Genomic DNA, 72089 nt, shown 5'->3' with positions numbered 1-72089 from the left:
TTGGTCGCTTTCTATTCGTGTATGTATTCTGTGTTCCAAATATCCTTGCGCCACCTAGCTGCGATTTTTTCACAGGCCGCTTTCCTTTCCGGGACAAATCGGACCACAAATAAGATTTTTTTGAATATCTAGATCCTTGCGCCACCTGGCGGCTGTTTTTTTCACAGGCCGCTTTCTATTTAAATATTTATTATGTTGGTCGCTTTCTATTCATGTATGCATTATGTGTTCCAAATATGAGCCGAATCCGACCACAAATACGATTTTTTGAAATATTTCGATCCATGCGCCACCTATCGGAGTTTTTTAATATTCCATTGCCATCAAGAACTATATTCCAAGTTTCAAGCTTGTTGCTTATCTGCAATATATATACTTAAATTTTAATTACAAAATTCGTAAACAACGGTCGGCCGGCCGCTAAACAGAGTCAAGCTAAATAAAACCGCTTAAAAAATACCAGAAGCTATGCTTGTTGTGGTTGTAGCACTAAAGACACTCCCTGAAGGCGTTTGGAAGTGCTATCGATGTTTGTTGGTCCTTGTCGGATATAGATCCAAAGTCGTTTGGTCAACGACTTTCAAATTTAATTTTTAATATCTTTCCACATCTAAAAAATGGGCGCGGTTATAATCTGATTCCATTCATTTTAAACACTTATATATTTTTAGCTCAAGTACACTCGCGTTCTTAGTTGGTGAAGCTTCCTGCAGGACAGACGGAAGGTTGGATTTAAAATATTTACGTAGTTTTCATTCGATTTCGCACAGTTTTACAAGAAAATTTACCAAAGAAGGGGTTCTTTTTAACGTGCTGCTATTTGGTTTTTTACACAAAATCTGTATATGCTTAGGCAAATTGGGTTTTTTTATGGAAGATTTTCATAGCAGAAATACACTCGGAGGGATTGTTGTAGCACTGGCAAAAGTTTCCTTAAATTGTTTGATTACTTTCTTCGTTACATGAGTCGGGAAGCTTTGGCCGGAAAGGTTAGCACACTACCTCTATACCATGGCGAACGTGAAATTCATGGAATAATATCAGAAATATTTAAAAAATTTCACTCACAATGCCCACACTCTGCCAAATACTTAGCTTAACAGCTTTCACTTCTGTCTCCAAAGCGCACAGCACTTCAGGATCGATAATGAAATTGGATACTTAAAATAACAAAAAAAAAAATCTGGTGCAATGCACCAGTTACCTTTGTTTTACTATAGCTAACGCCGATTGAGAATACAAAGAGGAATCAAGTCTTTCGCTTTCTGCCTCTTCCAACTCCCTGTGCTTCGAAATAAGGGTGTCGATAGAAATTCTTTCTTTGTGGTATCGCCTTAGGCCATTTGCTTATTGTGACCCAGTAAGTGAAGCTTTCGGACTTTTAATCGTTGCACTACCGACAGGACGATATATCTTTCAGGAAGATTTTCCCATTTTTTGTTTACACCCTCCATGGTTTCCAGCCATAGGTAATGCGCGACTTCTAGAGTACGATTTTGATTCACCGAGGGAGTATTTTAAATTCTAGTTGTCAACTTAGGAGAAAAAAAACGAGCTTCGAGCGCTAGATCAGCTGTCAGATGAGCCATAAAATTACGTGACGGGGAGTTGGGAAAATCTCGGAATTAAAGTGATGAGCTGCCTTTCGAGTTATTAAAATACGCGGCGTGGAATTGGTAAACCTCATGCATCAACTCATATGCAAAATAGTTATGTAGATATGTCCAACGGTTGATGTCTAAGTTTTCTTAGGTGTAATTATTGTCTCGTTAAACACTCGTACTCGGTTCTAGAAATTATTTGAACAACTGCTTCTGAAATTTTGATAGAATTGTAACACATCGATGCCTGTAAATTTAAGATAAATAAGAATAAAATTTTTATGACCCGCTGACATCAAATCTACAGGTTTTAGGCATTTTCTGTCTGTCAATATGTTTGTGCTGGCATCACTCAGAAGTTGGGCTGTAGAAATCAGTGCAATATCCACCGTTGAGATAACCAGGATCCAACTCACATTTAAGAATACACTGTAAACCGGTGGTATATGCGGTCTCGAGATTCAAAACCTGGGTAAGTTTCAAATGTTAAACAAGTGAAGGGAATATAAGCAAAATGTTAATGTGGGCTCAATATTTGTGCCTTAGAAGCTTCTTTATCCAAAAACAATGGGTTATACTAATTTGGTTAAGAAGGCATCACGAATTTTGTTATATAATGGGAACACAATTTTTGGATGTGCCCTATGCGTCAAGGGCTTGCGGTAGTTTTGCATAAAACTGGTCAAGGTTTCTATGTGTAAATAGAACTATTAATTTTTTGTTTTATATTGTATTTATATATATATTTTTTTTTTTCTTCATTGATGGGCGTATTTATAAAATAATACAGAAGGTTTCTCCAACTTTACTATTCTTAAACGGGTGATCATAGACTGTCTTAAATACATTAACATGAATCCACCCATAACCATATGTTAAATTGTAGGATTATATCTTCGCAATAGAGGTTGTATGCCAGCACGAAGTCAGTGGACAAGGGCTTGTGACAGGGCGGAGTGTTTTTTATCTCTGCTGTGGTCGTCAACCAACTGCTAAGACGGTTTGATGAGGGACCCCTTAAATTTACGGCTTACGTGGATGACGCTGCACTTGGTAAAAGTGGAAACTTCGTTTCAGCAATGGGATGGATCGAGTGTTTCGGGTATACATACGCGGAGAAGACGAATATGGTCTTGTTAACTAAAAGCTGTATGGTCCCAAACTGGACTAGATGGGATAACATGGCAGGAGGAACATTGCACAAAATATCTAGATTTCATTCTAGACACTAAGTTGTCGTGAAGGAGGGAATTAAGAAGGCCTCGATACCATTTATTGCATTTAAAATAATGCTGGGGAGTAAGTGGGATTTATCTCCTTTGCTCACTCATTGAGTATTTGCAGCGATTGTGACGCCTATACTTTACCGTGAAGGACTGGTGGACAGACACGCAAAAAAGAACCTTCCTAAATTTAGTAGGCATATGCTATCAATGCTTAACTGTGCGGGAGCCCTGAAAACAACCCCAACCGCTGGACTGTACGCCATTCTGCATATTCCACCTTTAGACGTGGGGACAGAGAACATAGCGTTAACTATTGCAACGAGTAGTAGTATAGTGTCATCAATTATAGGATGAAAAGATTACCTGGTTTCGTATCTGCGTTTCGAAGGGGTTCTTATAGTAATAACACGGTGGATGGTTGGCGCAATAGTGCCCAAAGGGCGGACGAGTCGATGCACGTGTACACCGATGGTTTGAAAGTACTGGAAGGAGTAGGATCTCCAGTAAACTGTGCTGATTCGAAAATAAACGAAACCTTCAAACTGCCAGATTACTGTAATGTTTTTCAGGCGGAAGTACTAGCGTTAATTAAAGCAGTAGAAAAAACTTTTATATTAACAGCCAACTATTAACTAAGGCAATAATCTCGCATACCACAGCATATGAGTGTTTGTTGGAGTATAATCAATCCCTGGAAAGAATGACACAAGGAGAATCATATATTTATATTGGGTCCCAGGTCATATCTGAACAGATGGGTATGGAAAAGCAAATTAACTAGCTACAAATTGCGCAGACCTTCAGGCTCGCTCCGTAGACGTGTCAATTAGGTGGGATTAAGAGAAGTCGAGATTTGCACTTGATCGATCAAGTTGGAAAGACGTGGACCAAAGCGCAAGGCTGTTTCATGCCGAAGATCATGTGTAGGCCTTACAACATTAGACTAACAATGTTACTCTTATCATTAAAAAGAGAGGAATCTAGACTCATGACGGGTATTCTGACTGGACACCGCCTTCTGGCGTCACGTGTCTTTAAATACCAGATGGAGGAAGTTCAGGTTGGAGAAGGAAACGATCGAACACATTTTGTGCTCATGACCCGCCTTTGCCAGGCTAAGATTTCAGCTATTAGAAGTATACAGCTCTCAGATCTAAAAGCAGCAAGTGGCATAGGGCCTAGAAGGATTCTAGTATTTGCCAAGAGGAGTAAGATATTTCATAACATAGAACCTAGTTTATGATAGGGTTGATAGCTTGGTCGTTAAACGAACTTTTAGTCACACTGCGTACTCATTTAGTTTACGTGAGGTCGTCGCGGACCGGCCATTTCAACCTTACCTAACCTTTGCTCTTCTGCTACATACGCCTTAACTTTCAAGTGGCGAATTTGAAAGCCCCTCCATTTTTTTAAATTTTTGTTAAGTAAGTTGTATGCATTCCAACACTACGGCTTTCTAGTTCATACGAGCGTTGACACGCATATATGTATGTAAACCTGTTTAAATATGATATTCGTGCAACAAAATAATTCATAAATCTGTATGTGCATAAGCAAGTGCACATCTATGTATGGCTCATCCAAACACAACTACGAAACTATGCCAGACAAAGCTTAAAATGTTGAGTTTTCGACTGCATATAAAATGTGATGAAAAATTTACAACGCTTGTGCGCTTTAGACATTTATGTGAAAAAGAAAAACTTTGTGACACATCACAATGTAATGTGAAAACTAAAAGAACTAAGAAGTAAAAAAACACAGCGAAAACACATACAATTAAACTATACCTAAATGTTGGAGAGAGCTAGAAGACAGATCTCCTATGGTGGGGTGACATAAGGTCAACGGCCGAAAGTTCAATTGACATTATGACCATTTAATGTGACGGTTAGACCGATTGGTCTTATAAACACTTGAAACGGCCATAAGGTCGTTTGACTTTAAGTATCTTTTTTAATTTAACTTTATGGCCATTTGGGAAATTTCTGTGTGATCTTATTTACATTTCAGAAAAAAAACTATAACCATATGCAGCAATTTAAGATTAGCACAAAAGCAAAAAACTTCTTTCTGTAGAATTGGTTAAATGTTTTTAGCTAAATATGTTGTTCCGTATGGGAAAAATTAAAGGGAGAAAGGAATTGCATATGATCCATTAAGCAGGAAAGGCGTGAACAGAAGTGCGGGGCTGTAAAATTTCTAAAATTTTGTGCAAATTCTACCACGTTAGACACACATATGTAGTTGCCCATACCTATAAAGAGAGAAGACTTAAGGCTCACGATGCGCATACTAACTATACACTGCCTTATGGCGTCGCACGCAGGAAGAAACGATTCAGCACGTTCTGTGTTCGTGTACAGCGAGTAAGGATAAGGCTCCAACTAAAATGGACAGCACGGTTACAAATCTCCCGAGGCAGCAAATAAGCACTAAAGAGCTCCTACTATTTGCATAGAGGACGGAGTTATCCTATAACATAGGGTACCTAATTTGGGGTTTTCCGTTTGGTCGTGAACTCATTCTGATGACACTATAGACATATTCAGTCTATGTGAAGTTTTTAATGATTGGTCAGTACAACCTAACTTAAGGTCAATTGACGTACCGGCCATTGACCTTATGTTACCCCTCTGTCTCCTCTACAAAGGTAAATATAAAACAGGGATTTCCTAGAAAGCGGACACATTTTTATGCCATCGACGCATTTAAGTCACATTGGTTAATGAGTTTTTGAGCAACCAAATCTTTCGAAGTACAAATATCAGCTCATCGCTCATATTTGTTTACAAACATTAATAATATCGCTTCAAATTTAAGAAATGTATGAGAAGTTGCGTCCATTTATTTTTTCAAACCGTATCAGTTGGAAAACTAGCGGTGTACTTCTTGAAAGTGATTTCATGTTACTCTGTGAATGTTACCGCCATATCACAACAATGTTCAAATCGTTTAGAATGCAGCATTGACACGCACCACCAAGTTGCAGGCTCCCATACGATAAAAAACCAATTTTAAATAATTTGTCCAGTGCCAAAACTCGCACATCTTCCATTCAAGCATTAGAGTGTCAGGGTTATATCCGCAAGTAGTGTGGTTTTTACTGTCTTCCTGGAAAGCATGCATGAAGAAAAACCCTTACAACTTTTGATGATTTTCTACAATTGGGTATAGTAACCAATATAGAAACAAAAGTGCATTCAGTTGACAGGTAAATATTGTGTTTATTTTTGCATACTACAAAACAACAGACTGAAAACTAATTGCAGTCATATGCACGCTAAACTTTCACACATAAAAAACTGTGTTAATATTTACTGCTTGAATGTACTGCCAAAAAAAAATAATAAATTTATAAAAAATGCACAAACAAAAAAAGAAAGCTTTAAAAAGGTACCTTGGATAGTTAAATCCAAACGCATCCACGGTTTCGTGACATGTCCTTTCCAGTCGTTCAAAATATGATCCTTCCCATATTGTGACTTAGTTACGAGAGCACTTTTGCCATTTCAAATCCAAAACCAACAGGGGCGATAAGGAGGAGCCTAAGTACGGTGCAAGTCCCACACTGACTTCGATGCTTTCTGTGCTTCGTCCTCCTAAGATGTGGTAAAAATCTACCTTTCAGGAGGCATGGAAATTGCCGGCTATGCAGATGATTTTGTCGTTGCAGCAGTGATCAAGAAAACGGATCTCCTCCAAGCTTTACGTAGTGGCGCCATATGAAGAATAAAGGAATAGCTAACGAATATGGGGCACGAGATGGCTGAAAATAAGACAGAAGTAGTTTTGATGTGTTCAAAGCGGGCTACGGATGAGTTAGCCCTAACCAAAGGAAATTATGAAATCAATTTAAAGTCTTACTTAAAATATTTGGGTCTAAGCATTGACTCACCACAAACTTTTAAAAAGTACTTCAGGGCGGTAAGAGAGAAAGTTGAAGAAGTTAGTTGAGCTCTAATGCGAATAATTACTAAGTAGGCGGCACAGGCAAAGCTTCCCGTTACTGTCCAATGTCACCAGCTCTATAATATTGTAACGAATTTTTGGCGGGATTTCGATTAGTTTGCACCTTCCGCTAATGTTCGAATCGCTGAATTGTCGAATAAATAGCTCCAATATTCAGTTTTGTTAAATGGTGTTTATTTAGACTACTTTGGGAGTAGTACAATTATACTTCATTATCACGTGCTTAACAAAAGCGTGTTTAAATCCAACTAATTACTGATTCCTCAGCTTACGCTGCTTTTATACTCTCGGTTTTCTCGTTCACCTATTTCTCCCAAAGTCTAGTCGTTTCACGATCATGTGTTCTAGAATACCTGCACCTCATGCTTGGTTACCCAGCTATATACATGTATATTTGTAGTTTATGCTTTTCTTCTAGCCATATGCGTATGCACATGTGAGTAACTACTTCTTCTCTTAGCTGATGATTACATATGTGTAAGTGTGGCTGCTTCCTATTTTTGTTGTTGTCTTTATTTACTAACAGCATAGTGATGTTAATATTCGCCACAATATTATAGTTACGAAGCACCAGCATGGCACGAATCTAAAACGAACCACCAAAAAAATATATATAATAGCAATCTACCAAATTAATGCTACATGAAAAGCAGAGGCTTGTCGGACACCGTCCGACGACGCGATCCTTTTTTTATCTCGGAATATCCCAGTTTATTTGCCGTCAGTGGAAACAGGCCGATATGTTTTACATTAAAATCGGGCGACCATCTGAAGATTTCAATAAAACCACAACGTAACAAATAATAGTTAGGTGGGAAGAATTGATGAAAGGCGCTAGATTTTCACGCTCGGTCGGAGTACGGAGCAATGGCATGCGCGACGACACGGTGGTTTTAACTACCATCTCACACATATATCAGGTGGGCACGGCGGATTCAAGCGAAGGATGTCCACACTGTCTCACCGAATTGGAAAACACAGAGCACAGAATGCTTCATTGCCCTCGCTTTTTCAGCAAAAAACACGCTTTACACAGAGTTTTTGGAAAAGAACAGCCAATAAGATATTTAGTTACCCCAACAGAGTTCCAGACAATATTTATACCTGTCAACTTTTTATCATTTATACAAATATTTACTATTGCGAAAAACGGCAATTAAAACTCAGTATATACATTTTTATGAAAACTATGTAGGTATATACATAGATACATCCGCTAGGACAGTAAAAAGTTTTGCTAGAATAAATGTTTTAGTTCAAAAAATTTTTATATAAAAACCTACAAAACAACGCAGCCTTAATACTTGTGTGATAAAATTTAAGCTGATCGAAATCACATTCCCTCTGACACCAATTCTTCGTACAGCCTATATATCTAGATCTGGTTAAGAAACTGACTTATGGTTATGTCCTTTTTTGATAGTAGTGTCAAAGCTGCCAAAATCAGGGCAAGGAATTGATAGCTGTTTTGAAATGCATTGGAATTCAATGACCTGTGGGCTCAGTGAGCTGTGAGGTGTATATTATTTAGCTTTTGTTAAAGTGCTGTATAAAGCATAAAAATTCTTTGACTGGATTTATTGGTACTTTTCTCTGTTTCTTCTGCGTAAGTAATAAAGTCTTCGATTTCGTCCAAGGTGCACTTTTAAGGCCCGAAGCCTTCTGCCTGAGTATTAATAAACCATTTAGATCTACGGCTGCTGCTAAACGTTCTTTAAGGAGACTTTCAAAACTTGTCCAGCTGTGTCGACTATGCCCAATTCCTAGGTATGTATATGGTAGCTAATGCATATTTTACATATCTGGGAATAATCCGTTCCACAGATAGGTAATACACTTATTAAGCGACCTCTATGAACAATTTATTGTTCATACTCAGCTGAGCAGAGCTCACAGAGTATATTAATTTTGTTCGCATAACGGCACCCAGTAGCAGCATAAACTAATCGAGATAGATGTAGACCTATATATCAAAATGATCTGGGCGAAAAAGGAATCCTGGGCGCACATCTCAGATCGCTATTTAAAATGAACGAAATCGGACTATAACCACTTTTCAATATCGAAAATTTCAAAAAACCGAAAAAGTGCGATAATTCATTACCAAAGACGGATAAAGCGATGAAACTAGGTAGGTGGGTTGACCATATGACGCAGAATAGAAAACTAGTAAAATTTTGGACAATGGCCATGGCAATGCCCACTTTTAAAAGAAGGTAATTTACAAGTTTTGCAAGCTGTAATTTGGCAGCTGAGTATGTAGTGTTCGGTTACACCCGAACTTAGCCTTCCTTACTAGTTTTTAAATTGATTTATACAGGCCCTGGTATTCTATGGATTTAATGCCGTTAATTTGTAATTCTACTGCGGTAAATGATCGATGGCTTTCAAGTGTACTAGTCTTATCTTAGCAACCTTTCCGTGCAACTCGCGAATTTAAAATATTTTCCATTACTTGCTGCATCTAACTCGAGTGTTGGCATCCTGTTCTTAATATTTTTCGGTTAGAATATAAGCCATGGTGTTAGGCTATGCCAAGTCTAATTGATGTGCCAACGTATCAGCCAGTTTAATCTTGCCAACTCTCCGAGGCTGGGAAGATCGAGTGGGATTTCAGAAATAAACTGCTTAAAATTAATAAATAAAGTTCATGTCCTGCGCTCGCCAGGTTAAGGCTCCAACTACTAGGGGCGGCAGAATTGACAGATTTCGAGACAGCAATTTAGCTGGGTCCTAGAAAACTGCTAGTATTTGCCAAGAGGATGGAGTTATTCTATAAAATATTTCCTGGCACCTGATTGGGGTTCTTCCGTTTGGTCGTCAAACAAATATTGGTAACAGTATGGGCATATTCAGTTTACGTGAGGTCTTTATTGACCGGCCAGTTTAACCTAACCTATGTAAGGCGATGATTGGGCGATCTTCTGATTTTTCTATGGACAAATCTGAATAATTGTGAGTTCTTAAGAGCTATACTGCTTTGATGGGAAGTGAACGAGCGGCACCACAAAAACGGACCAATAAATTTGATTTGATTGATTTTTAACTTTTTATTCTAAGATCTCTAAGGTTACAAACGCGAATTTGAAATTATATTGTTTTCCAATTAGAAAAACGATATATGCGATATGGCGTAACGGAAGTTGAGAAGTTTGCTCTTTTCCCTTCTTTATTTATCAGAGATTTATTATGTTCATTTAACAAAGTTAGCTTGTTCTTTTACATTCTGTGTTTATCTTCATTAGTGTATTTACTATCTTACAGCATCATAAACTGTTGTTGTTTTTATTGTAACGCTAAAAACCAATTCCGACGGTTTTGGGGGTAGTGTTATTGATGTTGATGATTCTTTGACGGATTTAGATCCGGAACGTTCAAACAAGCACCATTAATATACTAGCCCGATAACCTCGGGAACGGTTATTATGACAAAATTGAACCCTCTGAATCGATGTGTTATCGAGTTTATATAGATGTTTTAGCGGTATATGTCTCATGACAAACCAATGAGTTATCCCAAACACGCCCAAAACAAATTAGTAACGATCCGATATCAAGTCGATGCATTTCTGACAGCATATTAATAACTTTTCTATAAATAAGCGATAACCCTTCAATAATCTATCAATCGCATTTTCATAAAAAATTGATGACTTTAAGAAAGTAAGTCGAAAACAAATCTATTACACGCCGATAAAAACCTAGTGGCACGCCAATGAAAATTGATAGTTTTTCGATAGTAAATCGATAACATTTGGATTAACAATCAATAAATTTTCAATATATATATATGTATATATAATGTATATATAAGGCGCGAGAACTTCTGAATAGATTCTGGGCTGAGCTTCTCCGCTTCCAATTCGTGTCGTGCTTAATTTAATTTTAATTTTTCCTACAAATTGTCGGGACGGGACCTACATGGTTTTTTTGCCGACTCCGAATGGCATATAAGATTTTACTGAGGAGCTTTTCACTGGAGAAATACATTCCGTTGTTTGCCAAATCACTGAGGGGCGATCCCGCTTAGAAAAACTTTGTTCTAAATGAATTAAAATTGTTTTTCAAATGCCGATGTTGCGTTGGCCGGGGTGTAAACCCAAGATCCTCTGTGGGGTAGGCAGAGCACACTACCATCACACTACCGCGGCCGCTTTTCCATAACATATCGGTAATATGCCGGTAGGAAATTTATAAACTGTCGATAACAAATCGATGAATTTTCAATATCACGCCAATAACTCGTGGTTGTATAATCATATTACAGTTTTTTACGAAATTAACCTAAAGGCATAAAACACGAGCATTCCTCATAAAATCGAGCTTATGGCGCAATGTGAATGTAATATAACTCATCGATATTCTTTGTTTTCGATATTAAATTTATAACTCTATGTTAACAAATTGATAACTCGTCTGTGCATCGTCGATAACAAACCGACAACAAACCAATAATTTATAACTATTATTTTGATAAGACGCCGTCCGTTTTTGTTTGGGGTTCGGATTTGATTTCTTCTTCCTTTCCTAGCTTTGCCGTGTTATTATACTGCAATGTGTCGTCCCCTCCTTCTTCTGCTTCATCTTCTTTACATTTACTTACTTTACTCTGTCGTGACACTTTCTCCTTCATATATCATTGATTTGTTTCTTCGCCTTCGTTGATTTCGCTCATTTGAACTCTACCAAAAAAAAAGTTCCCATATTTTGCTACAGCGTAGGGACTACACCTATATTCCGATTCTCCCATACTATGAGAAGAGATGTTTACACATCGAAATAAAAACGCGTATGGAGGCAGTGAGAGAGGTCATTGTTTGTCAGTAGAGGACTTTGCTGTGTATTTAGTCCAAACAGTATAATATTTGTATTACTTTTTTGTGTCGAGTAGCAATGCAAAACAATCAAATTCTCATTTATGACATAGCATGACTTACAGCGATTAAATTAAGAAAATTTGTTTCAAATACAAATTACTTTAAAACACTGTGCGCTTACTCCGAAGGTCGACTTGCTGCAGGTAGTCGAAGAAAGAGCTCATATGCAAATATGTATTATATACATATGTACATATGCAGGTACTGTTTTCACTTTTTGGTGCCAAAATGGTAGCAAAACACTAAAATGTTTGTATTTCATACACGAAATGTCAAAGTGGACTTTTCTCTTCCTCCGTAGGAATGCAACAAATAACGAAGTTTATGACTGCAATTGTATTAGCTCGTCATAAATGCACGCACACAGGCATGTTAACTCGCCTGTGTGTTTTGCTTTGCCGTCACGTATACGCCTAGTTGCACAATTTCGGAGGTGTTTTTTTTTTTATTACCTCACTAGTTACTTATTTCACAGACTTCAAAATTTTTTGTTATTTTATTTTTGTGCGGCTTATATTACTTGAATTTGTTTTAATACTCAGTTGCGCTAACTTCCAAATTACTTCACAATTTATAATACAAAGTTTCGTAAATTGTTAAGATGTGACAATATCTCTGAGTAAAATGTTTTGATCTCACTAATATATTACACACTGATGGGGAATGTCTTGCTATTTTAGACCAAGGCTCTGCCTGGTCTTTCGAGATGTGCAGCTAAGTATATTATGTTTGGTGTAATGTGAGAAATGTCATTGATTGAAATTTTTATGGTATCTGTTTTATAACAAGCCGATGAGGTATCGATAATGCACCGATAAAAATTGGTAACAACCTTTTCGTTATCAAACCGATAGCTTTTTGATAAAGATTCGATATGTACTCGATAACAAGTCGTTAATACGCCAGTATCAAATGGGTAACACTTCGATAACACTACATTACCTTTTCTACAATAAATCGATAATTTTACGATAACATAGCGCTTACTTTGCGATATGTGTCGATACATTTTTTATAAGAAGTCGATAATATTTCCTTTACAGATCGATACATTTTCTTTAAAAAATCGGCAACACGTCTATAAAAAATTTGTTATACTTTAATAACATATCGATAATTTTGGACAACGAACCCATAACTCGTCGAAAGAAAATCGATAGATTTTTTATCGATAGCAAGTTTATAAAACATCAACAAAAAAATCGATAAATCGTGCTTAAGTCGTCGAAAATACACCTAAAACAAACTGATAGCTCGTTGACAGGAATAGGTTAACACGCTCTTAGGTTTATAAAATACATTTTTTTCACATTACCCTACAGTATAGTGACTACACATTTGCCAACGTTCTGAGTTCATCATACAGCATACCATTTAAAGGGGCTATGCTTATGGACTGTATAGCCTTACGACAAATATCAGGTATTAACAATCGATTTTAAACTCAAATGGAAAGCGAGCATCAAGGAACGGGTGTGGAAAGTTAGGTTAGGTTGCATTCCACTGAGATTTGTTAGTCAATCATACTGCCCTCATACTGTAGTAAGTTTTTAACAGAAGACCTCGCGACTTGGTAGGCTTGCAAATTACTCGAAGTCTGGAACATAACTGGCAAAGTATTTACATTTTCTGACAGCCCAGCAGCAATAATGGTACTAGCACTACCATAGGACAGCTCAAAGCTAGTAGCATATCCATTAACTGGGTTCAGGGATACAGGGAAATCGAAGAAAATGTGATGGCTGAAGCAGCTGCACATAGGGGCAGGCGCTCGGCGGAAATAGGTCAGAGAATAACCGATGAAGTAGCCAAGAGCGAAATTCGGAATTTTTACGTAAACAAAACCCAAGAGCACCACGGGCGTGCGAGTACAATGAAAGGAGATTATAATGAAAAGAGAACAAGGAGTCAACCGGGCCGCTCATTGAGCTTTATGCAGGCATTCGGAAAAGTTGAGTATTTCGCATAATGACCACTGCAGAAAATGTTAAGACGTAACTCTAGAAGAGACTGTCGAGCAATATCTTTATAATGGTTCGGCTCTAGGTAAAGCAATTTTTAGAGCCTTCGGAAGGTCCGTTTTGGAAACTCTGGGTAGAGGGTCGGAAATACTGGCTCTAACTAATCTTGATTTTATAAAGAACTGAAGTAATTTGAAGTACATATCTGATGTATCACTCAGTAAGTTTAAAGGAGTTTTATGTCATCAAACCAGCTTTTCATTGGCTACATGGGCGACCAAGGCTGCGGCCATTATACCTACCTATTTTCCAAGTATTATTTTATACTACAGAATTTCAAACACAAACTTGAATTATAAGTAAAATATAGCACTAGGTAACGTTAGGTTGAACTGGCCAGTCAAGAAGATCTCACATAGATTGAACGTGTTCATAGTGTTAACAGAATTTGTTTGACGGCCAAACGTGAGAATATCGAACAATTGAAAAAGTTTTATGTTATAGAATAATTCCGCCCTGTGGGCAAATACCAGAAGTTTTCTAGGACCTAGCTTAACTGTTATCTCGAGGCCTGGCAGCTCTGCCGGCCCTAGTAGCTGAAGCCTTGGCCTGGCGAGCGCAGGATATGAACACAGAATATGCTCAACAGTTTCTTGCTGTATCTCGCACTGCCTACATCTCCTTTCACTGACGAGGCCTAACTAACAAGCACGTGACGCCAGAAAGCAGTGTCCAGTTAGTATGCTTATCCTGAGCCTTAAGTTTTCTCTATTCAGAGATATGAGCTACTTTGTGAGTCTAATATCAAAGGATTTGCTCATGGTTTTAGAAATTTGATTTCCTTCAAACGAATTTTGACGTTTACAGTATATTCAGTGATTGCTGCGCCCTCCTTTGCCAACATATCGATGTTTTTATTACCTTCTATCCCTTTATGACTGAATCAAATACCTCTTAGCATTCCAGGACACTTCTTTTTGAAGTACTGTGTGAGATTATTGCCTTAATCGTTGCCTGACTATCAATATATATATAGATATATATATATTGATGCAACAGCGGCTTAAGCACGCTTCCTCCAAATTTTTGCAGCTCCCTTTACGGCTGTAATTTCCGCCTAAAAGACATTACTGTGGTCTGTTATTCAGTAAAGAGTAAACCTGACCCCTTCAGTTAACATATGTAACATAAAATCAATTTTACAAATAAGCTTATAACTAGGCTCTAACAACTATAGTCTTCGGCTATATGTATCTATATAATTATTCAAAGTTTGATTCGAGCTCAAGGTCAGAACAATAATTTTTTTCTAATGAATACTTTTAATGCCATTAGTCGAACAAAAATTTACCAATCCTTGTGAAATTTGGTAAGGGCTTACTTTATTCTGTGAAAATGGGCGAAATCGGTTAAAGCTATGCCCAGTTTTTAAACACATTCGACCGTCTGTCCTTCCTCTTCGCCGCTAACACGATATTTTGAGCAAAATGGATATATCTTTACTAAACTTAGTTGAGGTACTTATCTGAACTCAATTTATCTTGGTATTAGAAATGAGCGAAATCCGACTATTTTCGATATCGAAAATTTGGAAAAATGAAAAAACTGCCATATTTCTATACCAAATATGAAAAAAGGGATGAAACATGGTGATTGGAATGGTTTTTTGACGCAAAATATAACTTTGGCAAAACTTTGTAAAATGCGTGTGACACCTACCATATTAAGTAGGAATTGAAAAAGTTCTGCAGGGCTAAATCAAAAGCCCTTGCAATCATGGCAGGAAAACTGTTCGTGGTAGTACATATATAAATAAAGTAGCCGTAACCGACAGATGGTATTCTGGGTCACCCTGGTCCACATTTTGGTCGATATCTCGAAAACGCCTTCACATATACAACTAAGGGCCATTCCCTTTTAAAACCTTCATTAATACCTTTTATTTGATACCCATATCGTAAAAAACACATAATAGAGTCACCCCTAGTCCACCTTTATGGCCATATCTCGAAAAGGCGTCCACCTACAGAACTAAGGACCTCTCCCTTTTAAAATACTCATTAACACGTTTCATTTGGTACCTATACCGTACAAACACATTCTAGAGTCACCCCTGGTCCACCTTTATGGCGATATCTCGAAAAGGTGTCCACCTATAGAGCTATGACCCACTCCCTTCTAAAATACTCTTTAACACCTTCCACTTGTTACCCATGTCATACAAACACATTCCGAGGTTACCCAAGATTCATTTTCTACATGGTGATTTTCCCTTATTTTGCTTCCAAAGCTCTCAGCTGAGTATGTAATGTTCGGTTACAACCGAACTTAGCCTTCCTTCTTGTTATTCTTAATTGTGTGGAATAATTATAGGCGCGCTCCAGGAGCTTAGTAACACTGGGGTTATAGCATTGCTTTTATAAGCAGTACTTCCACTGTTCACTATTATATCAAATTTTATATCCTCATATAGCTTTATAAAGTTGTTTTTGTTATTGAATAAAAAATAAATGTAAAGCGCGATAACCTCCAAAGAGATTTTAGGCCGAGCTTTTGTTATTGCAATTAGAGAAAAATTACAAATTTCAAATGTTTGAGTGACCCCACAAAAATTTTTGCAGTGGCTATCTTCACACATGTTTATATTAAATCTCAATTTGCCAAAACTCCATATAAAAAAGAAAATTCAAACTTTTGGTTTACTACCAATGCTGATGCATGTCACCGTCATGCTAGTGATTGTTGCCAAACATTTATTTTTATAATTTTTTATTTTTTTGTGTTCTCATTTCTTTGACTTTTACTTTAAAGTTATAAATAGCCCTTTAATGTTGCAAATTTTTCGCATGCTATTTTTTTCTGTGATTTGAGTTTATCTTTATACTCAGCTGAGCAGAGCTCACAGAGTATATTAATTTTGTTCGCATAACGGTACCGGGTAACGACATAACCTAATCGAGATAGATATAGACTTCTATATATCAAAATGATCTGGGCGAAAAAAGAAATTTATTTAGCCATGTCAATATCGAAAATGTCGAAAAATTGAAAACGTGCAATAATTCATTATCAAAGACGGATAAAGCGATGAAACTTGGTAGGTGGGTTGACCTTATGGCACAAAATAGAAAATTAGTAATAGTAGCGTAGCACCGCACACTTTTAAAAAAAGGCAATTTAAACTTTTGCAAACTGTAATTTGGCAGCTGAGTATGTAATGTTCTGTTACACCCGAACTTAGCCTTCCTCACTTGTTCGTCTTTGTTTTGAGGTGACAACCTTCATGTCTGGCCAACTTTTTGTACGTGCTGCACCCGTCATTTATTTCCATGCAAACCTTAAACTACACGCCTTTGCGCTTGTCCGAGTAGTTCGTATTACCTAAATTCAGATTTATGTTTACATTTTAATTTACTCTGGCGAACTAATTATGTTTTGCACTTTCACTCATTTCCTTTTCGCTCCTCATATTTTTCCCTTTTTACCTTTAAGGTTATTTTGCGTGCTACAAACAAAAACTTGGTTGACTTTTGCACAATGATTTGCTCTAATTAAATTCCATTTATATAGCAAGCAAAACTATTAACTAATCATGCAAAGTTTGTGAGCCGCAGTCTTTTTGATGTTTTTTGAAGTTTGTGTAGTAGCTTTGGAAATTGAAGCACAGTAATAAAGTAGTTTTGAGCAATAAGTTGCAAACATTACATAAATGCATAATTACACTATTTTAAGCAGAGTGTGTTTATGAATAGACCCGTGGAAGATGATAACGAAGACTAACATTGAAAATGCAAATTGATACCGAATATTGCACCATGTATAAATGAGCCAAGCAAAAGTGAAGGCCAAAGCTAAAAAAAAATTTCACCAGTGTAGTCGAATCGAACATGGATATGATGAATTGGTAAAACTGTTAAAACTGTTCTTAAAGCGTTGACTGCGTAGCTGTAGTACGTAATGTCTTATTAATGTTTGAACAAATGCGTGGTGGCAACGGCGCGCACCCACGAATTTGTTAAATAATAGATGAGGCGAAAGAGGGGGAAGAAAATAAAAACACCAAAAGGATTTCGTATTAATAAAAAGAATTCACAAAGTGCTTTTATTTATATAAATACAACAAGTGTTAAGAAAAGGTTTAACAAATGTTGTGGAAAATGATATATATGTGATATAATTTTGAAAAGTTGAACTTACGTGAACGGGCGATTACGTGTTCCTTTGCTGGCTGCTGGATTAAAAGAGGACGAGACTCTTTTCCACATGAGCCGATGAACCCACGATACAGCCACTTCGTTGGGTTTCCCGGCAACAAAGTTGCTGTACCACGGGCTCACAGCGGTAAACGTCTAAGACACATACGTACTACCACTCACACATGCCTGTGTGTATATCACAAGAATATGCGGGTGGTAGTAACGAAGAAAATAAAACAAAGAAGTTATGTTACGAGGGGTGGGGGAGATATATTTAGGCCTGTGGCCTAAACATACCGGCTCCCTTGCCGTAAGCAACAAAGAAAAAAAAATGAAAAGGAAAAAAGGAATGACACGCGATCGCACGTCCAGTAAGCCGTTATGTCGATGTGCAGATGCGGACTGCAAGCACTGCACGTCGCACGATGGACTTCGTGTCTCGTTGTCCTGAGAAGAAAAAGAAAAGACGTTATTAAATACACGTACGTGGTTTTAAATTCCGTGCTGTGATTACTTATTTTTATGAAACAACTCCTATTTTTTGCAGACTCCTGAGACTACCAGCCCGAATACGGTTGGTTGGGTCAGGAGACCGCCAACTGTTGTTGCTGGCGTTCCGCTCACCATCAGTTCGGCGTATAGGTCAGCGCCGAATGTAAGACGAACTGGCGATGAGCGGTAGAACTGCGGATCTGCAAGCCGCATAAATTCGAAGGGAACGGCAACCTTTGGATCCACATTGGATGGCGGACTCAACCGATAGTGGCCATTGACCACGGCGGCTTGGGTAGTGACATGAGTCGTTGACCCGAACTTGCCGCGCAGAATAAGTGTGCATTGCCCTAGTCCTTGGCGCTCTAACTGCAAATCGCGTACCAGATCTGCATCGACGATGGTGCTGGCGGCGCAGGGATCAATGATGGCACGAACCAGATGTAGGTGCCCACGCGATTCGACGCGTACGATGGCCGTCGGCGCAATGGGCACGAAAGACCGCATTATGGGCGCTGGAGTGGCTGGGAGTAGCCGGCCGGTTCGGAAGCCTTCCGGTGTACCACGCGATAGCGCCTTTTTATCTAGGGCGTCAGAAGTGTATATGGCGTTGATTTCTTTCGCCGCTGCTGTATTCCGCGTTTGGATGACTCGGTCGGGCCTCCTTGGAGTCCGATGTCGCGGTGCCGCCAGTTGTCTCGGTCATTTCGACGTTTATTTGCTTTCACCGCGGTTCTCTCATGCTGTAACAGCGGCCGGAAACTGCGCATGCCATGGTTGACCGTTGACGGTCTTGTTGTCTCTGTTTTGCCTTTTTCTTCCTCCGCCTTTGCTCTCTCCTCCTCCATTTCTTCTTCTTCCACCTGCTGAGCCCAGGACTTTGTCGGCCCCATTAGGTGGATTGACAACGTGTCATCGGACGGGCTGTCGTCGCCAATGGTTGTTGCATCATCGCGTTCAGAAAGACGCTCATCTAGATGGAGCATGGTGTGGTGCTTCTGCTGGCACCGTTTGCAGCGATATTTGCTATTACACTTGTCCACGCGATGAAAGGGCGACAGACAATTCGGAAGGTATTTGTGCAGCAACACGGCCCGCAACCTCTCCTCCGGGGATTTTTTCCTGTATTCGGCACAGAGTCGGAGACTATGGTCCCTGCCGCAGAGCTGGCACGCGACGTCGAAACGCTTTGCGCCTCCCTCTGCCTTGGCCAATAAGGTTTGGTAACGGGTCATGATCTGAAAGAATATTGGTATCATTGATCATGCCCAAATTGAGGTTGGCGGAATGTTTTTTGGGTGGCGTAAGCCAAAAAAATATTATCTCTCATATATTTTCGCAAGAGAAAAAAAAAACATTTTATTGAAATAAAAATTAAGGGCCATAAGTAAATACGAAGAAAAAACGGATTTAGCACGCATCCATACGATGTGGCTGGTGCTTTAGCGCCTCTAGTACATCCCTGCAAAAACGCTCTCGTCACTCCACGTCATTTGACTAGTCATTTTACCAGGTCATAGGTTATATTCCTAGTCATACTTGCATGGGCGTGATTAGGTTTTGTGACCAAATTTTGTAGGGATTTTATAATTTATTTTATGTCGGTAGATGTCGCCGAAGTAGTCCTAAAGATTTATTTTTTGGTTTGTGGAGAACTTTGTTTTCACAACAAGTGGCCTGCCACCACACGGAACGGTTAGAAACCTGACTGAAAAGGTATTACAGAGTTGCATTTCCACCATTCAACATTATTTTCGACGTGTATGGTCGATAATGTTGAGATTCGTGAAATTAAGTATTTTAAATCTCGACCAAGTGAATGATTGATCGAGATATGTAATACGCGACATGTGTTGCGTGTAGCAACGCGTAAGGCATAATGTCGGTAACACAGTGCATTGACAGTCAGAAATGGAGTGTAGAGATTTTGACTAGCAGATGTCGCTCTTCCATTTCCTGAATGAAAAAAAATCATTGAGATAAAACAAGCGGTGGTGAGTAAATTTCTATAATGCGTAATATGGTTTTTTATTAATTTATTTCTCTTTTTCTTTTCAGGTATCCAGTGCTGTTGAAGGTGTCATGGTACAACATGCAATTAAAACAAGCGGCTGAGCCATTATATCGTGAACAAAGCGTTGAGGCACAAAAAACGTTTAAGGTGAGTGGTGTCGTTTTCTCTAAACGCTGCCAACATGAAGGCCAAGGGATAGTTGAAGGAATACGAAGTGCTTAGCCGCAAATTGCCAACCGAGAAGGAGCCACAAAATCCACTGTCCACAATGCGTATCTTTGCCCCGGATAACATTGTAGCCAAATCGCGTTTTTGGTATTTCTTGCGAAGATGGGGTGCTAATATATAACACCACCACACATAGCTAGTTGTGTGCTGTGCAATATTCAGGTCAAGAAATTGCGAACAGATTTAGAAAATAACTAAATATACAAACAAAATATTGAGTAAGAACACAGCCAATTATTATGATATAACATTTTGTTTGTGCATATGTATGCCTGTGCAGACCTGAGTTGCAATGTTTCGAGTTCCCAGTGCGGAATGTTTTTTGTGTTCCTAAGAACATCGTTTAAAATGCATATATACGAGACAGTCGGTTCTATGTACCGGAGCGAGTCTGGATTTTTCCCGACCAAGGCCTCAATGTGTTTTGGTAACAAATTCCTTGAAAATTTACAAACGATTTTGCTTAGGATGTTTTGCATTAAAATGTTAAACTAAATTTTCAAGCTACTCTGGTTGTGTTCTAACACTTTTTGTACTAAATGTCTTGTTGTTCTACTTATAAAAGATATAAGTGATACTCATAAATTCCTACATTCCACAGACACTATATGGCGATATTGAAGGTAAATACGTTGGCGATCTAGGCTGCGGCAGTGGTATGCTGAGTGTAGGCTCATTTCTTCTTGGCGCTGGTATGACTACTGGATTTGAAATCGATGAAGATGCATTAGATGTAAAGATGTAGTATTAAATAGGTATGCTTAATGGGAAACCCCAACTAAAATGAAGAACTTCGGCATTTGGTTGCGTTATGATTCGCGTTCTGGTACACTGCGCTTTGGTAAAATTGATATAACAGAGGCGCAGTTCACTATTATCGTCATACATATTATATCAGCTGTTTTTGGTTCGCATGTTGGGCAAACGCGGATGTTTGGTAATTTTCAAATGTGGTACCTCATAGCGTTAATGACCATAGTTTGTGGACTTTGGTCGTTATGGTTTATATTATCTGTTATTTTGGCTGGCGGGGTTGGCAAGAATGGCAAGAATGGCTCCACAGTTGCTGGTACCAGCGTTTTATCGCCTAGCATACCACTGACAATGATTATCTTACCCGCTCTAATAATCGCTCAGAAGTTGCCACAAATATTTTCACTGAACATTCATGTATATATTGGCATTTGGTATGGTGGCTGCCAAAGTCACCAATAAGCTTGTGATCGCACATATGACAAAAGCTGAAATGGAATATCTGGATTGGTCGCAATTGGGTCCAGTTTTCTTATTCCGCATATAACCATTTTGTGGGCAAGTATTCGTGGTTTTATAGAAAAACAAAAAATATTTATGTTGAATTGTCTTCACCTATAGATTCTTGTTATCGTGTATTTGCAACTAATAAGAGTATCACCTCAACGCAGACAAAATGGATATCATGGACATACAAGCGGTGGAGTCCAACTGAGTGACGTCACGGTGACCCCAATACTACGTTCACAAGAACAAACTTCTACAATTATCAGCAACAAGCGAGCAACGTGAACAACAACCACAACTACAAATTTCCGATATACATCATCCAACGCGTGATCGTAGCGGTGGTGCATCAAGCTCCAATTCCTCAAGCGACACGACGGAGCTTGACCTGCATCACAGTGTTCTAGGAAGCGACCGAAATAGTGGTGGCGCAAGTGAAGGCAGCACCGTACGTGATTTCTATAGCAAACGTGAAGGTAATATGACTTTTCATGATTTCGATAAGGAAAAGAAAGTTTAGCAGTTATTGAAAGGGAATGTAATGGACATGGTTGCACCATGGATAGCACAATTATTAAATGATTATACTATTAGCGTTTATATTGGGCAGTTGAATACAATAGTTGCTTATCCTTTGACACGTAGCTACGTAAATCATTTCGATTCGCTCACAATAGGCACATTCAATTTCAATGATTTCAAACGTTCATCCTCCAACGAGGATGAATCTGTTTCCATTCCCTACTTTTGGCAAAAATTCGATCCAGAAAATTACTCTGCCTGGTTCGGTGAATATAAATATAATAGTGAGCTTACAAAAGTGTTTATGGCGTGCAATCTCATCACTGGTATGGTTCAACGTCTCGATAAAATGCGTAAGCAAGCCTTTGCTTCAGTGTGCCTGTTTTGTGAGGATAATGATAGTACCATATCCGCCGTTTGGGTGTGGCGCGGTCATGAATTAGCCTTCACACTATCACCCGATTGGCAAATTGGTTACCATTGTTATGTATGGGAGAAATTGGATGCCAACTCGGAAGAAACCAAAAAATTAGTGCAACAATATTTTTCTTGGACAGGTACTGATCAGGGTGAAATATTCAAACAATTACAATATACAAGAAAAAGCAACTGCATAAAAAGTCAACTGAGATTTGAATGCTTGATTAGTGTTCCGCTTGAAATTAAAATTAACCAACTCAATACATGCATAGTATACCCTTTCTCAGTCATCCACAGCATTAAATATCAAAGCGTACTGCAAAACGAACGTTTTTTTGTAATTTCAAAAATTATAGGTCTTTCGCTTTTGTACGCGTAGTGTGTTGAAAAACTACGAGCTGTTCGAAACTGAGAGTTATTTATATTTAACGAAATAAGCTGTTCCCTTTTTTTTTTTTTTTAAATAAAAGTTGAAAGGTAATCTTGATTTGTTTGAAATTCGCTAACGCTTGTAAATACAGGGTGGCAAAGGGTGGAAATTAGTTGGGAAGGAGTCATAAGAAATAGATTTCGTGGTATCTGGGGATTTGCTTTGGTGGAATGGTTTTCAAAGAAACTTAGTAATGTTGCTGTTTGTGTTCCATTTATGGAACTCAACGAATTACCCACGGTTGTCTATTTGTATGAGTTAAGCAGGGATTGCTCGTATCGCTTTAAATGTATGAAAACATTTATTTGAAGCAATTCAATAATTCGGGAAAACTTAAACAACGTGACATCCGGACGGACAAGGCTCATTATACATAGGTAGTTAATTTTATTTAACTGTTGTAAAGAAATGTAAATAATACATTTGGATACTCATTTAAGTGATCACGGTTGAGAGAAAATTATTATGCATTTAAGCCCAAGCGGTTGCGGGTGCCATGTGTCAGATATAGCAAACCCAAAAAACCCGTTTGAGGAATTTGGCAATAGGCAGTTTGATTTTTATGATAATGAGAAAAAAATGATTCAATTGTATTCTGCGGCAGATAGTGAGTCTGCGTTAGGTTGGGTTGGCCTCGTTCGGGGGAACGAGAGCTGGGTGATTTGTGTGTTGGCCTCGTTCGGGGTGAACGAGAGCTGGGTTTTTTGGGATAAAGGAATATGGACTATTAAAGTTAATTTTCGTTGTCGTTGGGCGGAAGTAGTACCAGTTTCGCTATTGGTCTTGTAATTTGTCCCTTAGTTGTATTGACGTCAACAACACGTACACGGTTGTCGGAACCTGGATGTGTGTTGACGATTCTGCCCATTCTCCACTCGTTTGGTTGTAGGTTATCCTCTTTTATGACGACTAGGTCCCCGGGCTTTAAGTTGGATTGTGGATGTTTCCATTTATACCGTTTCTGGATCTCGGTGAGATATTCCGATTTCCATCTTTTGCAAAAGGTCTGATGAAGGGCTTTCATCTTTTGCCATCGGTTTACAATGGAGGCAGGGTTTTCACTACAGTCGAGTTCAGGTGAAGCTAAAAGATGCCCACCTACAAGAAAATGGCCTGGAGTAAGCGGCTCCAGGTCGGAAGGGTCGTTGGATGAGGGACTTAGAGGTCCCGAGTTGAGGCAGGCCTCAATTCGACATAAGAGGGCTGTAAACTCTTCGAGAGTATATTTATGATCGGACGCGATCTTTTTAAAGTGGGTCTTAAAACTTTTTACCCCCGCTTCCCACAAACCTCCCATGTAAGGAGCGCTTGGCGGTATAAAATGCCATTCTGTAATGTGATGGCTATATTTAGTCAACGTTCCGTCCCTTGCTTCACGCAGAAATGCTTTAAACTCGGATCGTAAAGATCGAGAAGCTCCGACAAAGTTAGTACCATTGCCGGAGTAAACGTTTTTTGGACAGCCCCGTCTGGATGCGAATCTGGCGAAGGCAGCTAGGAAGGACCCGGAACTAAGGTCGTTTGTCGCTTCTAGATGGATGGCTTTCGTCGAAAAGCAGAGAAACAGGCAGACGTATCCTTTCGAAATTCGACATCCCCTCCCTATGTAGGATTTTATATCGAATGGTCCCGCGAAATCTACCCCGGTGTTGGTGAAGGCCCTAAAAAAGGTGGTGCGCTCCCCATAAGTTGCGTTTGTGTCCGCTTCCTGTAAATAGTGCAGACTTTGCAGTTGTGGATAACCGACCTTATCATTATTTTAACACGTGGGATCCAGTACTGAGTGCGAATATGACGTAGCATCAGCTGGTTCCCTCCCTGCAGTGTGGTCTCATGAGAGGATTGGACTATAAGTCTGGATAACCTGCAAGCGTAAGGAAGAATAATGGGATGACTTTCATTATGGGACATGTCTTTCGATGCCCCTGTCCGCCCCCCCAGTTCGAATGATGCCTTCTTCATCTATATATGGGTTCAGGGGTAAAATCTCACTCTTCCCATTTATAAGTTTTCCTGACTTCAAATTGTCGTACTCTTCTTGATAATGTTGCCTCTGGCATATTGTTATCAATCTTCGTGTTGTTTTTTCTATTTCGTCAGGAGCTATCGAATGAGAATCCGTTTTAAAGGAGGCTTTAGTTATTGGGTGCGTATTCTGGAAAAACCGAAGAATATAGGATATAACCCGCAAGGCCCTTGGTAAATCGGAAAACCTATCTAGAATATCAAAGTTATTTTTGACCGAAGTTGTATGAACTTTCACCCTCTTTTCCTCCATATTCGTATTGTAATCTTCTTCTTGTGTTGGCCAATTTTCGTTGTCTTCTTGTAACCAAGAAGGTCCCTGCCACCACAAAGAATTGCGATTAGATCCGAAGCGTAGAGGCCTCTGCTCGCCAAATCTGCAGGATTTGACGCGGAGTCTACGTGCCGCCATACCTTGCCTCCTACTTTATCGATGATTTTAGTTATTCGATGTGCCACGAACGTTGACCACGAACATGGTGGTTTTCGGATCCACGCCAGTACTATGGTCGAATCTGTCCAAAGGGTTACTCTTGAATGTTTGAAAGTTGCATATTTTCTATGGCGGACTCCATAATTTCTGCAAGTAGGACTGCGCCGCAGAGTTCCAGTCGTGGCAATGATATGGTTTTGACCGGGGCTACTCTCGTTTTGGCCATCAACAGGTTGGTGAAGACTTGACCCTTTGTTTGTACCCTCAGGAAAACAGTGGCGGCATATGCTTTTCCCGAGGCATCGCTGAATCCATGTATTTCGACGCTGTCCCTTGGGGTAAAGTGAACCCATCGCGGTATGCGGATATCGTTGATTTTTCCGTATTCTTGCATAAATGCGGTCCAACGATCTAGAGTAGTTTGTGATACTTCTTCATCCCAGCCTGTCCCTTCCAACCAAATATTTTGCATTATTATTTTGGCTACAATTACTACTGGTCCCAGCCAGCCAAGAGGGTCGAAAAGCTTTGCAATCGCAGAAAGTATAGCCCTTTTTGTGATGGCATTGCTGTTTTCAAAAGGTTTAGCAGTAAAATAGAATAGGTCGGAATGCGCGTTCCACTTAATGCCTAGCGCTTTAACCGTACTAGTATCTTCAAACTCTAGGAAGTCCTCTGTTAATAAATGCTGCTTCGGTATACCCTGCAGAATTTTCTTGCAGTTGGACGTCCATTTTCGCAATGGGAAACCTGCCGATTGCAATGCCGATGATATTTCGTCCCTTGCCTTGATTGCAATTTCGATGCTGTGTCCACCGGCGAGTACGTCATCAACGTACATGGAATTTCGCAGAATATCTGCTGCCATTGGATGCGATGTCTCGACGTCATCTGCTAGTTGGTGCAGCGTCCGAATCGCAAGATACGGAGCACAATTAACACCAAAGGTTACCGTTTTCAATTCGTAAATGTTAATTGGGTTTTTGGGGCATTTGCGAAATATGATTCGCTGACATTTTGTTTGGTCTTCATTGACCCATATTTGGCGGTACATTTTCTCTATGTCGCTGTTAAATACGTATTTGAACAGCCGCCAACGTAGTATAAGGATTGTCAGGTCGGATTGAAGAATCGGACCTGGATATAAGGCATCGTTGAGACTTTTGCCATTAGTGGTAGAACAAGATGCATTAAATACGACTCTGACTTTTGTCGTTGTACTTCCCTCCTTTATAACAGCATGGTGAGGTAGGAAGTAACAGTCATTTGAGTCTGGCGAAATATTGCCTATTTGTTTCATGTGCCCTAAGGTTTCATATTCGGATACAACTCTATTGTATTCCGTTTGAAGGACTGGGTTTTTCGCAAGTCGTGTCTCGTTGCGATAGAATTGAGAACACGCACTTCTTAATGAGGGGCCTAGGCTAAATTCTTTCCTAAAGGGCAAGGAGACTACGTATTTGCCATCGTTGTTCCGAACTGTTGTGGATTTGTATAGCTCCTCGCAGTAAGTATCATCTTTATTGATGCTCCTCTTCTTTGGAATTTCCTCTATCTCCCAAAAGGCCGCCAATTGTTTATCTAAAGTGACCTCATTGAAATATGAAACTAGGGTCTTATTTGTATCAACCGCATCTGTCCGGCCTGTCAGAATCCAGCCGAACACCGTTTCCTGTGCTATTAATGTGTTTAGCACATCTTTCCTAATGCCGCCTAACATAATTTGGGGGTATATGTATGTCTCCGCCCAGAATTAGATCGACTGGCTCATTGACAAAGAATCGTTTGTCAGCCAGTACTAAGTCAGGGAATGCTTGCCTAGTCATTGCGTTTATTTGGCAAGTTGGAAGATTCCCTGTCAATTGTGGTAAAACCAGCATGATCGTATTGATCTCGATTAATGGGTCGGTTGGTGACCGCAGTTGTGTTGCACGCTTCTTTTACTTGTGCAGACATTGTATTATTGATGCCAGAAACTTGGGCATGCAGGTGTATGGATGGCAGATTAATTCTGCGCTTTAGTTTCTCGGTAATGAATGAACATTCAGATCCCGAGTCTATTAGGGCTCTCGCCGAATAGTCAACACCATTAAAATGAATATTGACCTGAGCTGTCCCTAGTAATACCCCTTTATTTGTGTTTGCGAAACATGAGTTCACATTATTAATCGGAGCGTTTTCTCTTTCAGCATTGCGTCGTATTTGAGCTTCCCGTGAGGTAGATGCTCCGATAGTGTCAGAAGTATTTGTTGGTTTTGGCTGATTCGAAATATGAAGCAGCGTATGATGTCTTAAATGACATGTGGCACAGTTCATTTGACTGGCGCACTTTGTCACCGAATGGCCAGCAGAAAGGCAGTTTATACACCCACGGCTGCTCCTAATTTGTTCAAACCGTTTATTGGGTGTTAAACGTAAGAACTTTTCACACTTTGAAATTCGATGTGCAGGACTTTTGCACATCTTACACGTAGGTTTGGCTGCTGTTGCACTTGCCTGGTATGACCCTAATCGTTCCGACGATGTATCTGCCGAGGAACGAGAAGCATGTGGCTTAGAGGGTTTTGAAACCGTATCCCCTCTTATATCTACCACAGTTTCCAACGTTTGGAATCTGCTGGATAAGAATTTATCCATATCTGCCCATTTTGAAATTTCTGTTTTATTTTCTATGGTTTGTTCCCATAGAGCCAGTGTGATTTCTGGCAGTTTTGTGGAGCACAAATATGTTAGAATTGCATCCCAGTTTGATATGTCAATCCTGTGACATTGAAGCGCTGAGATACAATTGTTTATTTCACGTTGCAGTTTTTTAATGGAGCTACCGCATTCGCTCTCAACTGCTTTTAAACTGAAAAGAATTTTTAATTGGGCATTGACCAAGATACGCTTGTTTTCGTATCGGTCACATAAATTTTTCCACGCTGTATCGAAACCGTCTGTTGTTAAGGAACACCGTTCCACTATCTCTTTGGCCTCCCCTTGAGTTTTTTGCCTTAAATAGTATAGTTTTTGCACTGCATGAAGTTTACTATTATTAATATATATGGCAGTGAACATGTCCCTAAAAGACGACCATGAAATATAGTCACCTTTGAAAATATCCGTATCACATGCTGGCAGGCGCACATGATATTCCATATTATCTGAGACATCTACTTTCTTATCTTTCTTTTCAAAATTTTCCAAAAGCTCAGCTATTGCCGCCTGACACTTTAGGAAGCTGAAATAGCACATTTTATGCTTCTTCTTGATAGCCGATAAGTCCTTTGAATCAAGCTCTGATGAACCTAAGAGCTTTTCGTATGTCACCTTCGTAGCTTCCCACAGAGTTTTTAACTCATCCCTTTGGTATATTAGGGAGTGTTTACTGTGTTGTGAAGGTGACATGTCGTTGAAGTCATTTTCATACTCCGTCACTGCATCTGCTTGGCGTGTATAGGTATCCATTATATGAAAATTTATTGAAATATTAATTGATTAATTGCCTTTGCAGAGAGTATTGAGTGAAAATGAACTGAAACGAAGGACTGTGTTTGAGAGAGATCTCTCGAGGGAGTGGCCTCGAAGCTTGCGAGAAAGCTAGGAATTAATTTAAAGAATGTGCAATTTTCGTGGTGGCAACGGCGCGCACCCACGTAATTATTCAAAGAATGCTCTAATGCAGATGTGCCAATGACTTGTGTAAGCCAATAAGTAATGACTAGTGAAGAAAGTGGTGTTAGTGAAAAAATAAAGAAATGTATGAACGTTCGTTATGGACTTTTTGGTAATTTAACCAAGGGCTGTGATCTTTTGTATCACAAAAAATTAGATCAGTCAAAAACTGATTTGTGTATTGCCGCAAGTGAAAAATAAAAATAATTTAATTTTTAAAAAATTGAACAGGAAATAAGCCTTTTGGCCACCCAAACAACAACAACAATATATGTGTATGTAACTAAGTGCACTTTGTACTATAGCACCAAACTAAATTGCAAACGTATTGCCCGTGTAAATAAGTGCAAGTGATTTTTATGTGGAAGAAAATTTTATTTAATTAAATGTGCGCCTAAAATAAATTTACAGGTTTCTGAATAAGCAGTGGATTAAATAAATTTTTTCAAATAAATCCTGCAAAGGTGAAAATCGAAAAGTGACGCAAATCGGTGTTTGAGGTTATGTTAACCTTTTAGAGCAGTGTTGTGCTACCTTGAGCTGAGTCCGGAAAATCTTACCGATGGTGGGGGATAGTTCCGGATAGTCACAAGGCGTGTTGCACAAACTTTAAATAACTGCGTTAAGCGCCTTTTCCTATTTTTGCACAAGATGAGACTTCTCACTTCACGAAAAAAAAAAACAAAATCACTTGCACTATTACATATAAAAAAGTCACTTTGTAATTTGTAATTTTATTTTGTGAAATTTTATTAAAAGTGAAAAGGAAAACCCTACCTAGCACGGAATATTTTCAAACCACGTACCTTTCAATAAATTGCTGATCCGGATTAGTAGATTGACTTTTTGTGGATTGTCGGTGTTGTTGATGTTGTTTGGAGGTTGGATGTCGCTCAAATCTGTTTGTGTATGCCAATTGCTGATGAATATATTATCACTATCGTAAATCTCTTCTTCCTCGATTTAATTGCCTAGGGAGTGGAGTGGACTGTAGTTATTGGTGATTGGCTCTTCTTACCGGCGTGGTAAGGACCATGAACAAATGCGTGGTGGCAACGGCGCGCACCCACGAATTTGTTAAATAATAGTTGAGGCGAAAGAGGGGGAAGAAAATAAAAACACCAAAAGGATTTCGTATTAATAAAAAGAATTCACAAAGTGCTTTTATTTATATAAATACAACAAGTGTTAAGAAAAGGTTTAACAAATGTTGTGGAAAATGATATATATGTGATATAATTTTGAAAAGTTGAACTTACGTGAACGGGCGATTACGTGTTCCTTTGCTGGCTGCTGGATTAAAAGAGGACGAGACTCTTTTCCACATGAGCCGATGAACCCACGATACAGCCACTTCGTTGGGTTTCCCGGCAACAAAGTTGCTGTACCACGGGCTCACAGCGGTAAACGTCTAAGACACATACGTACTACCACTCACACATGCCTGTGTGTATATCACAAGAATATGCGGGTGGTAGTAACGAAGAAAATAAAACAAAGAAGTTATGTTACGAGGGGGGGGGGGGGGGGGGGGAGATATATTTAGGCCTGTGGCCTAAACAATGTTATTATTAATATTTCTGCAGATCTATTGTGCAAGACCTTTCAGCCTAATTTTGTATCTGGAGGCTCTTGATGTATCTAAGTACCTCTTCAGGCTTTTTACTCCATATCACATAGGGATTAAGAGTCCCACAACCTATATGGGATAGTCTCTGCCTAGCTAGAGCGACGCATTCGCAGAGAATGTGAACCGGCGTTTCATCATCCAGCTCACAGGGACGACAAATTTGGGTATCAGATAGATTTAATTTACTTAGGTGATATCGTAGACCGCAGCGTCCCGTGTAGTACCCAGTAAGAGTTCTTAGGATCTCCCTGCTTAGGTTAATGAGTTTGGCTGATACTTTCATTGCCGGAAGTATAAACAGTTTGGCCTGCCTTTGCCCTGGGCAATCAATCCAGTGACTTCTGAATTGTTTAGTTTCCCAGTTACTTATAGTTTCCCTGGTGTGTGCTTTTGTGAGTCCACAAAGGGGCTCTGGACCATAGAATGCTGATGTACCACCCTGCTTTGCTAGGTAATCTGCATGTTCATTACCTTCATGTCACTGATGTCCGGGAACCCATCCCAACAAAACCTTGTTTTTGGCTCCCAGGGCATTAAGGATTTCAGTGCATTCATCCACCAGCTTAGATGTAACTATGTAGGATTGCAAGGCACGCAGTGCCGCGTAGCTGTCCGACATAATGTAGATGCTCTTCGATGTTGAGCCTCTGTGCAGACATTCTCTACCACAGACCTCTATTGCATGCATTTCTGCCTGAAATATGGTGGGGTAACATCCCATTGGTATCGATTTTTTGAAGTTTGGCCCATAGATGCCAGCTCCCGTTCTTCCGTCATCGAATTTCGATCCATCCGTGTACCAGACCTCTAAGTCAGGGTTATTATAAGGATTCCCTATTTCCCAGTGGGTCCTGTCCACAATGGACAATCCAAAGTTCCGTGAGATTCTGAGCTTAGGGGACATTACATCACGCAGTTGTAATGAGGGATTCTTATTACTTTCATATGCTCTATCATATTTACTTCCTTCAACTCAGAAATATTTGGAAGTCCTAGTGCACCTAGTGTGTGTTCTATCAGAATAGGGAATGGAGGTATTCCCACTAAAGCACTAAGTGCGTCAGCAGGGGCGGTTCTCATCGCACCCGTTATGCCAACGCAAACTAATCGATGTAGTTTGCTTAGTTTAGCCGTTGCCTTTCTTTGCGTGGCCTTCTGCCACCAAACTAGAGAGGCATAGGTGACTATTGGCCTTACGACAGTATTAAATGTGCAATATCCCATTTTTGGACAAATCCCCCATGTTCTGCCGTAGAGGTGGGTACAGACGAAGAAAGCTTGTTGCCTTGTTTAGGATAGCATCCAAATGAGCATTCCACGTGAGGGTTCTATCCAGTGTGACCCCTAGATATTTAGCCTCCATTGAGAATTGTATTTTTGTACCACCCAGGGATGGTTCTGGGATTGATAATTTCCTTCTCCGGGTGAAATGCACTATAACAGTTTTGTTAAGATTTATAGACAATCCTTTGGTATCGCACCACGTCTCTATGATGCAAAGGGCTTGTTGCATGCGATCTGATATTGTATCTTCGTTCATCCCTGTGATGCAAATAACTAGGTCATCTGCATATCCTTGTGTCAAATCCCTTGGTTTTCATTAACTGAAGGAGGTCATCAATGACCAGGGTCCACAGGAGAGGGGAGAGCACACCTCCTTGTGGGCAGCCTCTTGTGGCCGCAAATGATTCAGTTGTCCCTCCCAGTTCCAAATGGATTTTTCTACTCTTTAACATAGACAGCGCCCATCGTATTATTATAGGACTTATGTCCTTGTCAATCATAGCTTGTTCGATAGCTTGATGGGTTGTGTTATCGAAAGCCCCTGATATATCAATAAAAGCGCAGAGGGCTATATTTTTTGACTCTAGAGCCGTTTCGATTTTTACCGTGAGACTATGAATAGCCGTCTCCGTGGATTTCCCTGACTGGTAGGCGAACTGATTCCTACACAGAGGGAGTTTATTTATATTGACCTCCCTGATATGCTGATCTAACGTTTTCTCCATACCTTTTAAAAATACGCATACTGAGTTGATTGATAACCACGCCCACTTTTTCGATTTCGAAAAACGTAAAAAATGAGATAATTCATCACCAAAGACAAATAAAGTAATAAAATTTTATGCCTTGATTTATTTTATAACATGAAATGGAAAATTGAAAAAAAAAATACAGGAAATAGTAATGACACCGGCCACATTTTTATATCATGTTGAAACTCGGCATGGAGGTTATCTTTGATATTGCAAACGCATAATCATCATTGATTTGCGCTTAAAGGCTTAAGACTGAGGACATAGTAGAAGCGAGAAGTGTTGGCATAAAATAAAAATATAAATTTATGAGAATACTTTCTTATGGAAAATTGAAAAAGATGTTAGAGTGCCAGAAACGTTTGAAGCTTGTAAAATATCAGAAAATGAAAATTGCTTCTATCCTAACACAGCTTATACCGAGCACTTTACCGTCAGCTTAAGCGATTTTCACTATTTCGTGACCAGTAACGCCAGTTATGTATATTTTGTGATAACTGACGCTAAATGGAAGGGCCAAGGGAGGTAAAGTCTTTCTACACCTGCCCTTCACAACTAAGTGGAGGTTTCGAATGAAAAACCTTCTTCGTCTTCGTCCATTACAGTAATATGCCCTGGCCTGGGATTTTATTCGTTGCAGTATCTTCATATCTGCGTCAAGCTCGTATAGCTCATAATTATTCCCCTCGGCATCACGAACAGGACCAAACATTTTTCGGAGAACTTTTCTTTCGAATACTCTAAGATCCATAACATCTACTCCCCACATAACCCATGATTCCAAGACATATGTATCTAAATCAGAACAGGTTGATGTCCGACCTGTTGATCGTGATTTTTGTTTGTCGAATGTGAACTGCTCAGTCCACAGTAGCACTTATTGGCAAGAGATATTCTACGTGTGATTTCTAACCTGACATTACTTACGATGTTAATGCTTCTTCCCATAGATAGATGAAGTCCTTTACAGCTTCGAACTTATATCTGTCAAGGGTGAGATGGCTGCCAAAGCGCGAATGAGCAGGTTTTTTCTTGTACGACAACAAATATTTCGTCTTGTCCTTACTTACTGCAATACCCATTTTTTACCTCTTTCTCTAATCCAGAGAAGGCAGATATCAAGGAAAGTTTGTTAAGGCCAATTATATCAATATCATCAACACACGCCAGTAACTGTACGCTCTTATAATATTTTGTGTCATCAGGATTTTAGTTCTGCTGCTAGAATTATCCTCCCTAGTATTAGGTTTAAAAAATCACAAGGAGTTGTCTCCCTGAAGTCTTTGGCAGAGCCGTATTAACTTTGAAGGGATCTCCAACTCTGAGATATCAGAATACAAGCAATTGTTCATGCTGTCAGAGGCTGCTTTGCTGTCGGCAAAGAGTTGATAAATGTCGCCCCTCTTATTGTGAGTATTCTTCAAGATCTATCGGATCTGATCGATAGTACATTTATCATGACTGAAACCCTCGTTAACCTTGCTCTTTCGCAAAGTACGCTAGATATAACCTTATACGCGATATTAAGCATGTAGGATCGCCTTTTTGTGGATTAAACAGAGTATTCTTAAACTCCTGCTCTCGTGCGTGTTCTTTGCCAACTCCTCGTCTCTGTATTTAACACCTCGGTGAGTAGTTCGTCGTCTTGTTATTCTTAAGCACGGACATTTTCATTCTCAGCACGTTATAGTTGGGTGCTGGAATGTGTTGTCCGTAATCGGCGATTAGGGTACCGGGCTCATCTTCTCCCTCCCTAGGAAGCAATAAGGTGCTCACCATGTGCGTTAGTTGTAAGTATATTAATTTTGTTCGCATAACGGTACGCCATAACGGCATAAACTATTCGAGGTAGACTTCTATATATCAAAATGATCTGGGCGAAAAAAAATTTTTTTTTTAGCCATGTCCGTCCGTCCGTCCGTCTGCCTGTAAATACGATAACTTAAGTAAATTTTGAGATATCTTAAAGAAATTTGGTACGTGAGTTCCTGGGCACTCATCTCAGATCGCTATTTAAATTGTACGAAATCGGACTATAACCCCGCCCACTTTTTTGATATCGAAAATTTCGAAATACCGAAAAAGTGCGACGATTCATTACCAAAGACGAATAAAGCGATGAAACTTGGTAGGTGGGTTGACCTTATGACCCAGAATAGAAACTTAGTAAAATTTTGGACAATCGGTGTGGCACCGTCTACTTTTAAAAGAAGGTAATTTAAGTTGTAATTTGGCAGCTGAGTGTGTAATATTCGGTTACACCCGCACTTAGCCTTCTTTACTTGTTTTCTTTAAAATAAGCATTTTTTACTTCTTTACGTCATGATAACACAAAAATATACCACGTTTTGTCGCACCTTTTCGCAGTGTAGCCTTATAGGCAGCGCCATTCTTCATCGTACCATTTGTATGAAGAAAACAATATGCTTCTACTGCTTGTCTACATCATGCAGCCGTAATTATCAACTGTCTTTTCCGCGAGAAAGTTTTTGGTGGGCAATCCTTTCGCCTATCTTTATTCACTGTAGAGAGCCATATTCGTATCTAGGATGCAACTATGTAGTGGTCCGAGTTGATACTTGGACCTCGTAGATTGTGCTCATATAGGACACTCAAACTATGCCTGCCATTGATCAGGAGGTAGCAAAGTAGTTTGGTGTATTTTTTACGCTGGAACCCAGTACTGCTCAAGTTTGACAGCATGATCTTAAAATAATCTGAAAAATTGTATATCGCTTACTGCTATTTTCCTCCTTTTTTCCCGCTCTTGCCTTCCTCTTGTTCTCACTCTACCTTTTCGTTCTCTATCTTACTCTGGCTTAATTTATTTCATTTCTCTTTTTCTACCTCCACTCACACATATTTTATATTCGTTCCTTTTTGCAGTCTTCATCTCACACACATACCTTATCTCGAACCTCAAGAGTACTTAGTACTCACCCATTTTTTTACACTTACATTCAAAAATAAAAAGTTTGTGTAAAACAAAAGCTGAACTAACTGTTAGATTTTCTTTTATGATGTATATAAAACTATAAATAATAAATAAAAACATATTTCAATTAAAAGTTTAAAGTTTTTCCATTTGGAAAGAAAGTCCCTTTTTCAATGTAGTTTTTATCAGTGGGGCTCTTATGACTGTCAAATTGTGCTTGATGAAAAAGTATTCGGGTTGACCCTCTCTAGATAGATGCATTTATTATAACGTTTTTTCCCAAGCACAAATATAATTCAATACAAATAAATATAAATGTATTTGTATGTATGTGCTACAAAAGTAAGTATGCAAGTCATTTATCATCGTCAAAGGCAGTGCGTATGAATCAACATAAAAGTCATTGGTAACATAATGTTGATGACTTTATTGTGTTGGCAATCGAAAAGGGAATTTCATGCTATTCGAATAATAATTAATGACCTTTCACTAAATGATTTAAAGTTTTTGAAAATATATTTTTCTTTTCGAGAGGGCGTAAACCGTTCAAATATTCATTAAAACCCCACATTAACGTGAAAAAGTGTATACCAAGCTGGGCTAGGCATACAAATAATTAAAACAAGCCAAAGATGTTAGCGCCTAAATTGGGCTGCTACGAAAATATCCCGACCATGGCAAGTATGGAAATACTTTACTTTTTAATTAAAGAAGACACTGCCCTACTGCTTGGTGCACTCGTTAATTCATAAAGAAAAGGTGATGAAGGGGCAAGGCTTGAAAGCAACACGATCTTGCAGCATTAACCTAGAGTAGTAAGGAAAACTAAAAAGAAACAAAATGCAGCAAAGTACAAATCTAATGAAGAAAAATTGGTGTGTGCTTTTTTTTTAGTGAGAAATGGACTTTGAGCGTAATCGAATGTCTATCCATGATCCGCATCGAAGCAATGATGTTAAGTACCTATATATGAAACTACAGGTTAGGACTTAACCTATGGTGAAATAGAAGAGACATGCAATCCCTGATGTCACCCTAACATCAAAAGTCTGATTTGGCGACCTTAAAACCGAAGTTCCGGAAGGAAGGAATATTTGATCCTTTAGTCGGAAAATTCAGCCTCTGAGACATAACATCACCCCATGAGTTTTGGTTAATTGTAATTGCTGTGGATCAAAATATACTATTATTCAGTATCTAGCTTATAAACGGTTCCACTTGTCTACTTCGTTATTTTCTAATCAAATAAATACATAACGAATTGCAATCAATAGCAACCTCCATCATATCCCAATATCGAACACTACCTTGTCTTAACCAAGATAAGCACATGTATCTGTGAAAAGAGAAAGTGAGCATAATATCACAAAAAAAAAAAATAGGAAAAATATACTGAAAGCAGACAACTGCTAATTTCTCCATTTGACTGTCATACCTGCTCTGTATATTGCTGCAGAGTGCTCCACTCGCTAGGTTCCACCGCCGTAGACACTAAAGGATCCAAGCAATACTGAAAGAGAGACGACTAGTAAGATAAGATAAAATTCTACTAAAAAATTTGTCGGAAAATGGAGTTATCAATGCCCTTGGTGAACACTTCTCTTCATTGTTATATAACGAAAAGATGCAGAACGCGATAACTGATGGTGAAAGCTACATTGTACCAACCAACTATAATGAGGTTGATAATATTCCTTCTGAAAAATAAGGAAGCCGTAATAAGAGACTGAATGCCCAAAACGCTGTTCAAACACAATATCACGTACAAATTTGTTTCCAGCGTGCTATTCCTATAACTAAATAAACCGAGAGCTGATAGTCTTGTCAGTGAGCTAGGTGTATTATCGACCAAACTTTCGATTTATTAATAAGAGAACGGAACAAAGTGACACCTCATAGTACAATTTTTCATTATTACTTCCTTTACTTATATTAATTAAATCGCTTTCAGGTCGCAAATTTAAGTAAAATATTGTGAAATCATGTAATCTATTTTTGGTTAATTTGTCGGGGAGCTTGAGTCTAGAGAATTACTCCAGAACTCAATTGTCACTAGGTGGTGGCAAAAAGGAAATATTAAATTAAACGTCAAAATTTTTAAATTTTGATAACCTAAAAGACCTGAAACTTTGAAGATAGCCTAAAGACCTAATAAACTTCATTATTATTTAAAATAATAAACGAAGGGCGCATCCGTATGATGCATGGATTTTGTTTTTGCCGAGTTTTTGATAGGCGGAGGTCTGTAAAGCGTCGATATCTAAAACTGTTTAGCTACAGAATAAAAATCATCAGATTAGTACTATATATAACAGTTGGAATATTGTGGCGAATATTGGCATTTCGGTTCATCACTATGCTGCTTCTAAATAAATGCTGTACAACAACAGTAAGCCACATACATAGAAAGCTACGAAGAATAGTTCACACACATAGCCAGCAGCTTCTAGCGAGGAAAATGTTTCACACACACATAACCAGCAGCTAACAGTGGAGAGGATATTTCACGCACATAGACGGCAATAAAGCATATGGCCTTACATAAACTGCAGATATATGATGTTTCTAGCTAAATAACCAAGCATGAGATACAACTGTTCTAGAAGGCATGTTCGTGAAATTTCTAGACTTTAGGAGACCTTGTAATTGTGGAGTACTACTACTAAGTAGTCTAAATAAAGAACTTCTTGTTATACTGAATATTTGAGTTAGTTAAAATATACTACATTGTTAAATAAGTGAACATTTTGTATATAAATATTTTTCTTTTTTGTTTGTTATGAGTTAAGAGAGAAAACTGCCCTTCTTTATAGTAAAAAGTGAATCCGTTATATCAAATGAATTCAATTGAGAGTTGAAATCGTGACAGAATCACCGAAAAGGTTCTTTTTTTTATGATGATTCATTTTTTACATGATACAGGGATCTAGCCTTTTAGATATATTAAGAAAATCCATACGGAACATGTGCAATATTGCCAAAGATTATTAAGTAAATTCTTATTCAGGTAGAAGTTTGAAACTATTTTTTTTTTTTTTTTGTTATTTTAAGAAATAATTTCAATGTGTTTTGCAACAGCAACTATGTATACATAACTCAAAAGCGTTTAATAAAAAGTTCGAAAGATCGAGATAAATTTTACTAACGTATCGAATTTTTCACAAATTTCGTCTATTAAATTATTATTTCTTAATTTCGGTATTTCAAAACATTAAAATGCTATGAATTTGTTACCATGCAAACCAATTATGAAAACGTTTTCGAAAGAATTGAAAATTTCGAAAAATGTTTATGAAAGTTTCCAACTTTTTTCGGTTTTTTAAGTTTTTTTTTGCGTATGCAGTTTTCTAGCTCATACACGTTTAGTCCTACAACATACAAGTAACAGGTCTCTTCCGAAATTCGCATTGATTTTGACGTTTTTTTGCCGACGAGTGTTTTATATTAAGTGTGAATTTTTTTATATGGAAGAAAATCTGAAGCACCTAAAAAAAATTGTCAAAAATTAGTGAACAGTTAAGAGAACAGAAAAAAATACAGAATTTTCGTAGTTTTCTCGATTTTTTTAAAAACATTTTTGAGACAGGTTTGCATTGGTTTGCTGCCAAATTATTAGAAGTGTTTTTTTATTGTTGAAAATAATATAAGTAGAATTTAGTTGCCGAAATAAAAAAAAGAAAAACAGCAACTCATATTTTTCTGTCCGCTGCGGTAAACACGACACTTATATTACTATGGAGCTTCAGTGAACAAACCCAAACTCTTTATAAGTATCTCACCATAGCCATGCTGGTCTACGGAACATAGGATTGTCTCTAAGGTATTTAAGGAAGAGTTATGGTTCCTCGCGCACTTCCCACGTCGTGTATATTATTACGTCAGTAAACGTAAACTCCTACTTGACAGACATAAAGTGTTAAGCTGCGTTCGAACTCGCCAAATTGCTGAAGTGCATACCAATAATAATGGTGCTGAATGTAACAAAATGTTCGCAACTAAGTATATAATGTTCATTTTTCCATAACTCAAAGTTTGTTTGTTGTAATTTCGATAAAGATCAAAATTGATTAAAACGTTAGGCAGCTTAGAATGCAAAAAAAAAAAAAAAATTAAAAATGTCTTTCCCTAGCAAATGACAGATTAAAAGTTTTTGTAAACAAAATTGCTAGCTTTTTCACTTTAACGAACTTTAGTGAAAGATGCTTGAGGAAAAAATGTTCACCATATAAACATTAAATTATAAGAGTATATACATATATAAACAATATTCATATCTCCTTGATTACCTTTATCTGCACTTTGCGTGAAAATAAACTTTAAATTTTTTCGCAATTCATCCATTGACACATTTCTGCACTCCATTACATACAATATTACAGCCACAAGATAAATTAATGCCTGTGCATATTAAATTTAATGAACTCAATAAAAATATTTAATTTACATAAATCAATCAGTTACACGATGGCCAAGTTACAAGCAACACAGATTAACGATTGAACTTAACGTATGTACGTATGTATGCATGTATTTATATATATGTATGTATATGAAAATATATACAATCTGCTTATACCTGTAGTCGCAAGCCATAACAGTCTAAGTCGACTTAGAAAATGTGCAAAGCTCAAAGGCTTACTGTCCGTTTTTAAAGACAAAACCTTCACAATTTACTAACAAATTTTTCATTTTATTATTATCAATTCTATGACCTATTACAACAATGTTTTAAACTTAAATTATCATAGATCCTTATAAGGAAATTTGGCAATAAAACTTTTGCATTTTAAATATTTCTTAAGTCGACTTAAGTTATGCCCTCTTATGATCACAGATATATCGATGTGAACAGGATTGAAAAGAATAGTTAATAACACATCAACCATTGTTTATTATTATGTGTATGTACGTGCACTGGGATTATGAAAGTAATAAAAACAAGTAAGGACGGGACTGTCTTCGGCTGTGCCGAAGACTTCATACCTTTCATGAATGGGGCTGAACAAAAATCTTATCCCATTCGTAATATCCAAATAATCGGCTGCATCAGATATGAAATATATACTGAACAGATGCACATACCTAAGCAATTTTCAAGATAATAAAAAAAGGTAGGTACTTTGTGAGAGGATGCAAAGTTTCACGTTTTTTTTTGGCCTGCATTTGGTGAAATTTGAAGCTTCTAGCTTAAAATGGTGTAGAAATTGCGAAAAGTTTCTTATCGGAACAATCGGTTGTGGGGGATATATGCTATATATACGACCGATCTCATCCATTTTTTCAGACAACAATCTGTGCAATATACGAAAGTATATAGTAAAGTTTGAAGATTCAATCTGATAAATTGAGGAAGATATGACAAAAATTTTTCTGTAAAATCGGTTGTTTGGGAGATATATGCTATAGTGGTCCGATCCGGCCGGTTCCGGCAAATGCCTAATCGTACACCAAATATACCCGCTCAATAAATTTTATCAATATATCTCAAAACTTGAGGAACTAGCTTGCATTCAAACAGACAGACAGACATGCAGACATGGCTAAATCAACTCAGCTCTTCATCCTGAGTATTTCGGTATACAAGGCTAAATCAACTCAGCTCTTCATCCTGATTATTTCGGTATACTTATTGGTGGGCCTATCTCTTTTCCTTTAAAGAATTACAATTTTGAGATTCGTGACAAAATTAAAATATTATTTAATTTTCATGAAAGGTATAAAAACCACTTAAGTCCATCCCATCCATTTGTGTTCTTTAAGCTTTATAAAACCACTTCCCAATACGAGTATTTGTGGAAACTTAATCGCTTATTCCAATATTCGAATTTTTTGTAGTGAATTGTAAATATAGCTTGAAACTTTGTAAAAATGCTTAGAGAATCTTGCTAGTGACTCTTTGTTGCAAGATCTAAGATAGCTTGGGCGGAACTGTTCGTTTCGTGAAGACCTCAAATGGACTGAGTGGTCCATAGTGTAACCCGAGGTTACGACGATCAATCTGGAACACCCCAGCGGGTTAGGGGTCTTAGAATAATCCGCGGTAAGTATGCCTGTCGTAAGAGGCAACTAAAATGCCAAATTGATTCAATGGGTTGTGTAGCGCAACCCTCTCAAGGGGTTGTCAGCGCAATATATAGCTTCTGTCAACCTCACCTACTCGTATCGAATCTCATTTCATTAACATTTGAGGCTCTGGCGACCCCGAACTCGAAGGTTTCAAGTGGTCATACCAAATCGTTCCCGAGATGGTCGGCCGAGTACCTTTATGAAGGTTGTTACCGGAACGTGCCGGATCTGCATCCCGCAAAGGAACATCAACATCGATAACATTCGCCAAAGCCTTCGGAGAGTGTCCTTATCGCTACAATAATAACAACAGCAACATCAATCTGGAACAAGCTATCAAAAACCAAGACCTATGCTGTGAACAACTCCTTTCTCTATTTGGGCTTTATATCTTTTAGTAAAAAACAACTGATCCGTATCTCCGCGTTGGCGGTCAGCCCGTTATAGAATACCACGGTATATATATGCCGAAGCGCCCGATCCACTAAACAGTTGATTGCTGGAAAACATATTCCACTTGTAACAACTGCAAAGTTTGAATATTATTGAAAGCCCTCGTCATGTCTAGGATGACTCCTGTAGTGGAAATCTCTGAGCGTTATTCAAGTTTTTTTTTCTATATGTTTCTGAAGTTTGGATCAATTCGTTGACTTAGGGTTCATTTATACCCTGCTAGCGAGTAATGATAAAGCTCATATATGCTAGCCTGAGGTGGATGACCCTCCAATCATACCATCCATCATACACGTGTAGAACTTAAAGTGATATCACTTATTGTATTTGGTACCCAAATTTGTAGATGCGCTCTTGCTGGCAAAATATATCGATGTTAATATCTAGTCTCTATGATAACTGCGGTGCATTAAGGAATAAGTACATCCACTATTCGGTTATCTCGTGAGTGAAATAGGGAAAAAGTTCACCTACTAAGGGTTTTCATTGTCGTGTTGGCCATATATAATGATCTGTTTTGGATAATATTTCCCCATATACGGAACTCACCCGTGCACACCTCCTCACTATATTTTTTTGCTGCCAGACATTAATAGAAGCGCTAGGCGTGCACCGTATTCGAAAGGAAATACGAAAATAAGTGAGGGAATATCAGGGGGAAATAACATTTTTCCAAAAAGATATTCCCTTAGTACTAGATAAGGGGAACTCCAAAGCTTTCATGCTAAAAAAAGCCAAACAATTTTAAAGAAGCACCACTCATTGTAGAGTATTAGGATCCACATAAAAAAAGGACATGGTGTCCGGATCCTACCGGATCTGCGTCCGGCAAAGGACCACCAACATCGATAACACTCCACAAGGCCTTCGGGGAGTGGCCTTAATGCTACAACAACAACAACATGGAGTCTTCTAAGCAGGTGCATTGTTTAATAACCGTGCAGGGGATTTGGGAGGGTCACAAATTGCACCTGTCTTGCACGACAAGTTTTTTACCTCCGAACTGGTGCCTGTCGGATCCACAGCGGGACGGTTGGTGTTCACACTTGTACCAACAGCGCCTATGTATGACCTACGTGAATTTAAATTAATTACTGAAGGGCAGCGACTATTTAAGAAACACCTACGACAATTCCCATTTCCTAGGACATCTCAATGTAAAAAGTGTCCGTGGAAAGCACAATGAGGGAGCAGAATTACAACCCTTTTAGTGAGATTGCTCTGCGCTAGCTCGGAGCAAGTGCGATTAGGCATTTTATGCGTAATTCCTAAGCTCTAGCCCGCAAAAGGCCCAAAAGTCTTTTAAATCTAAATATTTTAAATATTGTGTCCGAAAACTTCAAAATATTTTATTTTCGCACTTCGGATCGCTTTACATTGACATTCACAATGGCTTGGCTAGTTTTTTGCGACTGAGAATTTGAATAATACTAAATCTACAACTTTGCTAATGCGGATAAGCAAAGGTTGGCCTTGGTGTATGGAATACAAGCTGGCAGTTACAGACATCAAAAAATTATTCGTACAATGAATATCGCCAGTTTGATTGTTTTTGTTTGTTTGTAAATGTCAATTGGTTCTTATTCAAACTTTAACATATTTATGTTACCAACACGCTTCATGGGGTTTTCTTATTTCATAATTCTGCTTGCATTCTATCCATTCCCAGCAGCGAAAACATGAGACAGTCACGCAAGGCATCAGTTTCGCACTAAAGGTTTATTAATTACTTCCGAACTGTTGCTAGTCGGATTCAGAGTGGGATAGTTAGTAGTTACACTTGCACAAACAGCGTTCTAAATGAGATATTTAGCTCGGAACTAGTGCGACTCAAAGACGGTTTTCTAAGCTTTGTAATTCGGCCTTTATGCAAACACATAGTAAAAAGCATGATAGCACAAACAAACACATTCGAATGAAACTGAAAAGGGAACCGTTAACGTTATTTTTAATGAAACCCTAAAGTAAGTTAGCTGTTAAAATCTATAAAATAGAGTAAAAAACAATGTATCAGCTGTCATCTAGCGAACAGTCAGCGCATTTGCGTCTTGCAAAGCACAATATAGTTTCGAAAACATTAATGACTTCGCTTGTTTTGGAACCAGCATTAACACAAACAACAACGGCAGCCCAGATATTGAAATGAGAAGTACTCCAGCCAAAAAATGTAATGCAGGTCTAGGTAGGCAGTTGAAAAGTAAAGTTCTCTTTTGGAAAACGAAAACCGGGCTCTGAAATTCTCTTATCGTACGCGTCCTGTGACATGAAAAGGAAGCGTGAACGCTGACCCAAAAATATGGCGTTGGCAGTTTTATAAAAAAAAGGTATTAAAAAGATTTACGGAACTCTACACGCTAGCAACGGGGATTATAGATAAGCGTAGCCGGGCTTCGAAAGTTTTCCTGGAGCCGTTCAAGCTAAGATCTTTTTAATCTTCCATTGCTGCTAATACCTAAAACAATATCTGAATGTCCGCTTGGTAGCACGATTGGAATACTAGGCCGACTATTGTGGGCACGATTTAGGCCATACAACCCTGTTCTTCCGTAAAGAGCTTTGGGGCATTATTACCCTCTATACTAAATAAACAGGATTCGCAATATGTAGCTGAGGTGAAGAATATGTTAGAGGAGCTATAAATTGCGTTGGAAGCCCCTTGAAGGAGTTGTGGTATACAACTCGAAGTCCTTTTCTTAGGTCCACAACACTATAGCCACCTATATAAACTCTCCTTCTTTAATGGAAGTGAAGTTAGAAAAAAGAAAGCCACATATATTATTCACACGCTGAGATTAGCTAGATGCTATACACCGAATAAATATTTTGCACGGCATTCAGGCTCTATCTAAAGCCATCAGCTGCATGATTTTGAGCTTTTTTGTAGTACTCGCTTGAGCGTCTTTCATACCCCTATCATAAAAATTTTGAACTAAGTTCGGCACTAAATCTGCTGGTCACCTCAAACGCTAAGTCAAGAGCTTTTCACTCCCAGATTGTTTCTTTAAAAAACTGCACTTTTTCTTTGCTTCCCTGAAGAAGGAAGAAAGGGTGCCAAACCGCGTATAGGAACAAGGGGAAACGTCTGTTTTGCTTTAAATCAAAAAAGCATATTAATTACAAATAATATTAATGTTAAAGTGCAATACCAAAAAATAAAACCGAATGATTGTGCTAAACGGAAACCGAAACATTTATGACTTGGTTTAACTCCTTGCATTTTCTATGCCTTTTTATTATTGTATGCAAATCGCAAACTTTTTTTTTGTGTAATGAGTAATCATAATAATTTTTTCGTTTACTTTTTGGTAATCAGAAATGCTTGTTTTTCCTTAATAAGCTGTCACTGAAATTTTCAGTGCGTCAGGAACAATTTAGTGGAGTCGAAAGGCAAACTAGTCATGACATCTACCAAGGTTGTGGGTTGTGGGTGTTAGTGCATAACATTTTGCAACTGTTCTTTTTAATTTTTACAGTTATATGTTCTGTATTCATAAACGTACTGTGTATATGTAAGACCGTTTGCTTGTTTGAAATATTCAATGACTTTTAAGTGAAAGTTTCTTAAATGTTAAGGACATTTACTTTTCTGAAATGAATTCGTAGCACAATGAGTAGGGCTATATTACTACATATCTATATTCTAAGACCCCAAGTCGGAGACGCGGGCTTAGAATATACTCGTGACAGGTGTGCCTGCCGTAAGAGGCGACGAAAATAGCAAAATGATTCAAAGATTGTGTAGTGCAACTCTTTCAAGGGGTTGCCAACACAATTTATAGCTTCTCCAACCTAATTGTCAACCTCACTAACCCGTGGGGAATCCTGTTTCTTTAACAGCCGCAGTGGCGGCTTCAAAATTCTTGGTGTTTGGGGATGGGGGAGGGATGGCCTAGAACGTTCAATGTGATGGTTGGGATGCCCCTCAAGGACTTGTTAGTGGAACGTACCGGATAAATATCCGGCAAAGCACCATCAACATCGATAACAGTCCCCACAACTTTCGGGGAGTGTCTTTATCGCCACAACAACAACAAGCTTGCTTAATCACGCCGGCTATCAATTCTTGGCGTTATCGTGGAAAGATGCGAAGTCTTCTTGATTTATTTTTAATACGTAAAAATATTCGCTCACTGTATGGGGGCAAACCCAGAAAGTATGCGTAAGTGTAGTTACTACAACGTAGCGTAATATAGGAACAAGTAAGTGGTAAATTTTATATGAGAGAAACGGTTTGTTAACGATGAGTAACGAGCGAAATTTCCATTTTTTATCGGTTAATTATATGAGTGTTATCAGTGTGGACGAGTCATATTAGAAGAATGTTATTTTTTCTATTTACTTTAGAGAACTTACCAAATATTTATCGATGCGCTATTAAAAAGTTTTTTGTTTGTATCGAAAAGTTATCGATTTTTTTCTGCATGTTACCAATTTTTACCTACTTGCTATCGAAGAGTTTTCGGTATACTATCAGTGAATTAAAGATTAGTTATCGAAAAATTATAGATTTATTATAGAAAAGTTGTTGATTTTCTAACGTATTTTTATAGAAAAGTTACCAATATCTTATCAAAAAGTTATCGATTTGCTTGCCAAAAAATACGTATATGTTATTGAAGTGATATCAATTGGTTAAAATCATGTTATCGATTTCATATCGAAACTTTCTTGATTTGTTATCAAAGAGGTATCGATTATTTATAAAAAGCTATTGAGTTGTGCTACCGATATAACATGCTTGTTATCGACGACACATTCGACTTTTTTATGAAACGGATATCGAAAAAAATGTAATACAAAGTTGACGACACATCTATAATCCGTCGATGGCAGAACAAGGCGATAAAAGCTGATAACTCGACGATATTTATCCGCTTGCGATAATAAGCAGATAAAAAAGCTATAGCTATTTAGTATAATAATAAATAAAATAAAATAAGCCGATGAAGGTCGTCTCAGAAAGTCCGAAATTATTTGTTCCAGGTAAAGTTACCGCTTTTATTATAGTTTAACTTGAACCTCTAGACTAGTTTTAGCTATCTTTAAAACATTCGTTTTCTATTCGTACAGCTGTAAATTTATACATCGAGCTTCACGGGTACTTAGTGCTCATACATTATTTCAGTTCAGTTAGAGTTCCATCCTCTTGTGAAGAGTATCTAAGGTCATGCGTTATTATAGTCCGTCCACAAATTATCCAGGAACTTTTCTAACAAATACTCCAAGGCCTCCACTGTCCATCATTCCAGTCCATCATAAATAATGATATACTGACATTTTTACATATATACCAGGGAACTGCGTTCCACATCATAATTGTCCCCTCATTGCGTATGCGAAAGGGCAATTGCTTTACATTTTTGGAGACCCACGGACCTTGCTGCTGAATTACCATTCGGCCCAAAGAAGTTCTTGACAACATTGACCGATTATATGTATGGTTATCTGTATGATTACTCGATTGATATGAAAGTCACCAGGAAAATGGTTTTGTACGTACAAACAAGCACGAGATATACATTTGGTTTCGTAGTCTTTGACCAAGAGACGCCAAAGTAGCTCGGCCTATCTTTGCTGTTTTTTTTTTTTTTTTTTTTTTGTAAAACTAGAGTTTCATTTTGCAGTTTTGTTTAAAACCGCTTAAAAATGTTGCTTAGTATTAAAAGGGTTTAAATTTAATTTATGTGTGCATGTTGAGATGGTCCCCATATATCAAATGAATGAGGTGTTCCAGCCTAAAAAGAGTACTGCTGAGGTCAAAACATTACTAACTAACATTCAAAAGCGCGCCTAAAAATTATATCCACACCATTAGGAATAAACTACATACAGAGTGATCAAAAGGAATATAAACAAAAAAGGGAACTCTTAGAGACCAATTGTACAGCGAACAACGGGACATTCATATGACTTAGCAGCTAAAAAAGGCTTGCACTGATATGAATGTTGGAGATTCGAGTTCAACGCTAAGCTCGCGAAGAGCTAGCTGATGAAGAAGTGAAATTCAGAAACATGTCCTAGTAACCATCGCCGTTTGTAAACTTACAATTTTTCTCTAATATCAATTACAAAAACCATTGTATAAAGCAATATGAGCAAAGCTCGCTAATTAAATACATATTACTAATAACCTTCTGTACGAATTGGGTGGATTACTACATGAAAATTCAATATGTTTGACCCAGAACTTCAACCAATGGTCATGCGCTTTAGAAGCCTGCTTCAGGGCTTTTTTGAAGGATATACTTTAGAAGTGGCAGCGCAGATAAAGTGAAATTCCATGCAGCTATCGATATTTTCGGCCTTGCTGTTGTCGTTTGAATTGGTGAAACCTGTAAACAACTCTCCCTATGCTGTTAGTAAATAATCGCAACAACAAAAACACCAAGCAGCCACATTTATGTACATGTACTCATTAAAGCAAGCAGCCACACTTGTTTGCAAGGCAACGAAGAATATTCCATTCACGCAACCAGCAGCTTAAAGCAGAGATTATTTCACATACATATATGTAACCGGCAGCTAAGAGCAGAAATTGTTACTCACACACACACACGCATATGGCGAGAACAAAAACATAAACTAGAAGGCAATGCCGTGAACAGTCCAGACCTTAGGAGAAATATGCCAACGAGGCAACAGAGAGTATAAAAGCATCGCAAGCTTAGGAATAATTAATCAGTTTGATTTAAATACTCTTTTGTGAAGTACGTGATAGTGAAGTGTAATTGTACTTCTCCCAAAGTAGTCTAAATAAAGACGATTTTACAATACCTAATATTGCAGTTATTTATTCGACAGTTCAGCTATCGAACGTTAGCAGAAGGTGCATAATTATCAGAAATACCCAGAATCCGTTACAATATGAACTATAAGAAGCACCCTAAATACTCTAAACATACATACATAGTAAAATTCCTGTAGTTTTTTTTCTTTGTTGGGACTAAATGTTAACCACTGACTCAAATTTCCAGCCAAAACTGATTACCCAGCTGTCAAAAAGTAGCAACAACCATACAGCAGTACGAAATCACAATAAACCAAAGTCGCGCGTACGCTAAATGAAGCCAATCAAAGTGATGCTCGACAACAATTGTGATTGACGGAACAACAAAGTAAATAAACATTTCAAAGGAGAAAAAAAATATTGGACAAAAAATCAAGCTCCCATTCAAACGCATTTAACACTTAAGTGATATGAATGCTCAAAGCAATTTAGTATTGCGGCATGCTCTTATTTATAGGCTCCTCAGTGTGTGGCAGTGCTCATAACATGTATAGACATGTAATAGATAAAATATGTGTTGGGTTTTGTAGGAAGGAGATACATTTTGTAAAAGGAAATTGATGTGTCTAGATAACCATATTCAGCCAAAGCGACATATATCCTGTAATAGGTTGTTGGTACATAAAACAGAATTTTGCAGCGATAGCGGTTTTATGTTTTGTTTACTACTGCGTAAGATAAATTGATTCACTGCGTTTTGATTTGGAATATATTTTCAATTTAGGTTATTAATATTTGGGTGCATTGGAACTTGGTAACATCTGCACGAAAGCAGTAATATGCGTTATGAAGTGGCCTTAAGGGAGACTTTTTGATTCTAGTATACATTTAAGAAGTGACGTGAAAAAATAATTTTACTTCTGTTACATTATCAAACAGGAGTTTTGTGTGTATATCTCAGCCACAGTAAAGGTAATGTAGAATCGAATGAAGTAGGAACGAAAGGCGTTGTGTATTGCAACCTTTTAAAGGGGTGATCAGCTAAACTTATGGCTTTTGCAAGGCAATTGTCAATCTCACCTACCCTTTGCGAATTCTATGTTTTTTAAGCAGGCGATGCACATGCGGCTCCGATATCGAAGGTTCAACGTGGTTACAACTTATCGTACCTGTGATGGTCGCGATAGTATTTGAATGGTGTCTAAGTTTTGGCGATACGACGGGCGAATAGTTGTTTTGTTATTATGTTATTATATTACGAGCCTGATCCGTGCGCATCTTGCGCAACCAATATAAAAGTCTATTATCAAATATCAACAGAAATCAGCTGTTCGCTGTTGCGCTGCCATCTAGCGTACAATAGCAACTGCCGGTAATGCAGTGCAAATATTCACAATAGTGCCATAGAACAAACAGATTTCTTTGTGTGGTCACAACCGTTTATTTTTAATAAAATATAGCTAAACAAAAGCACTACGACCAAAATTGGCCAAAGCTTGCTAATAGCCCGAATCTCCATCTTTACCACCTAAACAATATTTATAGATTTGGATTCCAAATAAGATCGAAAAAGGGACCCGTACATAAAAACAGCAATTAGAAATAATATATATGATTTGTTATTTTTGTGGACTGTATATTATGTTATTATCTTTATAAAGCGATGTCGCTATGCACCTGTTACACCTGGTATTTATTCATTGGGGGCGAGCACTGGGGGATCCAAGGTATTGGCTGCGGGTTGTGCCACCTTGTTTTGCTTTAAAAAATCCCGCTTAGGGATGAAAATTTTAAACTATATCTTTAGAATATTTCACTAACCAGTTGAGAATTACAAGCACACTCAATGGCTAATGAAACAAAGGAACGAAAAATGTTCATAGTTTAAGTCACTTAAACAAATGGTTTTATTTTTCGAAGCATACCAGATCAATAGCAAAGAACCATCATTATCGATTAAACTACTCAAAACGTTCGCAGAATATCCTTAGGATACAAGAACAAACATAGAAAGAGGAAGATGATGAAGAAAAATAGGAATATACTAGTTTTCTCATTAGTCTGATCAGGTGAAATTTGTGAACAAATTAGCTTTGAGTACGTTGCGTGGACTTTGTACAAAGCTGAGTAGACACGAGCGCAATCAGCAACTTAACGAAGAAGACAGAAAAACTAAATTAAAGAATAAACAAGTAAGGAAGGCTAAGTTCGGGTGTAACCGAACAATACATACTCAGTTGAGAGCTGTGGAGACAAAATAAGGGAAAATCACCATGTAGTAAAAAGAACCTGGGGTAAACCTGGAATGTGTTTGTATGACATGTGTATCAAATGGAATGTATTAAAGAGTACTTTAAGAGGGAGTGGCCCATTGTTCTATAGATGGACGCCATTTAGGGATATCGCCATAAAGGTGGACCAGGCCTGACTCTAGAATTTGTTTGTACGATATGGGTATCAAATGAAATGTGTTAATGAGTATTTTAAAAGGGAGTGGGCCTTAGTTCTATATGTGGACGCCTTTCGAGATATCGCCATAAACGTGGACCAGGGGTGACTCTAGAATTTTTTTGTACGATATGGGTGTCAAATGAAAGGTGTTAATGAGTATTTTAAAAGGGCGTGGGCCTAAGTTCTATAGGTGGAAGCCTTTTCGAGATATCGCCATAAAGGTGGACCAGGGGTGACTCTAGAATGTGTTTGTACGATATGGGTATCAAATGAAAGGTGTTAATGAGTATTTTAAAAGGGAGTGGGCCTAAGTTCTATAGGTGGAAGCCTTTTCGAGATATCGCCATAAAGGTGGACCAGGGGTGACTCTAGAATGTGTTTGTACGATATGGGTATCAAATGAAAGGTGTTAATGAGTATTTTAAAAGGGAGTGGGCCTTAGTTCTATAGGTGGACGTCTTTTCGAGATATCGCCATAAAGGTGGACCAGGGGTGACTCTAGAATTTTTTTGTACGATATGGGTATCAAATGAAAGGTGTTTATGAGTATTTTAAAAGGGCGTAGGCCTTAGTTCTATAGGTGGATGCCTTTTCGAGATATCGCCATAAAGGTGGACCAGCGGGGACTCTAGAATGTGTTTGTACGATATGGGAATCAAATGAAAGGTGTTAATGAGTATTTTAAAAGGGCGTGGGCCTTAGTTCTATGGGTGGACGCCTTTTCGAGATATCGTCATAACGGTGGGCCAGGGGTGACTCTAGAATTTTTTTGTACGATATAGGTATCAAATGAAAGGTGTTAATGAGTATTTTAAAAGGGAGTGGGCCTTAGTTCTACAGGTGGATACCTTTTCGAGATATCGACATAAAGGTGGGCCAGGGGTGACTCTAGAATTTTTTTGTACGATATGGGTATCAAATGAAAGGTGTTAATGAGTATTTTAAAAGGGAGTGGGCCTTAGTTCTATAGGTGGACGCCTTTTAGTGTTGACTCTAGAATGCGTTTGTATAATATGGGTATCAAAAGAAAGTTGTTAATAAGTATTTTAAAAGGAAGTGGGCCTTAGTTCTATGGGTGGACGCCTTTTCGGGATATCGCCATAAAGGTGGACCAGGGGTGACTCTAGAATGTGCTTGTACGATATGGGTATCAAATGAAAGGTGTTAATGAGTATTTTAAAAGGGAGTGGGCCTTAGTTCTATAGGTGGACGCCTTTTCGAGATATCGCCATAAAGGTGGGCCAGGGGTGACTCTAGAATTTTTTTGTACGATATGGGTATCAAATGAAAGGTGTTAATGAGTATTTTAAAAGGGAGTGGGCCTTAGTTCTATAGGTGGACGCCTTTTCGGAATATCGTTATAAAGGTGGACCAGGGTTGACTCTAGAATGCGTTTGTACAATATGGATATCAAAAGAAAGGTGTTAAAAAGATTTTAAAAGGGAGTGGGCCTTAGTTCTATGGGTGGACGCCTTTTCGGGATTTCGCCATAAAGGTGGACCAGGGGTGACTCTAGAATGTGTTTGTACGATATGGGTATCAAATGAAAGGTGTTAATGAGTATTTTAAAAGGGAGTGGGCCTTAGTTCTATATGTGGACGCCTTTTCGAGATATCGTCATAAACGTGGACCAGGGGTGACTCTAGAATTTGTTTGTACGATATGGGTATCAAATGAAAGGTGTTAATGAGTATTTTAAAAGGGAGTGGGCCTTAGTTCTATAGGTGGACGCCTTTTCGAGATATCGCCATAAACGTGGCCAGGGGTGACTCTAGAATTTTTTTGTACGATATAGGTATCAAATGAAAGGTGTTAATGAGTATTTTAAAAGGGAGTGGGCCTTAGTTCTATATGTGGACGCCTTTCGAGATATCGCCATAAACGTGGACCAGGGGTGACTCTAGAATGTGTTTGTACGATATGGGTATCAACTGAAAGGTGTTTATGAGTATTTTAAAAGGGAGTGGGCCTTAGTTCTATTGGTGGACGCCTTTTCGAGATATCGCCATAAAAGTGGGCCAGGGGTGACTCTAGAATTTTTTTGTACGATATAGGTATCAAATGAAAGGTGTTAATGAGTATTTTAAAAGGGAGTGGGCCTTAGTTCTATATGTGGACGCCTTTCGAGATATCGCCATAAACGTGGACCAGGGGTGACTCTAGAATGTGTTTGTACGATATGGGTATCAACTGAAAGGTGTTTATGAGTATTTTAAAAGGGAGTGGGCCTTAGTTCTATAGGTGGACGCCTTTTCGAGATATCGCCATAAACGTGGGCCAGGGGTGACTCTAGAATTTTTTTGTACGATATAGGTATCAAATGAAAGGTGTTAATGAGTATTTTAAAAGGGAGTGGGCCTTAGTTCTATATGTGGACGCCTTTCGAGATATCGCCATAAAGGTGGGCCAGGGGTGACTCTAGAATGTGTTTGTACGATATGGGTATCAACTGAAAGGTGTTTATGAGTATTTTAAAAGGGAGTGGGCCTTAGTTCTATATGTGGACGCCTTTCGAGATATCGCCATAAAGGTGGACCAGGGGTGACTCTAGAATGTGTTTGTACGATATGGGTATCAAATGAAAGGCGTTAATGAGTATTTTAAAAGGGAGTGGGCCTTAGTTCTATATGTGGACGCCTTTCGAAATATCGCCATAAACGTGGACCAGGGGTGACTCTAGAATTTTTTTGTACGATATGGGTATCAAATGAAAGGTGTTAATGAGTATTTTAAAAGGGAGTGGGCCCTAGTTCTATAGGTGGACGCCTTTTCGAGATATCGCCATAAAGGTGGGACAGGGGTGACTCTAGAATTTTTTTGTACGATATGGGTATCAAATGAAAGGTATTAATGAGTATTTTAAAAGGGAGTGGGCCTTAGTTCTATATGTGGACGCCTTTTCGAGATATCGCCTTAAAGGTGGGCTAGGGGTGACTCTAGAATTTTTTTGTATGATATGGGTATCAAATGAAAGGTGTTAATGAGTATTTTAAAAAGGAGTGGGCCTTAGTTCTATATGTGGAAGCCTTTTCGAGATATCGCCATAAACGTGGACCAGGGGTGACTCTAGAATGTGTTTGTACGATAAGGGTATCAAATTAAAGGTATTGATGAGGGTTTTAAAAGGGAGTGGCCCTTAGTTTTATATGTGAAGGCGTTTTCGAGTTGTCGACCCAAATGTGGAGCAGAGTGATCCAGAACATCATCTGTCGGGTACCGCTAATTTATTTATATATGTAATACCACGAACAGTATTCCTTCCAAGATTCCAAGGGCTTTTGATTTCGCCCTGCAAAACTTTTTTCATTTTCTTCTACTTAATATGGTAGGTGTCACACCATTTTACCAAGTTTTTTTCTAAAGTTATATTTTGCGTTAATAGACCAATACAATTACCATGTTTCATCCCTTTTTTCGTATTTGGTATATAATTATGGCATTTTTTTCATTTTTCGTAATTTTCGATATCGAAAAAGTGGGCGTGGTCATAGTCGGATTTCGGCCATTTTTTACACCAATACAAAGTGAGTTCAGATAAGTACGTGAACTGAGTTTAGTAAAGATATATAGATGTTTGCTCAAGTTATCTTGTTAAGGGCCGAGCGGAAGGACAGACGGTCGACTATGTATAAAAACTGGGCGTGGCTTCAAACGATTTCGCCCTTTTTCACAGAAAACAGTTATCGTCCTAGAATCTAAGCCTCTCCCAAATTTCACAAGGATTTGTACATTTTTGTTTGACTTATGGCATTAAAAGTATCCTAGACAAATTAAATGAAAAAGGGCGGGGCCACGCCCATTTTGAAATTTTCTTTTATTTTTGTATTTTGTTGCACCATATCATTACTGGAGTTGAATGTTGACATAATTTACTTATATACTGTAAAGATATTAACTTTTCTTTTAAAATTTGAATTTAAAAAAATTTTTTTTTAAAAGTTTTTTGAAGTAATATATCAAGAAAGACTGCCACATAATGTGGAACATTTCGCGACTTTTAAGATAATCAGCCCAATTCTAAACGAAAATTCCGTGCGAGTTTTTTCCCTTCTCCCATTCCTCGTATTCTAAATAAAAATTCCTTGTGAGTTTTTTCACTTCTCCCTTTCCTCCTATTCTGAACAATGTTCGAAAAAGCGGAAACCGGTTAGGAGAGAGAAGTAGGTATTATGAATGTGAGGGAGATTTCTCTGCCATTTCATAGGAGTTTTTTCACTAGTTAAATTAAAGGGAATGTATCAAAATAGTTAAAGGAAATGTGTTCTTTTATGAAATAACACGCATTTTTACAAATTTGTGCTAAAATATGTATTTACGTTCTACCACAATATTCTCACTGTTAATACAACAACAACAACAACCACAATATTCTTTATTTTAAGTCGAAAAGTAGGTATATCATAAGCAACGGAGGAGATCTTCGCATATTTGATGCAGCCATTCAGAAATTGCGCAGGATTTTTTAAGAAGGCTTAAATATATCTTAGCATATGGCGAAAGGCGAACTCAACTCGACTTGGCCGCCAGAAAATTGCTTTGCAGAATGAATGCAGGCAACTCCGGCGGATTTGTGTTATCCCGCCGGTCTTCTTCCCATGCTCCTCTGTTGATGTTGCTGTGGCACCAATTCATTACTCATTTCAGTGAATACCACATGAAATGCAATAATGTGCATTGTTTATACCTTATTTCTTAATTTCAAACAAGTTGGCAACAATAATTAAACTTTAAAATTTTTTAAACAAAATAAGAAATGCGCAACGAAATTTCAATTGACAAAACAGCTGACTCCGAAAATTCGAAATTCCTATTCCCAAATTATTCTTCTCCCTAGGAGAAAAGAATTGGAGGAATTTTTCCGCGGGAATAAAAAATCCGCGAGAACAAAATTCCGCGAGAATATTTAGAATTGGTCTGAATATTTTATGATTTCATGAGTTTTTGGAAATGTTTCGGGCTTATTTTGGATTAACCTTCGGAAATTTTCGCCTACCTTATCAAAGGTGCTGGGCTCAAGTCCTGGAAAAAGCAATATCAAAATACTTCACAAAATTGTTTCAAGTTCAGTCGCCAATAGGCAGTGGTTGAGCAAATACGCAGAGTGTGTTTCCGTCATAAAATTTGTCTTTCTTTAAGATGCAGAGAAATTGGGGAGAAGCTCGGCCTAAATCTCCTCGGGGGCATATCGCATTTTTTTCAATACCCTTTTGGACTTTCTTGAGCTTTATAATGATCATTTGGGAAGTTACTTCAGGAATTGTTAGGGGCTAGTTGTCGGGATCAATATAGGTTAGTTTCGCAATCGTTTTGAATGTTATTTAAAGATAGTTTCAGATTTTGGTTTGGATCATTAGATTTCGGTATCAATTTTAGACCATTTGGGACTGTATTCAAAACTTTTTCGGGATAGTATCAGAAATATTTTCGCGATTAGCTTTGTACTATTTCAGGATTTAATTTGAAAAAAGTTTGATTTGAATTAAAAAAAGTTTAATTTGATTTGAAAGAAGGAAGTAAGGCTAAGTTCGGGTGTAACCGAACATTACATACTCAGCTGAGAGCTTTGGAGACAAAATAAGGGAAAATCACCATGTAGGAAAATGTACCTAGGGTAACACTGGAATATGTTTGTATGACATTGGTATCAAATGAAAGGTAATAAAGAGTATTTTAAAAGGGAGTAGGCCATAGTTCTATAGGTGGACGCGATTCCGCCAAAATTCCAGGTGCTTTTTGATTCTAGTATACATTTAAAAGGGAGTGGCCCTTAGTTGTAATTGTGAAGGCATCTTCGAGATAAAGACCAAAATGTGGACCGGGTGACCCAGAACCTCATCTGTCGGGTACCGCTAATTTATTTATATATGTAATACCACGAAGATTATTCCTGCAAAAATTCCAGGGACTTTTGATTTCGCCCTGCAGAACTTTTTCATTTTCTTCTACTTAATATGGTAGGTGTCACACCCATTTTACAAAGTTTTTTCTAAAGTTATATTTTGCGTCATTAAACCAATCCAATTACCATGTTTTATCCCTTTTTTCATATTTGGTATAGAATTATGGCATTTTTTTCATTTTTCGTAATTTTCGATATCGAAAAAGTGAGGGTGGTCATAGTGGGATTTCGGCCGTTTTTTATACCAAGATGACCAAGTGAGTTCAGATAAGTATGTGATCTAAGTTTAGTAAAGGTATATCGATTTTTGCTCAAGTTATCATGTTAACGGCCGAGCGGAAGGACAGACGGTCGACTGTGTATAAAAACTGGGAGTGGCTTTAACCGATTTCCCCCGTTTTCACAGAAAATAATTATCGTATTAGAAGCTATGGCCTTACCAAATTTCACAAGGATTTGTAAACTTGTGTTCGACTTATGGCATTAAAAGTATTCTAGACAAATTAAATGAAAAATGGCGGAGCCACGCCCATTTTGAAATTTTCTTTTAATTTTGTATTTTGTTGCAACATATCATTGATTACATTTTTTGTTAAAATTTGACTTAAAAAAATTTTTTTTTAAAAGTGGGCGCGTTCTTCATCCGATAATTTTTATTTGGCGCATATATAGCAATAGGAGTAATGCTCCTGCCAAATTTCATCATGATAACTCCAACGGATGCCAAATTACAGCTTGCAAAACTTTTCGGTTTTTCGAAATTTTCGATATCGAAAAAGTGGGCGTGGTTATTGTCCGATATCGCTCATTTTAAATAACGATCTGAAATGAGTGCCCAGGAACCCACGTACCAAATTTCATCAAGATACCTCAAAATTTACTCAAGTTATCGTGTTAATGGGCAGACGGACGGACGGGCATGGCTTAATCAAATTTTTTTTCGATATTGATGATTTTGATATATGGAAGTCTATATCTATATTGATTCCTTTAAACCTGTACAACCACCCGTAATCCAATCAAAGTTAATATGCTCTGTGCGCAAAGCACGCTGAGTATAAAAAATTAAATTTGATCTGAAAAATTTTCATTTGACGTGAATTTGACACATTTTCGTTTGTTCTTTTACAATGTAGTTATTTGTTTTTAAATCACGTTCACATATGTTTACATATCAAACTCCACGAGTACTTGATACACACATCAAATATGTATACACTTGGAGATCTTCACACTTAACCGCACTCTCTTCTTACAATTTTGTAAACAAAAAATTAAAGCATAATAGTTTAACTTTGAATAAAAAAATTTGTATTCCCAAATAACCGTAACTAGGCTCAAAACCACTGGTAAATGGCTACCGCTCCCAACAATAAAACCACAAACAACTTTTCTTCAGGATGTAAATACTCTTATTGAAATTAAAATTTGAATACGCTAACACCTTTATGCATTGCAGATAAATATTGAACAAGTTTAAAAGAATAAGTAAATATTGCCAGTCATGTTGGACAACAAAAACATTTGAAATTGTAAAACATTTTTTTATGTTATTCATATTCATTGCTATAAGTAGTAAGAAATATATTTTGTCAAACGCATGTGGCAAACATTATATAACGTGTTCTACCAAATCTATGAAGTTTTATGAATACAAAAATTTTTAAAAGTTTTTTCTGTGCGAAATGTGTAGAACAAGCGAGTGATAAAATATGCAGTCGATTTACGAATTTATAAAATTAAATTTTCGTTTTTGAGACAAATATTTAAAAGCACGCACTCTAGTGTACTGATTAAATGCCACAGCAAAACTCAGGAAGCAGAAAAATGTAAAAACCCTTATAGAGTACAGTGGCACATTAGACTGTCCCAAAAATATTTTCTTCATACTTTGCTGTGCTTCGTATCAACTCAAGGTGTTATTTTGCCGTTGGCACAACTGTCGGCTGTACGGAGACCATGGTGGAATAAATAAAACAAAATAATTAAAAAAAAAAAAAACGTATGTAAAACGGTTTGATGACAATAGTTACTTTAATTAATAATAATACAAACAGCTAGAAAAGAATTAGGTAGGTCCTAGGTACCAGTCATCACACTACACATCAACCTACGGCGTTGATCAGAAAAATAAATAAAAAAGTTAAGCGGCAATTACCCACCGATGTGTGCCGTACGTACGGGCGTTTGTCGTATGAAAAACGTTTGACCGAACCCTCAAGCCCGTACGAATCAATGTGTGCCTTTGTGTACATGTACATAACATATTTGTGTGTGTATTGTTTACAGATAAGCACTGTTGCCATTGCCTATTTTGCATGCATGCTTATGGAAACATCAACTCTTTCCAATTTAATTTTTGATGTTGTAAAAGGCTGGAATTAATATTAAATAAATATAAATATATTACATATTTATAATCTGCACTTTTACATAATTATTTCGAATTATTTTCACAATTTTTCAAACTTTAATTAGGTGTTTTTGCATAAAACTGCTAACGGTCAAAAATTAGCGCACAAAAGTTTAATAGGCAACTCTGTCTAGTGCTAGTGAGAGAGCGATCAGCTGACACGTTCTTACGGAAAAAATCAAAATTGTTTTGATTTCTACGTTCCGGGCTACGTACGTACGGGCGTTGCACGTTGGTGAGTTTTCGTTTACATTGCACACTCATAAGATAGGTCGTGTCAGCTAACAAGTTTTTGGTACGTCCGTTCGTGAGTAACTGCCGCATTGAGCGCGTGGAATTTCTTAAAACGTGAGGCGTAGCTAAACCTAATTAAAGGCTTCATTACTGATACTTAGCATAGACTTGACTTGGCTTGAGAACTGTCACTTACAGTTCTGTTAAATGTACATTGCATGTTACTGATCACTCAAAACTTAGCAAAACTTAACTTGACTTAAGCGCCCATTACTAATACTTAGCATAGACTTGACTTGACTTGAGAACTGTCACTTACAGTGCTGTTAAATTAACATTGCATGTTACTGATTACTCAAAACTTGGCAACACTTAACTTGACTTAGAAGTCTGTTGAATTTTGATCTTCTATGTAAGTTCTAAGTGACGTTTACATTTTGAGATGCCATTTGTTTGTTTCCATTTCATTTTGACATTTTGTCATACAAATTGACATTTATTTAAAAATAAATTTCAACGCTGATTATGATGCCAGATTGTATGCGCTAAGTGGAGTATAATCGTGGCTAAGTTGCCAAGTTTACGCCAAGTCAAGTCAAGTCTATGCTAAGTATCAGTAATGGGCCCTTTAGAAGTCTGTTGAATTTTGATTTACTATGCGCGTGGAATTTCTTAAAACGTGAGGCGCAGCTAAACCTAATTAAAGGCTTCATTACTGATACTTAGCATAGACTTGACTTGGCTTGAGAACTGTCACTTACAGTTCTGTTAAATGAACATTGCATGTTACTGATCACTCAAAACTTAGCAAAACTTAACTTGACTTAAGCGCCCATTACTAATACTTAGCATAGACTTGACTTGACTTGAGAACTGTCACTTACAGTGCTGTTAAATGAACATTGCATGTTACTGATTACTCAAAACTTGGCAACACTTAACTTGACTTAGAAGTCTGTTGAATTTTGTTCTATGTAAGTTCTAAGTGACGTTTACATTTTGAGATGCCATTTGCTTGTTTCCATTTCATTTTGACATTTTGTCATACAAATTGACATTTATTGATTATGATGCCAGATTGTATGCGCTAAGTGGAGTATAATCGTGGCTAAGTTGCCAAGTTTACGCCAAGTCAAGTCAAGTCTATGCTAAGTATCAGTAATGGGGCCTTAAAGCTTTGTTGCTAAATGAGCCAAATCGATCTCGATCCTTGCGCCATCTGCCGGCGAGTTTTTTCATAGGTATCTGTTTTTAAACATGTATGTAATATGTGTTCCAAATATGAGCTAAATCGGACCACAAATACAATTTTTTTTAATCTCTCGATCCATGCGCCACCTAGCGGAGTTTTTTCTTTTTGTTGTATTTTCATCGGGTTCTGAACTATGTTCTAAGTTTCAAGGTTGCAGCTTATCGGGAAGTTACTTAAATTTCAATTACAAAATTCGTACACAACGCCACACAGTGTCAAGCTAAATTAAACCGTTTAAAAACCGAAGATGTACGCTATCTGAAATCGTATGGATGTATTTTCTACACTCAGAAGAGGGTAAATTTTTTTATTTAATAAAATTCAATTTGGCCACTTAAACTGTGATGAGCAGTAAAATTCATGGAATGCGGCAAAGTAAACTAACCTCAATTTCAACTGCAGTCAGTTGAAACTTTCATTGAAAACTCGGACATAAAAGAAAGGTGTGTTATTCATATAAAGTACGTACATATGTATGTACGTACGCCAGTTATTTAGTTGGACTTTTCTGCCTTTTGCGGAACTTAAATGTGTTTCAGGTTCGATGAAAGGTTTTACAGGCACAATTGGAAGTGATCGTTATACTCTTCAATGTGTTTCCATCCCTAAAAGTTCATTGAAATGTTTAGCTGTTTTGTTGGTTTGTCGGTGAGAATTGGAAGGGCATACCCCTTCTAATATATAATAGCAAACTTAATCAGAAGATTCCACAAAAACTTTTAATAGTTTTCAGAATTCATGATGTATTGCGAATATTACAAGGTTCTTATTTACCAAAATATGTCAAGGGATAGGCTAGCTCAGCGATAGTCAGCCTAGAACCAGGAGATGCTGATCCGAAGCGAGCTGGATTCGTAAATTCTTAATAACAATTCTTAAGTATAACATTCCTCTCGTCTCAGTGGTCTGATTTTTTGGAAAAACAGCAACAGTGAGTTACAATTTTTGTATATTTAAAATACCATTGTTTTCTTGTAGGAATGAAAAAAATTTTCTTCGAAAGTCTTCAGGTGAAAGATTTTCAGATAACCGAATGACAGAACAAACAAGAGTTTAGAGCAATACAATTGATGGCTTAATTCATCTGGTTATTCCACTATGTACGGAGATAATCGAGCTGCTCCAATTTATCAAGTTTATCTCATCTCAATAGAGTGAAAATTGAAAAACTTGTTTTATACTACCTTTCCGGGGCCTTGAACACTGAAAAATCCATGCGATACTTATACTGTATTAATTTTATTTGCCGAGAGAGGATTTAAAATATCAATTGCCTACTCGGCAAAAGTAGACTTTCTGGAAAAGTGACCTTCTGTCAAATTCATGGTATGTTTTCTCTGCACTTAAATGCTAGTTTGAAAAGAGATGAAGAGAATAAACATTAGGAGAAAGCGAACGGGGCTAATACAAATGGTTATTAAAGCATGAAGCTAGAGCATAAGCTAGGAACGAGTTTTCGCCTTAAATTGTTAATGGCTTTTCCTTCTTCCCCGCTACGTCAAAGAAGCATAACGCATATTCCAATGAGCTATCCAGCTCTGGATTATGATCAAATCTTGCCGGGATGATCCCGATCAGTGCTTGGAGAGTTGGCAGCGCTCAACTCATGTGTTCTTATAATAAGGTACCTGCTATATACAAACTTTTTTTTACCGAATCACCCTCTAAAATTTTATTTTAAAATTCAAAACAAATTGTCAAACTAATAGCAAGTATAATTTGTTTTTTGAAGTTTAAAAGTACATATACAGAATTTGGGTAAAAAAAAAAACTAGCATTCTGATACTTAAAACCAAGGTCGGCAGTTAAACCACATTCAAAAATGTTAGAAGACGTATCAAAAGATGCGTTTTAAAATTAATAACAATCGTCCATGGCTGGTGTTCAAAGTTTTACTTCTATCAGGAGCTTTTTGTAAAAAAAAATCACATTTGTTATGGTTGTTGTAAATTTCACATCTCGTTGGTGATACGCAAATAAAAAATATATGGTTTTTCTAGCATTGTTTAAAATGAATATAATAAAGTTATTTTATGGACTTAATAATTTGTTTTTATGCATATGTCTACAAGTGCTACCCAGCTGTCAAAAATCTATAAAAAAAAATAAACGAAATCAAAGAGCCATAATGTGGTTCCAAAATTGATCCAGTTTCAGGAATCAACGTTTATGTTGCATTCGCATGTTAAAGTTTTAACGGGATCTGAATCAGTGCTCACGCCACAAAGACATTAATTGTAAAGAATAACCAAATATACTCTTCTAAAATGGTAGCTGTATAATTTCCACTCTTTGTACAATATTTTTCTGCTTTGTAAGCGATAATCAATGCCGGCTCATTTTACAGTCAACCAATATAAAAAATAATAAACATTTTTTGTTTATGTAAATATTTATAATTTCATATGCATATACATTTGTACGTATAATCGTATGTGCGAGAAAATGTATGTACACATAAAAATATGCACATAAGGGTGTGTGAACATTATGGTTAATATTTTACCGAATAGTATGTTATTTTGATCCGTGATTTTTTGAAAAACAAAAAAAAATCTATTTATTATCAGGACGTAACAATTATAAGAGAAAAGAAATTGAGGGCTTATTTAACCATTAAGAATGATATATTGAGATATTGGTTGTGAAAAAATATATTAAGACAACTATTTATTTAGTTTAGCCAATAAATGTGACTAAAAATTGTTTTGGTTGCAAGCATTATAAGAACCAAAATTTGACTATGGCTATAGTTAACTATTATAATATAATATAAATAAGCAATTAAGTAACCAAATGATTTTTCTGGGTATCAGTAACCAAAAAAAGACACATTTTTCTTTTTGTTGGTTGATAAAATTCAAAAAATACTTCCAGCTTATACCTAAACTTCAAAAACGCCTTAATTTGAAGGTAATATGGTGCGGTGGAAGCATAGTTTTCCTACCATGCCGAGGTTCCTGGGTTCAACTCCCGGATAATGTAACATCAAAAATTTAGAAGCAAGTTTTTTTAATTGGAAAGAAAAGTTTTCCTAACCGGGACCGTCCCACGGAAGTGTTTCGCAAACGCTCTAAGTGCATATCTGCCATGAAAAATTTTTCAGTGAAAATTCATCTACCTTTAAATTTTTTTAAACATAATTCACCAGTTTAATTTTTCCCTCGTTTAAAACTGCCATTGTGTTAATTTGGACAATATCTGCTTGCAAACCCGAATCGTAGTCTTCACTATAAGGCGCATTTGTTATTTTGAAATTGTAGGTATAAGCTAAAAATATGTAAGTTGTACTGATACTAATGACCAAAAATTCTTATTTATAACCAAAAAAATGTTCGTTACTATAATAGTTACGGAACACCCATAATAAATTTTGGTTGCTTTAATGGTTATTTGTTCCAAAAAAAAAATAATTTTTACGATAATGTTTACGAACTCTCTAAAAAATGTTAAGGTTGTTTTCTCGCAACCTTTTCAAACATATGAAAATAATAGCCATTATTTGCGTCCCTGTTTATTATATTTATATTTTGCAAATACATATGTGACTTGGAATCATGAAACGACCCTATTGTGCGAAAACAAGTTTGTATTTTCGTTCATGGGATGTATGTGGGAAATTGGTCAACACCCTCGCCGAAAAAAATTCTGAGAATTCAGGAAAAATTTTGAGCTATTTCTAACTTGCACATTACTATACTAAAATTTATTGGGCTAAAAAACAACATACTCAAAAATAATCTAGAAATTCTGAAAAAAAACTTGAAAATTTTGATGGTCATTTTTGAAATTTTGATTAATTCTCCTTACCTTTGAATAACTTTTGACATTTTTTGAATGTGGTTTCCGTTAGGGAATTTGCGATATTTTAGATGAAAATTATCAACATAAACCCAGTGTGTACTTATTTTTGTGAGTAACTGTATATACGAAACAAATTATGTTTATGTTAAATTTTCTTATTCCGTGCCAAGTTTGCTCTTTTTACATATGGCTAAATTCAGCGTCAGTTATCTTTCACTGATCGACACAAAATTACAAACTTTCCTGCTAGTTTTCAACAATTTTCGAAATCTTGTGGCACAGTTAGTGGAGCCTTATGATAGTTGTTGTTCTTATTGTAGCAGTGCTTCGCCCCATTCCAATAGGTGTGACCGATCACAAATTGTCACCAATAACCTCTAACGGGAAACTTGCTGTTTCAACAGGGGTGGACCATAATGAGAGGGGTTGGTTCCACATAACAATTGAAGAGATGGTTGGTGTTATGTGGGGACACATTGCAAGCAAGGCATACATTTTGTATGTCGGAGTTGATTCTGGATAGGTAATAGTTTAACCTGCTATAGTATCCAGATCGAAGTTGAGCTAGAGTGACTCGCGTTTCCGTAGGGAGTGTGCGTTCGTCTTCTGCAGGTTTAGGGTATTGTTTTTTGAGTAAAGGATTCACCGGGAAATCCTTGACATAGATGTCCGACGCCTGTTTGTGTAGTTCACTGAGAACCTGCTTATGTTTTTTGGCTTTTTACGGCTGTGTTCTCAGGTGCCGTATTTCCTCATAATACTTTCAATTCGCTTCCCAAGGCAGTCGGTTCTATGTACCGGAGTGACTCGAGATTTTTCCTTACTGACATTTCAGTGTAACCCCATTAAATTTGTTGTATAACCCACAGCCTTATGATAGTCTTCTTGAATTATGTCAAACTTAAAAATTTTGAAACTGCAGAAACTTGGCATTTTTTGTCTTGTCACTTACGTTTCCGCACGAATTTGGTTTGGTTTTTTGAGTTCTTTAATTTTGCGTTCTAAACTCTGCGAACTGCTTAATTTAATTCAAATGAAGCCACATTTTAAGGAAGAGTAGTTTATGGAAAGTATAATTGGTAAGCAAAGAAGTTCTTTTTTCAAGTCTGTTGTTCAGTGCCTCTCACGTTTCATAGTGTGTCACTTACATTTCACATGTTGAAGCCTTTTTTTGATATGGTTTTTTGAAAAGCTCGGTAAAAATGCTGCAAAAATCATCGATTTTTTTTTTGTACGTTGAAATTTGGTAGTCTTAAGTATTTATTGAAAAAAGCGAAAACACAAATTTCGACGCTGAATCAACACAATCCGTTCATATTTCGGTCACTACTTTTGCCAAAGGTAATGTAGCCCCCAATGGCAATATTTTTGCAAACTTTTGGCTGTTTCTGGAGGTATCAAGTTTTCTGAGTGATAAGTTCGGATATAAGCATGCAAGTTTTTATGAGATCCATATATTGTTATTGAAACTAGTCGAAATCTGAAATCACAAATTCTTATTTTGTTTAGACAAATATCTGAAAATTTGCAAATCTAAAAATTGTATGAAAGCTGAATTTTTTAGCAATTTAATATATTTCTCATTACCCAATATTAGTCATGGCTGCTCAAGATACAGAAATAAATAAATTTTTCACATTCCCGTGTCCTCTAATCTTTATTTTAGAAAATTTGTTTGTTCTTTATTAAAAAGAATTACAATAAATTTATAGCAACAAAATTCTTTCAAAATAATTTGACACACCCTAACGGGGAAACAATACATTTTGTTATCTGTTTACATTTTCATTTGCACGATCAGCGATTGCAATGTGTCGTTCCAAAAGAAAGACTTGTATGTCGACAATATATGTACATATTTTCCTGTCTATTCTCGTTGTCGCTCTCTCGCCTACCACTTGGTTTCCAAGCAACATATTGCCTAAAATGTGTCTCCCTGTGTGGTCAGTGTTAAAGCCGGAGTCATTGGTGCCGTATGTCGTATCGCTGTATCCGTATCCCTAACGTAATCAGCTGTTTATCGTTATGATGGTAAACCAAAACCCAATTGGTTGGCTACGATACGGTTACGACCTTAGCGGCACCAATAATCGATTGCATTGATTCTCATAAGGTTGGTCGAATCAGCTGTTATAAGGTTACCGATACGGTTACCGATAAAGCACCAATGGCTCCAGCTTAAGGCTGTACCATTTAAACACTCATCGTACTTAAAAAATGTATGAGCCGGCGTACTATGGAAAAAACTGATACATTTTCTTGAAAATAAAAAATAATCAAAAATTGTCGAACCTTAAAGTAGATTTTTGACTAATTTCTCGTAGAGCTAAGGTCTTCAAAAAAAGTAAAAACTGTCGCTAGATGGCACAGAGATAGATATATTTTAATCGTTTGTATGAAGTTTGAAATTTTGCGTACTAAAGACAAAAAGTTTTTATAGGTGGGGCATGTATCAATATATTTAGAGATATTTGTAAAATTCCATCAGAGCATGTTGAAGCTATAGATATTTAAATAACTTCTCATTCCGCTAGTAACGTGAAACCTTACACTTAGACGGAACAGGGATAGAAATATTTAGAGATCTTTGGAAAATCAATACTGAGTATGTGGATTATTGCGATAAAGTTTTAAGTTTATTTTCATTGGGTAGAAACTTGAAACCCTTATTAGGTACCAAAAAAAAAGAAAAAAATATTCAACAGGTGGCTGACGGTTGGAGATAATTGAAAAAGTCTTACGAGAATAGGAATTTAGAGATAGGTTTTTAAGTAACATCATGGCACATTAGAGAGAGAAATTTTGAACAAAGCTGAATATTTTGACAGAATGTATACTTAGTAAAAACCATGGTAATAGATGTGCCAGCGTTCAGAATATTCACAGATCTCGGGAAGCACACTTCAGGGCATGTGGAATGTTGCGATCAACTCTTCCGTAACTTCGCATTTAACTAGTAACACTTAGGAATATTTGTATCAGTTTTTCAATAAATTCCTGGAAAGTTGAGTGCTTGATATTTTAAATGTATGTCAGATGCAAGAGGGAGAGAAATATCTATCGCAAAATTTCGCTACGGATGGGCAGAAAATTCGTACTGATGGAGGGAAGCGTACAATACATTTTTAAGAGCCTTGCTATTGAGCTACAACTTGGAACTTCACACATCGTTCAGAGCACCGACATAATGCAACAGAAGGGCAAAAGAAGTCCGCTAGGGTGCGCCTCCAAAAATCAAAAAATGATGTTGAAAACTCGTAAATTGGAATCTTGCGATCGACTTTTATGTTGATTCCTTGTAAGATAAAGACTTGATAGAGAACACATTTTTTAACATTTTATTTATATAAACAGATCATACTGCAGCGCATTTATATAAAGGAAGAAATACAATTTTGTTGGGTTTCTTCTAATTATTTCCAGCATGCACTTGTACACAAGGGTAGTATAACTTTGATTATATAACGATTGTACAAACGTAATGGCATACATTAAACATCAAAACGAAATTTCGTACACTGGCTTATTGATATCGAGAATAGATTGGTATTGAAAATGGGCGAAATAAAACTATAACCAGGTTTTATTTTTCAATATCGAAAATTTCGAAGAATTAATAATTTATTATCAAAAACCGATAAATTGATGAATTGTGTTGACTGCGTGATGTAAAATAGAAATATTGTTAAATTTTGGAAAATGGGCGAAGCCCAGCCTACATTTAGAAGTTGAATATAAGATATTTGCAAGCCATAACCAAAAATCTGTTTAAATATAATACTCAAATTTAGCAGATAGATTTTCCTTGCCGCTAAATATACTATGATTTTCCGCTTTGGAGAAAATGTTTTAAATGTTTGATGTTTTTTTGGTTCGGCGTTTAACCCTGGAACTTCTGTGTGGTAGGCGGAGCATGCTAACAGCACACCAAGGCGATCGTTATAAAACTATTTTTAAGTCTTATGTTGACAAAAACAAATTTACGGAATAAAACTAAAGTGTAAAATATTTGACCTCTGAAGTGATATAATGGAGAAAAGTACAAGATTGTAAAAAAATTTTTAAAATGGGCGTGGCTCCGCTTCGTTTTTATATATTTAAAAAATAAGAAACTGTTATCGCCAAAAATTTTTCGAAACAACAGTCTTTTGAAAAAAAAACAAACATTTTTTCGGTTTTGGGAATTGTGTTTTGGTCGAAAAATTTACCCTTTCGCCATTTTTTTCGCAGGCTCGAATATTATTTGTTTGGGTATGCGTAGTGGAACTTTTTTTTCGCTTAACTTACGTTCATACAAATCGAACCAGGTTACTCCCTATAGTATTATTGATGCCTTAAATTGTACAAAAATCGACCAATCCTGTCGTTTGCATTGTTTTGATGATAATATCTTTTTTTGTATAAATGGGCAGTATCGATTGAAAACCACGCCCACCTTTTATACCCAGCCTTTCGCCTGTCTTTCCTTCCGTCGCTTTATACGTTCAATTGAGCAAAAATTGATAAAACTGTTCTAAGTTTTGTCACGACCTTATCTGAGCTCGAAATATATTGGTTTTGATGATGGATGTAATCAAGTTATAACCATGCTCAAATATTGAAAATATCGAAAAATGGGAAAATAGTGACAATGCATGCACAACAGTCATATAGTGGTCAAATTTGACGAGATAAAATAAATAAATGAACACTGCCGAGGGCGACCCCCTTTAGACATTTTTTTTTCTAATTGAAAACACTTTTTTCTAAAATTTCGATGTTGCTTTGCCCAGGGCGTGAAGCCAGGTTCTTCCGTGTGGTACGCAGAGCACGATACCATTACACCACGGCGGTCGACGAGATAGTTTGGTAAAATTTTGGAAAACAGGCGCAGAACTGAACACAGTGACCACATGACAACAGAAGATGACCTTTGGCTGTGGGAATGTTCGCGAGAAAAGTTCTTCGAAAGATCCATTGGAAGGATTAAGTAAGTAAGTAAGAATATAATTCATTACACGAAACAAAGAATTATAATTTTTCAAAAAAAACTGTGCTATTACGCCCACTGTGCATCGGGTATGTAGTTCGAAACTGTTTCCTGAATCAAAAACAACAGCAATATGTACACACAATTTTAAGCTGTGCATCAGTATTTATCACGTGCTCACACAATTTGGTCGCTTGGCGCTTGTAAATTTATCGACAGTACTAAAGTGTTTCGTTTAAGACAGGAATATAAAAACCCATTTTCTTATAAAAAATGGCGTACAATAAGCATCCTTATGATCAAATTCGTAATGATTTGCCATCTGAATTGAATACACCAACAGCACCGCCGCCGGCTTATAAGGAAACTAATATTTCGATCACCGAACAACCTGGACCCAGTGGTGTGCCATTGGCCGGTCAATCACCAATACCGCAGTATACATCCATTTATACCAATCCGAACCCACCAGTGGGCCCACAATCAACGCAATTGCGTTGTCCACAGTGCAAATGTGTGGTTAAGACGACGGTTAGACACCGCTCAACGACAAAAACACATTTGGCATGCTTGTTGTTAACGTGGACTGGGTAAGTTTAATTGTGTCGTAAATGAGGGTGTTAACATTTCTAAGTGAAATTCAATTTACAGATGAATATATGTATGTGCCTAAGTAAGATTTTTTAAACGGCATAATTTCATAATTTTCCACAGAAAAGCCGCCTTTAAGATAGGACACATGAAGTAATCGCCTGAAAATTTAACACCCTGAGGCCCGTTCCCTCATGTGAAATTTAACGAAAAATGTTTTATCTGGCGGATAAATCGTTAAATTTACATGAGGAAGTGTCTCTTATTACTTACATATAAACAAGAGTTATTTGTATAATATTTTTGTTTACGCAGTTGTTGTTGCCTTCCATATTGTATGGATACCTGTCGCAATGCAAATCATTTTTGCCCAATGTGCGGCACATTTCTTGGTACTTATCAATCCTAGGAGCAGCAAAGATGTTTTCAAAGTGTCTACTTTAAATGTGCTTGTAAAATTTCAATGGTTTACTTTGCTAGCTTATAAGCATTTTTGTTGACTTCATTAAAGTATCGCTTATTAAACTATCATTTAAACAAACTGGCATTGAATTTTTTTCAAAAAAAAACAAATCGTCGGAAATCATAAACATATACATACATACTATGTGACTTATAATTGCATTGTTTTTGTTTTTATTTTCATTTTATTTTAAGCTGTCCTTATTCATCTGACATTTTTCGTAGTCAAAAATAAATTTTAATGCTACTTTTAAACTTTTCAGGAAAATAAAATGTTTTATTAAGTTCACTGAGTATGTTGTTGTTGTTGTTGTTGTAGCAATGCTCGCCCCACCTAATAGCCGCGACCGATCACAAATTGTCATCAATATCCTCTAACGGGAGTCCAAGGAAACTTGCCGTTTCAACAGGGGTGGACCATAAGGAAAGGGGTGTTAGAGGCGTTGGTTCCACATTACAATTAAAGAGATGGTTGGTGTCATGTGGGGACACATTGCAAGCGGGGCATACATTTTGTATGTCGGGGTTGATTCTGGATAGGTAAGAGTAACGTGTTACAGTATCCATAACGAAGTTGAGCAAGAGTAACACGCGTTTCCCTGGGGAGTATGCGTTCCTCTTCCGCGAGTTTTGAATAATTTTCGTTAAGCACTGGATTCGCCGAGCAATTCCCGGCATAAAGGTCCGACGCCTGTTTATGGAGTTCACCAAGGACCTGCTTGTGTTTTTTCGCTTCATACGGCTGGGTTCTCAGGTGCCGTATTTCCACAAAAATGCTTACGGAGATGACTCCTTAAGCCCCTAGGCGGTGCTGGTTCATCAATCAGATGTCTGTTGGGATGCCCAGGTTTCT

The 72089-nt window shown here is 37.4% G+C and overlaps 1 protein-coding gene across 5 annotated transcripts; it reads left to right on the top strand.

The window, feature by feature from the left end:
* Window positions 1-20398: 20398 nt before the first annotated feature.
* LOC137250795 (lipopolysaccharide-induced tumor necrosis factor-alpha factor homolog) lies at window positions 20399-71315 on the top strand. Of its 5 annotated transcripts, none has more exons than XR_010953069.1 (7): window positions 20400-20486; window positions 21169-21259; window positions 21323-21878; window positions 21942-22303; window positions 69987-70187; window positions 70281-70773; window positions 71090-71315. XR_010953069.1 is itself a non-coding variant. In XM_067784288.1 (3 exons), the coding sequence occupies exons 2-3, from the start codon at window positions 70457-70459 to the stop codon at window positions 71181-71183; spliced, it is 411 nt and encodes a 136-aa protein (XP_067640389.1). In that variant the 5' UTR covers window positions 70034-70187; window positions 70281-70456; the 3' UTR covers window positions 71184-71315. The 5 variants fall into 5 exon arrangements, 1 of the variants encoding a protein (XP_067640389.1); XR_010953068.1 differs by having other exon boundaries at window positions 20415-20729; XR_010953067.1 differs by having other exon boundaries at window positions 20399-20486; window positions 21169-21878.
* Window positions 71316-72089: the final 774 nt, after the last annotated feature.

Source organism: Eurosta solidaginis, chromosome 4, assembly GCF_040869045.1.
Source record: "Eurosta solidaginis isolate ZX-2024a chromosome 4, ASM4086904v1, whole genome shotgun sequence".
NCBI classification, from domain to species: domain Eukaryota; kingdom Metazoa; phylum Arthropoda; class Insecta; order Diptera; family Tephritidae; genus Eurosta; species Eurosta solidaginis.
The sequence above is the reverse complement of the archived record's forward strand: the minus strand, read 5'-3'. Positions and strand labels throughout refer to the sequence as shown.

Excerpts from the sequence above, each read along its gene's own strand:
- LOC137250795 (XM_067784288.1), top strand. The coding sequence starts at position 70,457 with ATGGCGTACAATAAGCATCCTTATGATCAAATTCGTAATGATTTGCCA. Across the intron at positions 70,774-71,089 it reads TTGTTGTTAACGTGGACTGG|TTGTTGTTGCCTTCCATATT; the intron begins GTAAGTTTAATT and ends TTGTTTACGCAG.